This window comes from Durio zibethinus, chromosome 4 (genome assembly GCF_047325235.1).
Source record: "Durio zibethinus cultivar Kanyao isolate XHJ-2024 chromosome 4, ASM4732523v1, whole genome shotgun sequence".
Lineage (NCBI taxonomy): Eukaryota > Viridiplantae > Streptophyta > Magnoliopsida > Malvales > Malvaceae > Durio > Durio zibethinus.
Window position 1 is genome coordinate 29592750 of NC_143165.1, and position 72089 is coordinate 29664838.

Sequence of the window (72089 nt, forward strand, 5' to 3'; positions counted from 1 at the left end):
AATAATTGAGATAGCCACAAACTAGAAAACCAAGAACCAAATCCATACAAAAAAAAGCAACAATTCCCAGCATAAACATAAAGAATCAATCCAAAATTAGTTCTCAGTTTCACACCCATCAACAATTAGCAAGAACCAATAGTCTAGGCAATAGCTTACAAAACCCAAAACCCAAATACAAGCAAGCAAAGCAAGCAAAAGCAAACAATCACAAGACACATATAACATAAACAATAATTAATCAAGTTGAAAATTTGCAAGAAGATTTTGATAAAGGATGTGGGTTTTGGTTTGAGTTTTTTGGGAGGTTTTTAGTTTATTTTTTGAGAATTTTTTCTAAGATTGGAACCGTAAGAAGGTTAGGATAGGATTTGAATTTTGAGAGTTTTCTGTAACTTTGAATGGTGAAAAGCAAAGGTGATATCAGATTGGATCAGTTTGGATATTCGATTTTTTTTTCGATTCAACTTATACGAATATTTTATTTTATGATCCATATCCAATCTGCATAAAAAAGAGTATTCGAATAAAATCAATTAGAATAAATTTGGATTTGTTATTCAGATCTGTATACATTAATGTCAACTTGTAAGGAAACCAAAAGGCAAAAAAGATTGGAAATAAGGCAAATGAAATTAGAAATAGGGCAAAAATAAGGAAATGAAGGGGTAAATAACAATGAACCATGTTTAAATAAAGAAATCAAAAGAGTTCACACAACCAGACAAGAATTAGAACCATGAAAGCCAATAGCTTATCATCATAAAACTCAAATAAAAAAAATAGGATGCCAATCATAATTTGCAAGACAACATTAACATTCTGTAAGGCTAGTGGCAAACAATTAGAAGTTGAAATGAAAAGCCAAAGATATTTTACATTAAGAAAAAGGCTTCAAATAGTACTATTTTGATATAAGATTGAAAAAGATCGTTGAAAGCTTGGAGCGGCATAAAAGTGAAAGATTGAAGGAGAATGAAATCCTTTAGGTTTAGAGTAATGTTGACACTAAATGGGAAATGGGAATTAGAAATGACTTAAAAATTAAAATTAATTTTTAATGAATATTCGAATTGCTGAAAAGATAAATAGGTAAAAAAGTTAAGTGTTTTTTAGTTGGGCTTTAAGGCTTTTAAATTTAAAGTGGATTTTAAGGCCATTATCCAAACTTTAATTTTTTGCGTTTTATTTGGGTTAATTCTAGTCTTTTGGGCCTTAGTGAAATGTTGTTGAAAGCATATATTTTATAGCAAAAAAAAGAAAGGCTAAGAGTAAAAAGCAAGACCTAAATCCAAATTGAATTATTTTAAATATGGACTAAACCAATCTAAATACCCTACTTCAAGTTGATTTTTTAATTTTCTTAAATTTTTTCTCAATCCGAGTGAAAAGTTGTCGAAATCATCAGTTTTATAGTAGAAAGGAAGGCTAAGAGTAAAAAGCAAAGAGTAAAGAATAAAATACACCATAATCAACTTATGATGGAGTAAAAGAAAGAAAGCTGATTTTGACCTTTTAAAGTCACACTTTTCAATACCAAATAAGAGACCCATGACCCATTCAAGTAATTTTTTATTTGCTTTTATTTTGAATGCATTCATTTCTTTATTTATTTTTTATTTTTATATTTTCATTAATTAATTTTTTCCATGAATATTTATTCATTTTATCAATTTGTTATATATATATATATTTATTTTAAAGTAAATATATTTATTTTTATTTTTGTTATTTTATTATTATTAAATTAATATGTGACTTAATCTCTTGTTAAAAAATAATAAGGAAAAAGAAAATTTTTATTTTATAAATTTAGTAATTGTAAATATTTTAGTATAATTACTTTTATTGATTATTGTTTGTACATTATGATATTGGAAATATATTAATTTGGTTTTTTTAAATAAATATAACAATGAAGCCTTTTCAAATAAATAACAAGTTTATCTTGAATTTTCTTAAGGTAAGAAAATTTTCTTTATTAGTGAAAACCTAAATTTTTTTCAATATTTACATACAAAATTAATAAAAATAATTTTTTATTAAGGTTTGGACAAGATAACATAAGATTAATTTAATATCAATTTGTAGGCATTATGGGAGTTTTGAAATCTTTCTTACATATAACCGACTCTTAAATATAGTTCTATTGATGTAGACTAGAATCTATTATTTTTAGAAACCTTTAATTAAACTTAGGATAACTTTAAAAATAATATATTCACATTGGTGGCCAATCACACATAGATTAGTGGCAACTTTATATTTTTGTGTCTAATGGGTCGGTTCTCAAACTTGAACATTATGACAAGGCTCTATAAACATATTTTCCATTTTAGAATTTAATGACTAAGATGTGAAAAAGGAAGAAATAAGAGAGGTGCCACCACTTCCCTCACAAAAGAAGTAGAGAGCAGCTGTTGTAGGAGTGGCAGATTTAATGAAGTTCTTGAAAACTAAAAAAAAATGCCTATAAATAAAAAAAAAAGGGTTAAGGCAAGTTTTACTGCCCTAGGTAGTCTACTTTATTGTTCTTCTACTTAAATATACTAGTTTGGAATACTAGAGGATTGAATGATCTTCAAAAGCAAACAAAAGTTATGTACGAAATAAACAAACTAAATGTAAATATTGAATGCCTTGTAGAAACTAGAGTAAAAATTTAAAACATAAAATGCAACCCATTCTAGACAAGCACTTTGTTGGTTGGGGAAATTTTCACAACTTTACAATAGACACTAATGGAAGTATATGAGTTCTTTGGTTATAAGGATTGATATGCTTGATTCATCATATCAATGTATTACTAGCAGCATCATACATGAATCAAGAAAGTTCTATATGTCAACTATATATGACAATAATGATGGAATAAAAAAAAGACTTTGTTATCAATTATCTTCACTCAAGTAATATTTTAGATTCTCCATGATTGTTGGCTGAGGATTTTAATGTTATAGCTCATCCTACTAAGAGCTTAACTCATAATGGCAACCAAACTGCTAGCTCAAAGATAAAAGAGTTTCAAAGCCGTTTACTTCAAGTGGCATTACATGATTATATCTCAACAGGACTTCTCTTCACTTGGTTAAATCGTCATCTTGGAAGCCATTTAGCAAGGAAGTTAGACAAGGTTCTTATAAATGAAGCATGGCATACAACTTATGTCAACTCACATATAAAATACTTGGCTTTGAAAGTTTCAAATCATTATGCTACTCTTATTAAACTTAAAATGGTTGGTTATTCACCTTCTAAACCATTTAAGTTCTTTAATTACTAGACGATAGTATAAAGTTTGAGCAAATCGTGGACAATTCCTAGTGAATGCTTGCTAAAGGCAACCTAATGGCTATATTATATATAAAGCTTAAAAGGCTAAAAATGAAGTTGTGAAAATTTAATCATGACTACTATAGGAATTTATCAGATAGAGTGCAAACTAAGAAAAAAGAGCTAGCCTTACTATAAATGTCTATTTTTTCTCAAACTCCAACAATAGACTTGGTTAAATTGGAAAGAACTCTATCTGTTGAGCTGAAATCACTTATGCATGCTGAAGAGAGCTTTTTCAGGCAAAAGTCTAGAATAAGGTGGATTCAAAAGGGGGGTCAAAATACCAAGTTCTTTCATAGTATAATGGTAGTTAAGAAAAATAAAAGCACAATCAGTGTTCTTACTGATGCAAATGGTAACAGGCTAGAAACTTTTGGCCAAATTTCACAGGAAGTGGTCTTGTTTTTTAAAAAGTTAATTCGTACAATTGACCAAAATGTTGTAGGCTATTCACATGAATTCCTAGTTGAACTTCTACAAACTTCACTTCTTGCTGAAGCTTAAAAAACTCTTACAAGTCCTGTGACTAAAGAGAAGATAAAAAAAAATCATGTTTGCATTTAATAGTGAGAAAGCCTCGGGTCTGGATGCTATATAGCTCATTTTTTTCAAGCATTCTTAGTCCATAGTTAGTGAGGATGTTTATAAGGCTATTATGCACACTTTTTATACAGGGAAAGTGTTACTTGCCTTTAATTAAACAATTGTTTCACTAGTGCCAGAATGTATAAATTCTAGTAGTATTAAAAGATTATAAACCAATCTCTTGTTGTTTTGTAGTCTATAAATGTATTATTAAGATATTGGCTAATAGGCTTAAAAAGTTCCTCCCAACTATTATCAATAGTAGTTAGAGTGTTTTTATTGAAAGGAGAAGTATCATATATAATGTTTTGATGGCACAAGAGATGGTTAGGGGATATGGTAGAATGACTATCACTGTGGTATGCTATCAAAGTTTATCTCTAGAAAGCATTTGACTGTTGGTTGACAATTCATTCATGCTATACTACAAGCAATTAGGTTATCTACAAAGTTTACGGTTGGATTTAAAAGTGTCTTAACACTCTTTTATATTCGTTACTTTTTATTGTAGGATTAAGAGGCTAATTTAGAGGTGCAAAGGGAATTAGGCAAAGGGATCTTTTCTCTCTTTGCATATTTGACTTGGCAATTAATGTTTTTTCTAGGCCACTTGATACAATAGCCAATTATGGAGTATTTGCCTATTATCCAAAATGTAAAAGAAATGGATTAACAAATTTATGCTTTGTAGATTATCTGTTAATTTTTGTAAAAGGAAATTTAAATTCTGTCATAGAGGAAAAAGAGGTTTCGTAAATATTTTACACTTTTTCAAGACTACAACTAAATTATGCAAAAAGTAAGATATTTTATATTAAAATTAACAAAGATAGATGACTAGCCATTCAATAGGTTTCTAGATTCCAGATTGGCACATTGCTAGTCCAATATCTGAAAGTCCCATTAGTCACTAGAAGACTCATAAAAATAATTACATTCCATTAATAGAAAAGATCGTATCCAAAATTTAAAGCTAGGCTACAAAACAACTTTTATATGCTAGTACAGTGCAGCTCATACGATTTATAATTTTTAGTATGCAGAATTATTGGTGCAAACATTTCATCTTGCTTAAGCACACGATAAAGAAAATTAACCAACTTTGCTCAACCTTTTTTGGAAAGGGAAACCAAGAATTGCTAAGGGAGCCAAAGATAGTTGGAAAGCAATTTAGTCAAACAGAAGACTAAGACTTAAAAATTTAATGTTCTAAAATCAAGTCTACCTTAGAACATATGGTCTATTTTCATAAAAGCTAGTTCATTATGGATTGCATGGCTTAAAGCTTATGTTCTAAAATGAATAAGTGTCTATCATGATGAATGAGTCCCGAAACCCGACCATTGGAATTGGAGAACAAAAAACGTAGGGCTAAAAAGCATTTTCAATAAAAACCAAAACAGTAAGTTGTCACCACTCTTTTTTAAAGTGTGATTGGTCACCCAAAAATTGTCCTTTTAATAAAACATTTAAAACATGTTTAAATTTTATAAAAAAACATTTTTTGGGTTTACTAAAATAAAGTTAGGTCAAGAGTCGAATATGTATGGGAAAGGATTAGCATTTTTATAATGCTCATTAAATATGGTACTAATTAATTGTATATTATCCTTAGATTTGGTAAAAATGATCTCATATTAGTGTTTATAAACTAATTCCTTTATTTATTCCAAAAATCAAAATTTCCTTTTTTCATTTGAAAGCAAATCATTTCTAAATTTTTTTAGAAAGCAAAATAAATTTTTTTGAATCAAAATGAAAAAGTCCTAAGTATCAGGATACTTTTTCCCCTCTTTTATATTTAGGTAGAGTTTTTAAAATATCTTTAATTTAAAAGTTTTCAAATTGTCCCACAAAAACTGAAATGACATATTGCATAAGTAATAGTCGTTGAGAATCTTCTTATATTTGGGCTAAATCTCAAAAGCTATATTTATTTAAAATGTCATCTTATTTAAAATTTTTTTTCTTAAAATACTTTATTTATAAAACATAGGCATAGAATACATAAATATAATAATATATAATGAATGCATGACAATTAAACACGAATAATAAAATATGAATGTATGACAATTAAAGAATGCATGTAACAACAAAAACAAAAATAAAATGTGAATGCATGAATAGGATCAAGTTGGTTTTAGGGGTTAGGAGTTGGTTTTAGAGGTTAGGAGTTGGTTTAGGGTCTAAGTTAAGGTTTTGGTTTTAGAGTTTAAGCTTAAAGTTTTGGTTTAAGGTTTGGTTTGAGGTTTAAGGTTTATATTTAGGGTTTTGGGTTTAGGATTTGGATTTGGAGTTTTAATTTAGGGTCTAAGGTTAGGATTTGGAATTAGGGTTTGAAATTAGGGTTTTTGATAACTGTATAAAATAAAGTTATTTATAATGCTTTAATGGTTGACTTTGGCCTAGTTCTTAGCATAATAAGAGTCTTTTTACTCCTAAATGGTTTAATTTTCTATTTTGTAAAAAATCTTGAAGAAAAGAATGACTATTTGTAAATCTTGAAGATTTTTTTATGATTTTTTATCAATCTTGGATGTATCTTGATGCATAATATGGATTCTTAGAATGTTCTTATTATGTTCTTGGAATTTCTTGGTTTTATTAGAGATTTTGGAGTTAAAGAATGCGAAAGAGGTTCAAGTTTGGTTTTGTGAAGTTTAATGGAGTTGGAATTATGCAATTTTGAAGAAAAAATAAAAAAATTCATGTAGGATCAAGTTAGGTTATTTCAGCTATAATGAGGGTAGAATTATAATTTTAATTAAATGTAAGCCTATGGTAGCTTATGTAGGTACACATGCATGGGTTTACTAACGGATGACATGGCATGAAGTTTTTTCTTATTGGTTAAGAAAGATCACATAGAGGTTGAATGGCATGATGATGTGACAATTTCTATTTAGTTTTCCTTCTTAGATTTTGATATCCTATTCTTGCTAGGATTTGAAATTACTATTTTTACTTAGAGTAGGATTTGCATAAGTTATAAATATCATTCATTACGGGCAACAAAGCTAATGTTTTTGTTGAAGTAAAATTTTGATTTTCTCTCAAAAATTTAAGACCAAGTTGTGTGTGTAATTTAAAAGTTCAAGATCAAAACATTTGAAAGTGGATTTTAGAATGTGAGTACATCATAACCGAATGTACATTCTTGGTATGTAAGATTTTGGTTTTTGTATTCTTTCTTCTATTCCTTAAGTTGCTACATGATGGTTATGATCTAGAAAACAAGAATTGATTTACAAGAGTTCTTTTTGAAGAGTTCTACTTGTATTCAACTTCAAGAAGCTTTCTTGGTTAAAGAGTTTTATTTTAACTGAAAGTGCGTGTTGCCAATTAAAGTCCAAGCTTTGGTTGAACAGTTCTAGGGTTTTTTTTGCTTATAAATACTTTGTTAAGTTTTAAAAAAAGGGTGTGAAAGAGTTGGGGTGACAAACCAATCTTTAGGTTTTATTGTTTTAAGTTTTCTTTAGCCTTCAAACTCTTAGTTTTAAAGTTTTATTATTCTTTCAATTTTTTGCTCTTTTAAATTTAGTTTACGCACATTCTTTTCAAGTTTTAATTCAATTAAATTATGTTTTAGGTATTCTTTTCAATTCAATTTTGCTTATAATTTACTGCAATTGGTTTAAAGATTAATTTTGCTATTTGATTTTGCATTCTCAATGAATATAAGTTGCGATTTTGCTTTAATCCTTGTTCAATCCATTCAGTTTAGCTACTATTTTGAGAATTAATCTTTTAATTGCAAGTTCAAATCTTGTTAAGGCTTTTGGTTGATGTTTTTAAGATTGGATTTAATTTGATTATTGCTTATATTGCATAGATTGCATGATTAGCGTTTGAATCTAGTTTAATTACATGAGTTTTTGCATGATTGATTTAGTTTGTTTGTTCTTAATTTAAACCAAATTCTGTTATTACTTTTTATTTGATTTTAAGTTGATTGTTGCATCTTTAATTCTTATTCACATTTGGTTTAGGTTTAATTTATTGAAGTTTGCATGTTGCATGAGATTGGGGTGTAGTAGATTTGGTTTTTGTTAATTAGGTTGATTTAGATTCTCTTTTGATTTGTTTCAATTTAATAGAATGTTCTTAGATTAATTTAAGTTAATAACAATTTAATTGCATGTTTTAATAATTGATTAAGGTTAGGTAAGTTAAGTTTACGTTAAATTTGTTCAATCATTTGTTGTTTAATTTAACTGGTATCAATTAGGTTTAGTTCTAGGTTAATAAGTTTAATTCGTTTAATTTTGCATTTTGTTAAATTATTTAGCTTAGATCTTATTTTGTTTTTATTTAAGTGGTCTATATTGCTTTCGGATCTTGTTAATTTGATTAGTTTAATTGGTTGATTAGTTTTCGCATGGTTCAATAAGTTATATTCACTTGCTGTTTGCATTAGCTTTAGTTTGATTTCATATGAGTTTATAGTTATTGTATGTTTTAAGTTTAATTTGCATAAGTTAGATTTTATTTTGCATACTTATTTGAATTCTCCAAGTAAGGGTGAGACAATTTTGATACTTGTTACTCTCATATTTTCAATTTTCGTGGGGATGATCTTTTTTTTACGACTTGTACGATTTTGTGCACTTGCAAATTTTCAATCAAGTTTTTGGTATTATTACTAGAGATTATTTAGAGTAGTGTAATATCAAAACCAATCATGATGGCTTGTAGCTCGGATTTTATTTTTCTTATTTCTAATATATTTGGTTATTCTTGTTTTGTATGGTAAGAGCTGAGAGTTCTAGTTTAGTGCCCTTAGATAACGAAAGTGAGAAAACACTAAAAAGATAAAAAGGGTAAAAAGCAAACAACTCTTGTTTCTCTATAGCTTATCAATTACAAGATAATCAAAGAATATTTAAGGATTATACTATCTCTCAGCTAGATGGCTTTCAACCTAGTATTAGTAGGCCAACCATTCAAGCCAATAATTTTGAATTGAAGCCATCTATTATTAATATGATTTAGAACTCTATGCAATTATGTAAGTTACCTAGTGATGACCCCAATTTACATTTGACGAATTTTCTTGATATTTGTGATACTTTTTACAAAATGGTGTTATTGATGATACCATTAAACTAAAGCTATTTCCTTTTTCTCTCAAGGATAAAGTAAAAAATTGGTTTGCGTCTCTTCCTCCTAGCTCAATTGTTACTTAGGATAGCCTAATTCAAAAATTCTTATTTTGTTTTTTTTCTTTCATCTAAAAGGGTTAAGATGCACAATGATATTATATCTTTTAAGCAATTTGAAGTTAAATCTCTATTGGATTCATGAAAGAGATATAAGGTGTTGTTAAGAAGGTACCCTTACCATAGTTCACCAAAATGATTACAAGTGTAAATATTTTATAATGGGCTGGTGAGGTAAGCTAGAACCATGATAGATGCCACTGCTGATGGGCCTTTAATGAGTAAATTTATAAATGAGGCTTATGATCTAATTGAGGAGATGGTCATGAACAATTATGAGTAGGCCAATGAAAGGTTTGTACCTAAGAAATCTACTAGGATATATGAACTTGATGCACTTGTTACTCTTATTTCTCAAGTGTTTGCCTTAGCCAAAAGGATTGACAATTTAGGAACCAACCTTTCCCCTGGTCTTGTTAATGTCATCTAACGTCTTTTTATTTCTTATGATAATTGTGGGGAGAACCATAGTTTAGATAAGTATCCTATTAGAATGAACCTTTTCATTATGTTGCTTAACACAAGCAACAATTTAACCCTTACTCTAACACTTACAACCCAGAGTGGAAGCAACATTCTAACTTTTCATGGGGTAATAACCAAGGTCAACCTTCAAAATTGTATTCAATGAAACCATATAGTTTCCATTAACCACCACTACAACAATATCATCAACCTCTACCACCTCAAGAAAAGAAACCATCATTGAAAGAAATGTTCCTCCAAATCTTACAAAACCAAATAGCCTCCATAAAGAACTCGGAAGTACAAGTGGGTCAGTTAACAAATGGCTTTAATAGTCGCCCCTAAGAAACCTTACCTAGCCCCACTGAGCAAAACCCAAAAAAACAAGGTAAAAAGCAAGTGAATGCTATTTTTACTAGAGGAAAAGGAGTTGAATAGGGTTATGAGGCAAGTTCATTTTATTGAGAAACCCATGTTGGCAAAAATAGAAGAGGACCCTAGTAAGGATGAGCTTGAGGAGGAAGACATGGCAAAAAAGGTTAAACCAATTGTAAAAAATGTTAGTGAGAGGAAAAAGTTGTAATTAAGGCAAAGGCAAAGAAGAATTGAACGAGGCTATACTTATTGAGGAGTATAGTATTATGCTTTAAAAGAATTTGCCACAAAAGCTTTATGATCCAGGGAGTTTTTCCATTTGTTATTATATAAATAATCTTTACTTTGATAAAGTTTTATGTGATCTTGGTGCATGTGCTAATTTGTTGCATGCTTTTGAGATTTTATGTTGATTTCGTATTTGCATAGCTTTAGTTAAAATGTCTTGCATTTAGATAAGATAGATTATTTACATACACACGAAAATTTATTATTGAAATACAAGTTTATTCTTAAATGATTCTTAAGTTGAATCTATACTTATGATTTTCTTTTAAGTTATATTCATCATGCAAGTTTTAAGGAATATTTAAAACTATGAATTATGGAAATGTGTATTTTGATCTTTAACATTTTACCTAGCTTAGTTTTATTTTTCTTGAGGACAAACAAAAGTTTAATTTTAAAAGTTTGATAACTCTATAAAATAAAGTTATTTATAGTGCTTTAATTGTTGATTTTTGCTTAGTTTTTAGCATAACAAGAGTCTTTTACTTCTAAATGGCTTAATTTTCTATTTTGTAGGAAATCTTGAAAAAAAGAATGAATATTGGTAAATCTTGAAATTCTTGTTATGTTATCGAAAGTTCTTAGTTTTCTTGAAAATCTTAGAGTTAAAGAATGGGAAAGATATTCAAGATTGGTTTTGTGGAGTTTAAGAGAGTTAAAATTATGCAATCTTGAAAAAAATGAAGAAAATTCATGTAAAATTTAATTTTGGTAATTTCGGCTATAATGGAGTGTAGAATTATAATTTCAAGTGAATACAAATATATGGTAACTTACATAGGTGCACATACATAGGATTACTAATAGATAACATGACATAGAGTCTTTTCTTATTTGTTAAGAAAGATGACATGAAGGATGATGTGGTATAATGAAGTGATAATTCTATTTAGTTTTTTTACTTGGATTTGAATTTCCTATTCATTTTAGGATTTGGTATTCCTATTCTTACTTGAAGTAGGATTTGCATGAGTTATAAATATCATTCATTATGGGTGGCAAAGCTAGTGTTTTTTGTTGAAGTAAAATTTTAATTTTCTATTTAAAATTCAAGACTAAGTTATGTATGTAATTTAAGAGTTCAAGATCAAAACATTTGAAGATGATTTTTAAAAGGTGAGTATACATAGTTGAATGTACATTTTTGGCATGCAAGATTTTGGTTTTTGCATTCTTTCTTCTTTAAGTTGTTACATAATGGTTATGATCTATAAGACAAGAATTGATTTATAAGATTTTTTTTTGAAGAGTTCTACTTGTATTCAACTTTAAGAAGCTTTCTTAGTTAAAAAGTTTTATTCCAATAAAAAATGTGTATAACCAATTGAAGTCCAAGCTTGTTACATGATGGGTATGATCTAGAAGACAAGAATTGATTTATAAGAGTTCTTTTTGAAGAGTTCTATTTGTATTCAACTTCAAAAAGCTTTCTTGGTTAAAGAGTTTTATTCCAATAAAAAATGTGTCAAGCCAATTGAAGTCCAAGCTTTCACTGAATGGTTCTAGGGTTCTTTTGCTTATAAATACCCCGTTAAGTCTTAGAAAAATGGTGTAAAAAGGTTAGTGTGATAAACTGATCTTTAGGTTTTATTGTTTTAAGTTTTCTTCAAGTTTTCATTAGCCTTCAAACTCTTAGTTTTAAAGATTTATTGTTCTTTCAATTTTCTGCTATTTTAAATTCAATTTGCACATTCTTTTTAACTTTTAATTCAATTAAATTCTATTTTACGTATTCTTTTCAATTCAATTTTGCTTATATTTTATCGTAATTGGTTTAAAGATTATTTTGCTATTTGGTTTTGCCTTTTTGATGAATGTAAGTTTCGATTTTGCTTTAATCCTCGTTCAATCCATTCAATTTAGCTACTATTTTAGGAATTAATGCAAATTCAATTATTATTAAGGCTTTAGGTTGATGTTTTTAAGATTGGATGTAATTTGGTTATTGCTTATATTGCATGAATTGCATGATTAGGGTTTGAATCTAGTTTAATTGCATGAGTTTTTGCTAATTCATTTGGTTTGTTTATTCTTAATTAAAACCAAATTCTATTATTGCTTTTTTATTTGATTTTAAGTTGATTGTTGCATCTTTAGTTCTTATTCACATTTGGTTTAGGTTTAATTGATTGAGGTCTACATGTTGCATGATACTAAGGTGTAGTAGATCCGATTCTTGTTATTTGGGTTATTTTTAAATTCTGTTTTAATTTGTTTCAATAGATTAATTTAAATTAATAACAGTTTAATTGCATGTTTTAATAATTGATTACAGTTAGATAATTTAAGTTTAAGTTAAATTTGTATCAATCATTTGCTATTTAATTTAATTTATGTCAATTAGGTTTAGTTCTAGGTTGGTAAATTTAATTCGTATATTGCATGTTATTGAATTATTTAGCTTAGATCTTATTCTGTTTTTATTTAATTGGTCTATATTGCTTTCAGTTCTTGTTAATTTGATTAGTTTAAAAGGTTAGTTAGTTTTTGCATAGTTCTATAAGTTATATTCACTATCTATTTGCATTAGCTTTAGTTTGATTTTATATTAGTTTTATAGTTATTGCATGTTTTAAGTTTAATTTGCATAAGTTAGATTCTGTTGTGCATACTTATTTGAATTCTCCAAGTACAAGTAAGGGTGAGATAATTTTGATTCATATTTTCAATTTTTATGGGAACGATCCTTTTTTTACTATTTGTAAGATTCTATGCACTTGCAAATTTTTAATCAATTTTGGAATGCATGAAACAAATTTCTTAAATACCATTAATAAAGATGTAAATTTTGATGAATGTAACAAAATTACTGAAATGACATTGATAAAAATGTAAACTTTGAGGCATAAGAATAATGTGACAAAAATTACCAAAATACCATTAAAGAAGATGCAAACTTAAATGCATGAAGCATATTTACAAATATATTATAAATTAAACATGGATACAAAAATACGGTAAAAGTAGATAAAATATAATGGTTTAAAAAAAATCAAAGATATGTTTCACCATATTTTTTTTGTTTTTAAATTCATGCAAATAATATAAAATCACCAAAAGTCTACTAATATAACATTTTTGTTCATTGAAAATTTCATCAAACACATAGAAAATTTAAAAAAAAAATTAAAAACATAAGCAAATACATATATCATGATCAACATTTAGTCATAAAAAACAAATAGAAGGTTCAGCCAAGCTTTCCCAAACTTGGCCGAATGCTCAATTTGGCCTTTTACAAAATGCTACCATTTTATTTAATTTAGACATGCATAAAACATCAAAACAACTATCATATGAAAGAATTTTTATCATGAAAGGAACTTCATCAAAATGTTATAAATTATCTAAAAGAGAAACTCGAAAAACAAGAATACTAGCTAAACACTATACACAAACCACTAAACTAACCAACATACATGCAAATAACAAGTAAACCAATAATCCAAACATCCATATACATAATCTAAAGCAAAAAAATCATCCAAAACAAGCCAAGCAAGGTTCGGCTAGGGGAAGGATAGAGGTTGGCCTAACCTCTCATAAGCATTTTAATGGTGAATTTATTTTTTATTGCTTGATTCTTTTGATTTCAATTCAAACTATTGTTTGGTTGGATGAAATCTTGATTCAAACTTGGACTAAAAAAGATGAAAAACTATGAACTTTCTCAAGAAAAACAAAAGAAAAACTAAAGGTTGAATGATATGAAAAATATGAATAATGTTATGGAATGCTATGAAAATACAAAGAAAAAGGAGTAGTAAAAATTATATGTTTTTTAAGCTTCTCTAAATTTTTCTCTATTTTTTCTCATTGTTTTTTCATCAATTTTCCTGTTGCCTTCTTTTTTTTTTTTCTAACCCTTAATGAAAAGTAAATATCTCATGCACAAGCCATGCAAACCCTTGGATCAAATTTTTATCTACTAGTCATTCTTTCTCCCTTATTTTGTTATGTAATGAGCTAACTTTCACCTTTAGATTCAAGCCTTCAAGATCATCCCATGATTAAAAATGTTCATGTCTAAAGTTTGTATTTTTAATGTTGCTTGAACCAAATGAAAGGATTATTTTACCTCTTGTTAGAAAATTTTTTATTTTTATGTAATTTCCTTAGAGAAATATGATCCCTTCTTCATTTTAATGACTTTAACGTACAAAAAATCATCAAATTATAATCTAAAAGTTTTTGTAAAAGACTAACCCGAAGAAGGTCAAATTACAAAATTATCCATAAAGGTATTTTGATAATTTCATATCTTCCGAAATGAGATCAAAGTTTTTAAAGCATTAAAAATCATAAAATAGTATAAAATCATGATCTAGAGTATTTTGCAAAAATTCAACATTAGAAATGTCAAATTACAAAAATACTCTTAAGGGTATTTTGGTAATTTCACATCTCTCATGGTGTGATCATGGTTTTTTATGAATCAAAAATTATAAAATAATATTTAAATATAATCTAAAAGTTTTCATGAAAATTTAACTTCGAGAAGGTCAAATTACAAAAATACTTATAAAGGATATTTTAGTAATTTTATCCTATCCAAAATGAAATAAAAGTTTTTAGTGCTTTAAAATCATAAACTTCAATTTCAAACCTTATTAATCCCATTTCGTTGTGAATTTTGAAAAATTGACTCGAGTTCAAATCTAGTTTGTCTATTTTTTATCAATTTTGATAAAATTTGATTTTGTTTGATCAGGTTTGACCAAGTTTGACCTTAGGACATTTGGGTCAAATTAGTCTCAAGTTTGATTTTGTAAAATTTGTCAAAATTAAAAAAATATTGAATTTGAACCGGGTTGAATTTTATGAACCTCACAACTAGCTAGATTGTCTCGAACAAAATTAGATATATACAATGTTTAACAAATTTCAATTCAACTAAATAGCAACTGGAGTTGGAGGAAGTTGTTGCAATTAAGGCAAATTACTTGGCAGTTCATTAAGGTGGAAGATAAAGTAGAAGTTTGGCTTTTTCCAAAAAATTATTCTACTACTATTGTATGAAAGATCCTTAAGTTTAAGCAAGAAAAGGTCAAATGGCACAGGCTAATATGGTTCACATACCATATTCCAAAGCACCCATTGATCTCCTGGATGGCTATTTTGAATTGACTACCGACCAAAGATAAGTTGAAAGCCTAGGGAATGGAGACTAATGACAGGTGCAAGCTATGCAAGACTGAAGCCAAAAACAAGAGATCATACGTTCTTTAGCTATGCATACTTAAAGAAAGTCTGGCAGCGGTTGCTTCGTTTATGCAAAATTCACAGAGTAGTGGAGAATTGGGGTTCATAATTAGACTTGGCAATAGGGAATGCATTGATATCCATCAGTTTGAGACTGGCATGGAATGCCTGCATATGCCACGTATGGAGGGAAAGGAATTCCAGAATATTCGAGCAAAAAGAGGAGACAACAACACAGCTACAAAATCGAATTAAAGATGATGTTCGAATACGGTTACCGGGGCTGAGCCATATTGCTACAAATACAATCAATAAAGAGTTATGCAATGCTTGGAACCTAAATGTAACTATGCTAGAATAGATTGTTAATAAATTGTAGAGATAGTTGGATAGTTACTTTGTAGCACAACTAGGCTTGCTTGGATAAATAAAATACAATTTATCCAAAAAAAAAATAATGTTTGAACCAATAGCAATAGCGATTTCTTAAAGCTTTATTATGAATGTAAAATTGAAGATAGAACAGTTCAATTAATGTGCAAACTTGTGTTTCAATGTTGTTTTCTGTAACTTCGTACGGCATTATTAGATCCTAAATTGTTAACTTACGTTGATGGTATGAAGGTCGTTTTAGCTACTGCGACTAAAAGCTTTTCAAAAGAACAAAATCTTAGACGATGCGAAAATCCGGTTACATTGACAAGATCAGTCTGATTGTAGCCCATGTCATGTCTGCCAACTGGATTGTATTGTACAGCTGAGAAGCCATTTTTTATTGGATTGGATTCCCATATAAACTCGTCATTGAAGCTTCAAATCAAAGAGTTGTCCATTATCATGATCTTATCATAAGAGTGCTCGACCGGAGCTGTATTTGACTGATCAATTATACCCGGATAAACACTGATGTACATTTAAGGTAAGTGTGAAAAAGATTGGCCAGTTCAACATTTTCTAACAAAACATGCTTTATTAATGTCTGCTTTAAGATTCCCATGGTTTTTTTTTTTTTTTGGCCATAAGATTCCCATGGATTTAAAGGTGTTAATTAGGCAGATAAGTTAGATTTGAGTTGTGTTATTTCGAGTTAGATCATTGTGAATGAAAAAAAATAAAATTATTTTGGATTGGATTTATCTTAAATTTGGATAATTTTAAGTTCAAATTTTTTGAATATAACCCTCGAATTATTTGGATTTAAGTTAGCATTGAATCCGAATTATTAACATTTAAAATCAAAGCAATTTAATTTTGGATTAACCTTTCAAGTTGTTCAGGTTTAAATTATTTTGTATTTAGATTATTTCGGATTTAGGTTTGGCAAATTTGAATTATTTTTTCTTAATCAAATTGGATTGTATCAGATCCAGTTCAAACAAGTTGGATGAATTTTTCAATTGAGTTAACATTGCCAGCTCTACACGGATTTTCCATGTATATATGAACGGTTTTAGGCGTTTTGATCAGCATTAATTCTTTCTCTTCCACTCATTTCTATATCAACTTCACGTTCTTACCTGAATAGCTTTAATTTGTTGATAAAATTTGACCTCCAGCAGACTTCAATTACAAGTCTTCTAGCTAAGGCTAACCTCTGTTTCTAGCCTTTTCTCTCTATATATTTTTTCCTTTTTCCTTAAATAAATTTACTTTCATTGCCTGAGCTGAGAGGGAGATGGGCAAAACCTGTTAGTCCTGAGTGAGATTCTCTATTCAGCCGACCAGCATTCCAGTTACTCAAAACTGCTTGGAATCAAAGGTAAATCAACAGAGTCTTCTGCTTACTTTGATGTGATAATTGAGATCATTTCAAATAATTATTCCAATCAGAGAAAGACGACGCATGCCTCCAACTCCCATATTTGCACAACTGTGCAACATGTCAAAATCACTAGCATATATAATAGTAAATGGAACCGTATATATATAACTATTTTGCACTTAAATCTTTGGGGTATCAATATGTCTTCTCCCCAAGAGGGTGATGTTACCTTCAATCAGAAGCCATTACAGTGGGAAGCATTGGATTCTCCAAACACAACACTTTTCTGTTTCGAAATTAAGATTAAAATGGTATGATAAGACAAAATGTGCCACATGCTCAGCTTTTGCCCCATGGAATATGGATCGCTGTGCTTATATTCCACCCTATAGCTAGTCAAAAGCTCATTCTTGTGTAAAAGAACCTTCTCCTATTCCTGTCTCAGTCTATTCTGGTATTCGTGTCCATAAATTCCTTGAAGATATATATATATATATTCAAAGAGATCACAAACAGAAACGAAAGTATTAAATTAGCAACTCCCAACTAAGAGTGGTTCAAATGGTGAGGGCATAAACTTGTTGACCATGGCTGTTGGCCGGACTGAGTTGCAAATGCAATAGATGTCGGCATCAGTTACTACTAATTTTATTATGTTTGGGAAGTGTAAGTTCAACACCAAACGTGGGCATAAGAATCTACTCCTTAGGCCGCAAATTCTCATTTGACGCTATCTATACCCATAGACAGTTGAAACAAAACAAATTGAGTATATATATATATATATATATATATATATATATATATATATATATATAGACCTAGACACTCAAATTAAGAATATAAATATTTATATATATATTTTGCAAAAAGTTTAAAGTGACAGAGGTTTTTTCATTCTAAAATATATTGAATTTACAAGTCATTTATTAAAAAAATTATTGGTAGCGAAACTCAAACCTAAACCTTACAAACAAAGTAATATAATCTTACCAATTGAACCAATCTTTATCGGCACATATGGTGTTTTATTACAAATGAATCCCATCTGAAAACATCTAATTATAATGTGCTCAGTTAATACCCTAGCATTTTGAATAGCAACCCCACCAATCAATGGGAGGATTCATAGCGTTTTCAGTGATGTACGGTACTGTTTGTTACATACGGCCTTTCTCCACTTTATTGGACAAAAGCATATAATTTGAAGTTGAGAAATAGCTTTATTTTGTTGAGGAATAAATTCTCATCATGTTCGAGGAGATAGTTCCTAAAACAAAAAAACTGGCAATTAGCGTTGAAAATTAACTTATTAATTTGGGAGCTTTTAACTTTACAAGAGACTGTAGGCACGTAGTGATTTGTACTAATTAAGGTTCATTTGAAAATACGGTGAGACGTGCTTTTATAATTGGAGACTTGTGAGAGTCCCTCCCACCACATGCGAAATGAACCTCAGTAATGCATGAAAATACCAAAACTCAAAGCAAAAGAAACATCAGCGATAAAGAAAAGAAACGTTCGAAACCTGCTAGCTCAGCTGTGTCCTCTCTTCAAGAAAGTAACAGAGAATCGACTGTAGAGCCACCCCTCTATAAAGAATACCAGCCACCAAGTTAAAAAAAAAAAACCCCAACTGCCTATCTCATCGCCCTAAACAATACCAAAAAATTCTTGCCTTAGCCCGCACGTAACCCTTATTCCATTCATCATTTTCCTCCCTCCTTTATAAGTCCTGGAAAATTATAGAAAGTCTAAAGGAAAATAATTAATCATGGCCGGACCTAGTAGTAGTAGTAGTAGTAGTAGTAGTAGTAGTAGTAGTAGTTTTTTGTCGTTTAAAACCCTGTTTGGATTCTTTGGAGCTCTTATAGTTTTGGGGTTTATCTTAGTTATGGTAGTTGGGACCCTGCAAAGTGAAGGAAACAAAACAAAGACGACATCGAAGACTGATCATCAGTCATCGTCGTCGACGGGGGAGCTGCAGCAGGAGGAGCATGTGAAGAAGGTATTCGGTAGAGGAAAGTCAAGCGTCTTGCACCCACTGCTGGATCTCAACTACATGAGCAAAAGAGGAGTGCCTAATGGACCAGATCCTATTCATAACAGGTGTGCTTCCATTAATTTTACTAAATTATACAGTATCTAGCTAACATACATATCAATTATATGCTAAAAATATATATTCTTTTATTTTTCTAATATCATGGGAAGGAAAAATTAGTATAAATTTTGTATTTTCCTAATAAGTCTTTCTTCAATTTCCTTTTTCAAATTTTTAGGAATTGTTGTAATTAAGCTGTAATTTTTGCATGCTACAGTTTTTCATTCGACTTAGTATATATATATATATATATATATATGTCTTTCAATTCGAGTGTGTTTTTATACATATGGAAAAATAGCTTTGTCAACAGTTTCATGATTTGTTGTTAAAATATTAAGTTTTTAATTTCAGTAATTAAGATTGAATTTTTTATGATTTCAAGAAAAAAAAAAAGACTTTTTCCTTTAATTGTAGACTAATGGTTCTCAAATAATAATACATTAAAAACACTCCATGAAATCTTGGAGGCATTTGTGTGTATATATATATATATATATATATATATATATATATATATATATATATATGCTTTTAACTGTTACATTGAATCTTATTGTATATGTGTGGTCCATTATGTTTTAATCTCCATTAGCAACTTACGACGAAGAAAGAGGAAATAAAGCATGTGACTTCGCTTTATTCCATCTTAGGGTATGTTTGGTTTGTAAGAAAATTTTTTTTGCAAGATATATAAATGAACATAATCATATATATTTACTTGTTAAGTGGACGCAAAAACTTGAGTTAAATTACTGGTCATTGAACAAAATCACAATATCAAAATTATTTGTATTTATAACATAAGTTCTTCACATCGAATGTAAGAATTTCTTCACTAAAAGCTATTGACTACCGATATCTCTTTTTCACTTTCTCCATTTTTTTCTCATGGGAAACCTTTTATATTTTTCTCTTTTAAAAAAATGGTTGAATGCCATTCATTCAAGAAAAAAAAGATAGGCAATATTTTTATCGATTTTGTAAATTCCCCGTGGTAGTTTTTTCCATTCAAAGAAAACTGCCCAATGTAATTGGTTTCTAAACGTGGGATATGCCTACTTATTTTATGTGGCTATTCCAACATCTCCTACTAACATAGAATGAGTGTTAAACTCCTATGATCTTGAGAACATTTTCTTTATTCAGGTTCATACAAGGAAATAAACAATGTAACTAGCATACTTCGAGAGCTCAGTTGATATACAACTGTTAAGTGCATATAGCAACTCATAATTAGATCTAGTCACTTATATAATTGTTAGGTATGTATAGTAACTTTCAAGTATAAGTAGAGTAAGTATGCAGCACCCTAGACCCATTTAGTCACATTTCAAGTTTCTTACGATCTCTTTTTTATCATATTATATGATATACTTATGTATTCATAATTATGTTTGACATTTCAAGCATAATTGGTCGACTTGTGAAAACAACCAAATATGACACCAGAATGATCTTCCCTTCTTCTAGAATCTCTCAATTTTAATTCAACTGTGATCCAGATATGCCCCATTAGATCGAATCATCCATGACCATTGGCAACAATCCAAGATAGCTAACATTAAACTAAAACTTTAAAAAATAGTCAAAGGTTCTTGAGGGTACTAAATATGAGATACTCTTATCTCAAGGGTCTCACACAATAAGAAGTAGAGATCTATTCTTTTATAACCTTTGTTGGTAGAACAATGCACATGTGGTATGAAACACATGTTACATTATCACTTTTTTTTAAGAGCATATGTTTTTCATCATTTATATATCAATATCATACAAGTGATAGTTTAGATACTTCCATTATCTAACTTGAGTCTACAACTCTACTTGATTTTATATAATCAATAGGAATTCCACTTGGCATATTAAGATAGACAAAGTGAATTATAGGTTTCACCTTCGGTCACAAATCTCAATATCGAGTAACCTCATCTTGATCTTTTATCAAGGCGATTCCATTTTAAGTGTGGGCTTACGATCTATAGTTTCAAAATAATCTCATCTCCATGGTGCCAAACCATTGAAGTAATTGTCTGTGTGAGAAAACCAATCATCTGTTTAACATACTTATCGAATCATATCAAATATGTACATATACATATACATGTGTGCATGTATCTCAAAACAAAGTACTAAACTTTAATGGCATTAATTGTATTAAGTATAAGTTAACTAAAATGAAAAAATATCATACATTTTTCATCTTTAAAATTCTCTATTCAGTAGACCATCATTTCATACATGTGCTCAACATCTATATAATCTTAAAGATCTCGTATGGGTATTAAACACATCTTTAAATATGGGCTTAGTAAATGAATCTGTAATTATCTTATGCTTAGAAATATACTACATGTTGATTTTCTTTTGTGCAACTATGTCTCTCACGTAGTTATACTTGGAATCTATATGTTTGGTCTTAAAATGATATTTGAGATCTTTTGTGAATGCAATTGTAACTTGACTATCACAATTCATTAACACTAAGTTGGACTCATCGTTCTTAAATCTTAAAATTTTCAAAAATCTCTTAAGCTAATCAACTTTTTATACTATCGTTGAACATGCTACAAATTCAGTTTCCATTATGGATAGTACTATACAAGTTTATTTTTTATTGCTCCATGAAATAGTCTTATTATTCAACAAGAAAACGTAGAGGGAGGTAAATTTTCTTTCATCTAAATCTACTTCCCAATCGACGTCTATATAGCTGACCAAATACAGATCACTTACTTGATAGCACAACAATAATCAACAGTGATTTTAGATATCTCAATATCTTTTTTAACAACTTTTCAAGAAGTTGACTTAGATTGGATTGATATCTATTTACCTTACCCATCGACATAACAGATGTCCAACCTTATGCACATATAACATACATAAAACTTCCAACAACACTAGAGTAAGAAACTCTTACCATTTGTTCTTTTTTTTATGGAGTCTCAAGACATATTCTCTAACTAAGGCCTTCACATTTGTCATATGGGTATCTATCAGCTTGTAATCTTACATATTGAATTGTTCAAGAAATTTTTTAATGTATTGTTATTGTGAAAAAACTAACAACTTCTTGGAACAATCTCTCATAATTTTTACCCCAAGTATGTAAGCTATTTCACCCATGTCCTTCATTTCAAAATTTGAGAACAACTAAGTTTTCACCTTAATGATATACTCCTTATCATTGCCAGCCAATAGTATATCATCTACATAAAGTGACAAGATCAAAATTTATTTTTATCTTTTTTGATAAACACATAGTGATCCTTATTAATCATGAAAACATTATATGAAATTATTGCTTGATGAAATCTAATATACCACTACCTAGAAGATTATTTAAGGTCGTAAATCAATTTTAATAACTTGTACACTTTGTGCTCTTGACCCTCGTCAATGAACCTATAGGTTGTTCCATATAGATTTTCTTTTTTAGTCTTCCATTTAGAAAAGTAATTTTCACATCTATTTGATGTAACTCTAAATTTAAACTGTGTACAATGGCTAGTATTAAGTATATCCCTTCACTACCAAACGGGCTTTATATCTTTCAATTGTCCTATCTGACTTACTTTTAATCTTGAGAACTCATTTGTTCTCAATTGCTTTGCATCCCTTAAGAAGATCAACCGATTCTCAAACATGGTTTAATCTCATAAACTTTATCTCTTTTTTCATTGTTTTTATTCACTTTTTTTTAAAGATAAAAGAGCTTTTTTAACTTTTTTTTGCTCTTCTTCGTCTTGTGGGGTAATAAAAAATGCTTCTCCTTCTATGTCAAAATGACATTAGAGAATATTTTCACGATTACTTTGCCTGACTTATGATTCTTGGGAAACTAATTCACCAAATTCATCATCTTTAGTCATGATCCCACTTGGATGAGATATTATTGGGTGTTGATAAGGAACATGCATCAATTAATTTGGAACTAACAAATTATTTACTTTATCAATCTTATAAAGGGACATTTCCTAATCTATCTCACTTCTATTTAAAAATTTACTTTCTAGAAAAGTGACATCCTAAGATTCAAATTCAATTACACTCTCACTTGATTGTTTACCTATGAATATGTATCCTTTTGAATGCTCAGACTATTTTACAAATATACTTTTTTTACCTTGAAGACCTAACTTGCCATATGGATGAGCAGTCTCATACACATAGGTAGCACAACCCTAAGGTCTCAAATTATTGAGATCAAGTTTTCTTTCGATCTATAATTATAAGAGGTGGATGTAACTAATTTGGAAGGCACTCTATTGAGTATATAGGCAGCAATTAACAACGTATCACCCCAAAAGGTGATTGGCAAATTTACTTAGGTCATCATAGACCTTTCCATTCCAAAAGAGTCCTATTTCTTTTCTTAGTAACACCATTTTGTTATGGAATCCTAGGAATGGTCAACTACCTATCAATTGCATTTTCATCGCATAATTGTTTGAAATGATCAAACAAATACTCACATCCTTGGTCTTTTTTCAATGCTTTAATGTTTCTATCTAATTAATTCTGTACCAAGGTCATTTATTTTTTAAAACACTTTAATGCTTCAGACTTATGAGAAATCAAATAGACGAATGTAAAGCATGTAAAATCATTTATGAATGTGATGAAATATTGACCTCTTTTCCATGACCTAACATTCATTAGGCCACAACTGTTAGAATGTATCAACTATAATGAAACTTTAGCTCTAGTTCCTTTACCAAAATGGTTTTCTTATCATTTTCCCCACTAAACAACTTTCACATAATGGTAAATTAACTTTTTCAATAGGGCCTAATAGTCATTTTTTTGCTAATCTATCCATCATTTGTTGACCTATATAGCCAAGTCTAGCATGCCAAATATTCACATTAATATTCGCATTAGAATTAATCATAAGAAAAAAACTTAGATTATTGTATTGAATAATATCTAATATACTAAAATCATCTGATAAATATCCAAATCCATAATAAGTTATATCCAAATACAAATCTAAACCAATACTGTTGAAATTCAAAACAAATTTTAAACTAAGAAGAACAGTGACAGAAACCAAATTCTATCAAATATCATGAGTAAAAAGTACATAATATAGGATAAGGGTTTTTTCACCATGCATGTATAGCTTCTAGGTACCAATTCCCCTTACTTCAATCCTTGAATTATTTTTTACATAGATCCATTTTATTCCATGTGAAATCCAATAAAAATCCACGAACGCATTCCTATCTCATGCTACATGGTCTATGGTCTCTGAGTCTGCAATCCACAAAGAATGTGATTCAATTATCATAACAGTACTAGAAATAAACATAGTATTTTTAGCGTTACATAAAAAAGCCTTTAGGGTTGTACCTTCTTTGGCTGATTACATTTATAAGCAAAGTGACCTTTTTTGCCATAGTTAAAGCACTTGACTTTTAGTTTGATTTTCTTAGATTGAGCCTTATGACCTTGTCTTTTGCCAATTTGACTACTTTTTGGCCTCTTAGAAGCTTTCTCCTTGTTCCTATCATATGGCATGTGCTTAAAGCCCGAAGCTTCTTTTGAATTGGATGATACTATATAAGTATTAGCACTACGGTTAGATGTTTCCATATGATCTTCCTCCAGTTAAAGATAATGAAAAACATCATCGAGAATCCTTATACTCTCATTGTGAGTAAAGTGCACTTTCATGTTCTCCTAACTATATGGCAAAGAATGAATAATAGCTTAAACTTATTGTTCATCTATTATAGTGTGGTCCACTTCCTTTAGCTTGTTTATTTTGTTTGATATCTCTCACACATGTTGCCTCATATTATGATTTGACTATTTTTTGTATATGTCAAACTTGATAGTGAGATGTCTCAATTTGTTAGTTTGGTAACTAAAGTAGCACCAAACTTTACTTTCAAGGCACTCTACATCTCTTTGGCTATTCCATGAGATTGAAACTAGCGTATAATATCATTCTCTATACTGCTAGCCAACATAACACGTGCAGTGGAGTTTTTTTTTTTCCAGGCCTCATATGCTTCTCGGTCTCTCTTATGCTGATATTTATTCCTTTCTTTGGGCTCATCAAGAACATTATTCAAAACATTAAGAACCTTTTATTCTTCAAGTACATATTAGATTTTCATACTCCATATCTCATAATTATCGTTATTTAGCTTCTTACCCTTATTTAACTCAGTAATAATGCTTTTAAAAGTAGAAGCTATTTTAAAGTATAATTCTACATTCGAGAGACATATGCACTAATTAATGTCTAGCATTATACACTTCTAATTTTGCTATAATATCACAAATAAAACAATGAAAATTATTTATATAAAAAATGAAAAAAAAGTCACTATGTTCGCAATCAAATTTCATTTTTTTAAAATGTGTTTAATTATGACTAATTCATTTCATTGCATAAAATCAATTATTCTAAGATAGAACATATCATTTAACTTAGAACTCTCATAAATCATAAGGTTACTAACATATAATCAATAACATGTATATTGATTTCAAACAAACAAGTCTTACAAAAACATAATTCAAATCCATAAACATGTTCATAATAAAAAATATATACATACTAAATGTTAATAAAACATGGATCCTAATCATTTTGAATGACTTGTCTAGGAATAGGGATAGATTTTAAAAATTTCTTTAATAGTTTTGCATTAACATTTCTCATCCATGAAGGTCCAAAAATTTTATATTTCCTACTATAGAGACTTAGGCAGACTGAACTTGGGCAGATTGAAAAGGTCGCACTCTTCTTTGCTCCCATTCTCACGTTTTCCTTCATAAAATTCTTAATTAATGTTTCATACTTAGGATCACTCCCCAAAGACATTTAGATATCTTGAAAAAGATTTTTTTATTTATTAGTAAAAAAATGTACCCATTAGCATTTCTTATTTGATCTGGTCATTCCAAATGTGCATGCTACCACACTAGATAAATTCTTAGATCATGCCATTGAACTTGATGATATTCCTTTCAATATCATCATTTGGATCCATTTGGTATTGCCTTAATTCCATCGTCAGCCTTATAACTCTAAGAAGTTATGCCAATGTTCACGGAACAATAGGAGTCCTCATAAAAGTATTCATGATTTTTTGTAACTAACATATAACAAAAAATCATGAATTCATGAGTCAACATAAGTCCAAACAATGAGTAAGGCCTATCTCAATCATTCTTGGGTGATCTAACATCCCAAAGTTAACAAGGATAATTCTTTTTAATTTTGCTTGAAACTAAGAAAAAAAATGATCCAAAATGGCAAAACATCAATGGCATTTTCTTATTCCAAAAATTATTATAATAGCATGAATTATATCAAGAATATAAAATTTTTGTCAACTCCTTTGGATGTTCGCAATGATGCAAAAACATATCATTTCTTTTTTGTAATGAAAAATATACAAACAAATCAGAAAATAAGCCACCTGGCTCTAATACCAATGTAAAATAAATTTTCATGCAACATATGTATACAAATATAATCATATATACTTACTTGTTTAGTGAAAGTGGAAGCAAAAACCTAACTTAAATTATTGGTTGTTAAACAAAATCACAACATAAAAATTGTTTGTATCCATAATATAAATCTTTTATATTGAATGCAAGAATTTTTTCACTGACAGTTGTTAACTACTGATATCTTTTTTTCCTTTCTCTTTCTTCTCATAAGAAACTTGATTTTTTTTCTCTTTAAAAAAAAAAAGGTCGAATGCCACTCATTCAAGAAAAAAAATAATATATGGTATTTTTATTGATTTTGTAAAGTGCTCATGCCAATTTTTTTCATTTAAAGAAACCTACCCAGGGTAGTTGGTTTCTAAACATAGGATATGCCCACTCATTTTGTGCGGCTATTCCAACATGGTTGGTAAAGTGAAAAAGTGGAAGGATAGATAGAAGATGGTGAAAAAGTAGAAAAAAAATTATTTTTAAGTGTACTTGATAGGAAAAAAAATGAAAAAAAAAAGAATAGAAAAGATTACTATTTTCTACATTTATTTACAAAAACAAATCCTTTCAAATTAAAAAAAATTAAAAGAAAAAAATGAGAAAAGTGAGAGTAAGTGTTGTATATATACAATATTGTCTATCATTTTCAATTTTTTTTTTATCTTCTCAACCAAACACATTAATAAAAAAAAATCTATTTTCCATCTTTTCACTTTTCTCTTTTCAATTTTTTATCTCTCTATTTTTTTTATCTACTATATCAAGTAAATTCTTAATCTTGCTTATCCACAACTAATTAATATGTTGCATTTTTACAAAGCCTTTGCTTAATTAATTTTTTTGTATATATATTATCTTTTCCCATTTTCCTAGGCGAGCTGGCAACTCGAAACGACCGTCAGGACATTCTTAGGCATCAAAGTATAGAAAGCTTTGTATCAGCTAGTAAAGGATAAAAGATCATCGCCATAAAGCCAGCATATCTGCCATATATCTTGTATGTAGTTTTTTGGAAATGGGATTGTAAATACTCAAAATATTTTGAATATCTAATAAAGCCTGCATGTATTTTTTTTACTAACAAAAATTGTTACATTATCGAGAGAAACGTGTTAGGAGAATAGTAAAAAAACAATGGAATTTTGTTTCATACTACAAAATAGGCTCATGAAAAGCATCTAATGGCTAGCTAGCCTTTTTGTATCAACTTTTAAGTATGTTATATCTTTAAAAAAATATTTTATTATTAGTTGATAAAATTATTACAAGAGATCAAAGAAAAGAGTGTAAATCAATATAATGAGTGTATTATTAAAATCGTTCAGGGAAAAGATTATCCTCATATAAAATTTGAAAATACCTTTGATCGTATTTAAAAAAAAAAACAATAGATGCTAGTGGGAAATTGACAGTAGGGAATTATGTTCTTTGCAACCTTGCATATCTAAAAAGAGGTATACCAAAATCTATCATCAATCTATGCAATCAATTGTTCTTTCCTTCTGGCTTTGGCATTGGCTTTAGTTGGTTTGGTTTATTCACTAAACTGGACAAAAATTTGAGTTTTATTGTAGAAAAGGTGGGCATGGGCATGGGTTCCAAACTAAAGTGAATCCACTAATTAAAAGTGTTATGCTCTTAAAAGAAAAAGTTGTTTTGTATCTTTGTGTGTTGGTATTTTTCTTTGGATTTTTTTGGGACTGTGTTGGCCTTTGGGTCCATTCAAACTTGAAAGCATACATCAAGATTCTTATATCTCATTATAATTGAAAGTAAAACACAAAAGAGAGAGAAAAAGAATGAAATAAACATATTTATATAGCCACTAATCACCATATTCTTATCAAATTAAGCACAAGAAAAAAAAATCAAAAGAGGCTGCTCTTTCCATGCAAATTTAACTTTTTTACTGAAAATTTTAAGTGAAAAAAGACTATCTTATTCATTTTAAGGGCAAGAGTATATTAGAAGTCTCAATGAAAATTTATATTAAATTGATAAATCATCCAATAAAAATGGTTATTGATATAAAAAATCAAACCTATAAACAAAGTATTCGATTAATTTAATCGTAATAACAATTTTTTATTATTTAGTCTCTTATCTTTTGTCGTTTGTCGTTTGTTTTGAGATGCTTGGCAAAGAAGTGGTCTAAAGTAAAATTCAAATTAGGGTAATTACCAAAAAGGGAAAAAGCAAAAAGAGACAAGCTTACAAATTTTTTTATTGCATTTTGCATGTGAGAGAGTTTGCCAATCAAAATAGAAACCAAATCCCATGTCTGACTATTTTGTTTACTGAATCCAAAGGCAAAACTTATAGCTAATAGTCATTTTAAGTACATAGATTATATTTGATGCACTAAGAGTAGAAGTTATAATATAATTATTATTAGTGCATTTTAATTTGTCACGTCATTATTACTAAATTTAAAATTAAAAAATATCTTTAATTTAATATTTTGTGATATTTAAGCTTTTAAATTTTAGTTTTATTTATTAATGAAGTAATGATTTTGTTGGGAATAGTGACTCAAATCTCATAAGAGATTTATTTGAGGTTGACTAGATATCGCTTGATAGATAAAAAACTTACAAAAAAAAGAATTTTAAGAGGAATATGATTCTTGATAGGCAAGTTAATATATTTATAAATAGATTAAGTCTCTATAAAGTTAAATATGAGAAAAAAATGTAAGAGAGTTGTAAGATTTTATTAAATAGACACTCTATAAGACTAGAAGAGATTGAAAAAGTCTTTATAGGTGTGTATGTTTAAGTGAACTAAAGAACAATGAGAGGGTTTACATAAATATGATGCATGTATGTACATAGATATATGTTTGTTTGGGTTGAGATTACTGCATAGGGCTAGAGGAGAATGAGAGGGTTTATAAGTATTAATTATTGAGTAAGTTGATTTATTGATATATTTATAATTCTCTACAACTAATTGATCTTTTTTTTATCTGTGGACATAAATTGGTTTAGCTGAATTACATTAAATTATTATCTTTTATGTGGTTGATTGATTGTTTCATTTTGTTTTCGTTGACTTTGGTGTTTAATTAATTATGGGCTATTTTTAGCCTAGCAACTACTATTAGAACTATTGTAATCCTAACAAATGGTATCAAAATCATGTTCGAAGCTTATGGATGAGATTAACAACTAGTGGTATCAGAGCATTGGTTTGAGATGTGAGAAAAGGCAAATCTAGAAGAGCTCGATTCAAGGAGAAGTTCTAGTTCATTTGTTGAGAAATCAGTTTGTGTAAACCATAAAGACATAAGAGAAGATTGTTACTAGATTTCCATTGTAAGTGCAACCAAGCATTCTAGCATAAAAACTGATAATTTAATCGAATTTAAGTCAAGATGGAGATTGTTTGGAATAATAATTCAAAATTTATAAGAAATTTGTTTAAGATTGGCTAGATATTGTTTTATGGATAAAAAACTTACAAAGAATAATTCTAAAAGAAAATAGATTCTTGATAGGTAAGTTAGTTACAAAGAATAATTCTAAAAGGAAATAAATTCTTGATAGGTATGTTTATAAATATATGAAGTCATTATAAGGTTAACTATGAGAAAATGATGTAAGAGAGTTATATGATTTTATTAGATAGACACATCATAAGACTAAAAAAGATTGAAAATGTCTTTATGGGTGTGTATATTTGAGTGAACTAGAGGAAAATGAGAAAGTCGATATAAGTATGATGCATTGGTGCACTTGGTTATATATTTGTTTATATTGAGAATACTCTATATGATTAGAGGGGAATGAGAAAGTCAATGAGTATTATTTAAGAGTGTTTGAGTTGATGTTTATTTGTAATTCTTTACAATTTGTGAATTTTTTTTCTTATATATAGATATAGGTCGATTGAGGCTAACTATGTTAAATTAGTATTTTCTGTATAATTGATTAATTATTTGATTATATTTCTACTTGATTGTTTAATTGGATTGTACGCTTTTTAACCTAACAGATTTGTGGCACACTAAAATTGTATAGCATTTATATACTGACAATACATTAGATATAAATATTATATTTTTAACTTGAGATTTTATTAATTTGATTTATTTAAAGTTTATTTGACTAAACGATAAAATTGATACTTATGAGATTAAAAATAATAATGGCATAAAATTAACTACTGTTATTATAAGATTAAAATTAATTATAGGAATATATTTGAATATAAATGCAACATTAACAATAAAATTAAATTTTACATTCAACAAAATTAATCTATTGTCATAATTGAAAAATATATTTTGTTTCAATTTTAGATTAACGGCAGCCGACTAGTGTAGAGGTCAATGACATTTACCGTCCAGTCTATAATTGAAAGGACAGCGACTTCAATTGCCTGGTAAATTGCTATTCAAATGTATCACTTAGCGCAATGAAGACTACTTTTTGACCTGGATTACATCGCACCCCGAATCCAAATGGAACTCGAGGTCCTTTTTCACGTCTAATTGGAATAAGAAGGAACAAGACAAAATACAATTGCAACAACTGTGGCCTGGGCAAAAAGCCCTGCGGTATATATTCGGACTCAAGTAGGTACTGCTGATTGGCCAACTTGAATGGGCTTCAATATTGTTAATTTGGGCTTACTCCTGACGCTTTTATGGTAGTCCGTACATAAACTTAATTTCATTTTCATTTGTAATATTATTTTTTTAGAATAGTTCACTTTTAATAATTTAATTTAACTTTATTTAACCGACTTGCACTGTTCTTTTATTCGGTAGTTTTGTAATCTTAGGATTTTAGGGAATGCAAAGAGATCAAATAATAACACGAACCTAATAGAAAGTTATGTGAACCTTAGTTTTTTAATAGTTTTGTTCATTTTTGTTACTGCATTTATTCGACTCAATTTAGTAACTGAAGTAATGTAATTTCAAATCCCCTCCTACAGTACAAAATTTGAAAGCTACAAATTTCTTTTTTTAAGAAAGAAAAGAAAAAAATTAAACTTAAAACTTAATTTAATTGAATCATGTAATTATTTTTAATCGATGATATTCAATAAATCTAAAATTTAAAATTTAATACGTGAAATATATTTTTTTATTTTTAATCTATGACATCTTTTTATTTAAAAAAGGTTCATAATAATTTTAACCTCGTGTTCGAAGAAAGATAAGAAATGATATATATTTAACACATTCAAAATATATTTAGTATATAAGATTATGATAAGATAAAATAAAATTATAAATAAAATTAAATTAAATAATTTTATCTTATTTTTTTGTTTGATGTGTATAAGGATTAAGATAAAATAATTTATTTATTGATCAAAATTATTTTTTTTAAAAATTTATATAATTTAAATTATTAATATAATTTTTAAAAATATAATAAGACATGTAAGTGTTATTCTATGAATTAAAAATAATAATCTTCACTTTAGAAGAATTAAATTATTTTATACTAAAAGCATGATTAATTTTTTTTATAATCTTATCTCTTTCTTAGATATAAACTAAACATAATATAAAATAATTTCATTATTTTTTATACATTAAATATGACTTAGGGAAGAATTCATTTAATTTAGTATTTGGGATGAACTAAGATACCTCCTTCCCCTGGTTCAAGCATAGTCAAAGACTAAACAAACTTTTGAAGCCCAAGCTAAAAGAAAGATATTTCTTTATATATATATATATATATATATATATATATATATATATATAAAAGGGGTAAGATCAATTTTATATCTTATAATTTTTTTTTAATTTTATATATTTTTAATTATAAAATTTTGTTAGATTTAAGAGATAAAAATTATAAATTAAAAAATAATTTAATTTTATCCTTTGAATTTATCAAAATTAATATTTAAAAAATATATCAAACTAAAAAATTTTATATTAATATAAATTGATCTTCTTTTACACAAAAATATTTTAAATGAGAGAAAGTTACTCTGTTTCAGTGTCAGAAGTACATCACAAGCTTAATAAAAATTTATATTAAATTTAAGAATTATCCACCAAAACTGATTTGTCACTTAAAAAAAGAGATTTCGATAGGGAAGCCTAACCTAAAACCATGGAAAAAGAGAGAAAAAAAAAAACGGCGAGAAATACTTATATTGGTGAAGTTGACGGCATTTGTTTTATCATTTAGAAAATCGGTTGGGGAGAAAATTGGTCTCAAAGAGGAATGTCGCATATAAAAAAAAAGGTCTAACTGGCTCTCCTCTTGTCCGAAAAGGTTGGGTGCTTGACATTTTAACTTTAACAGCAAAAAAAGAAAAAAAAAATCCAACCAAATCCATCCTATATGCAATATCAATTTTACACCTCAATCAATCAATCAGTCAGAGTACACTGTATTTATCTAAATCAACAATCCAAAATTAACTGGCAAAGATTCATTATAAATGTGACTTCAAAAGAAAAAAAAAAAATAATGAATTGCGAGATTTTTTCGTCTACTTTTTCCACGCATCACTTGCTTCTCACCAAAAGGGGACATGGAAGATTTAAATTTAAAAACCTTCCTTTTTTTTTTTTTTTTAAAGAAATTTGATATTGTTGTTCCTTGAGTGATTAGCATGCAATCATTTATTAAACTTAAATATAAAAATAATTAAAATTAAAATTAAATTATCATATAAATTTTTATCATTTTATAAAATATTTATTTTTATTTTACTGAATTCTTATAAAAAGTGATAACTTGAACCACCTGATTATTATGACCATTAACATATGTTTGATGGTTGTTAATCGATTTTTGTCCAAACAAGACTTGAGGAAAAATAAATATTTAAAAATTTAATTAATTTTAATAAAATAATTAAAACTTAAATAATAATTTATTTTATTTTATTTTATTTAAACTTTTTTATTATCAACATGTTTTCTTATTCGTTTGGGATTATATATGGTGAAAGAAAAAAAAAAGGGAAGAGAGTGAAAGGAAAATATTGTTTTTTTCTTAATTTTGTAATTGGGAGAGAAAATGGAAATAAAAAGAAAGAACAAAATTTATGCATTTTTTTCTTTTCAAATCTAATATTTCTAAAAGAAAGAAAAAAAAAAACACATTTTCTGTCTTAAAATCTTCCTCATTTTCCTTTACTGTTGAATCTTTATGCCAAACTCAAAAAATAAACTTTTCTTCCTCTTTTTAAATTTTTTTTCCTTCACTTTTTTTCTTTCTATCAAACGTAACATAACGATAATTATTAAATGAGTAAAGCGAATCGATTTGCTTCTAAAATTTGAAATTTTTATTCAGAACAATTGTGCCAATTGATTAAGAAAAGGAAAAGAAAAAGCAAAACCCCCGTAAAAAGGGCCACAGAGGGAGTCAGAACTCAGAAGAACGACCCCACTTTCAACTTCTTTCATAAATTAAAAAAAAAAAAAAAAAACCCATTACTATAACTCTTCCGTCCTACACTGCTGCTTCGGTCCTTTCTTTTTTCTCAAGTAACTTCGTGTGCAAGGCTAAAGGGAACAAAAAGGAAAGGAATCCTTTACTTCCCCTGCAAGTTCAAAATTTGTACTACCATTGATAGTCTCTACGTCCACCTTGTTATTGTCTTTATTTGATGATAAAAATTCAGGTGCTCTCTTTTCTTCTCTTCTTTCTCAGCAAGAAAAACAGAGCGTCTGCCATTGATAACTTCGCTTACTCATTGCCTTTGCCAACTCCTTTGCAAGTATAAATCTTCTACATTGCTTCATTCTTGGTTATATTCTGGCTTGTTCTAATTTCTTTTGCTCTCTTTTCTTGGGTTGTTCTTGGATTTTTTAATAACTTTGTCATTTCATTGATATTGTTTGAAAGAGAGATATAAGCTGGGTTTTTCTTTGAAAGTTTTGATTTTGATTTTTTTTTTTTTTTGGAGATTGATGTTGTTATAGAAAGATGAGAAATGAATTTTCTTGATTTTTTTCCCTTATAACATTGTTTTCAGCTTTATCCATGTTAACTCTAAAAATGCGCATATCTTTGCGTATGTGGATTACGTGTTATGTTAATGTTTTTGTTTTTACAGGCAGAAAATAGCAAGTGTTTCAATTTGATCAACTGGACAGTTATGGAGCCAGTTGACATGGAGATGGACATTACCCAACAACTCTCTGCTGATCCTCTCCCATTTGCCAGAAGGTGGTTTCTTTTCATCTTCTTTTTTTGATATCTTAGCTGATGAAATGGGACAAAGCTTCTTTATATGATATATATATATATATATATATTATATTCTCGTTACCCTTTGTTATCTCAAGAACTAATGTGAGGAGTTCTGATGTTTTCTACATCTGGTTGATTATGCAACAGTTATCAGCTTGAAGCATTAGAGAAAGCTATTGAGCAAAACACAATAACATACTTAGAAACTGGCTCCGGGAAGACACTGATAGCCATCATGCTTCTCCGCAGCTGTGCGTACCTTATTCGCAAGCCTTCACCTTTTTACGCAGTCTTCCTGGTTCCCCAGGTTGTCCTTGTTAAACAAGTAAGCCAAATTACACCCTTCCTGTTCAATTCATAAAATTACTAGAAAACCAGGAGATGCTCAGTGCGGTTTTTGATGCTCAGACTTTTTGAATAGTATCTGTCCCATGTATATTTCTAGCACACAAGAAAGCTCAAATTTGGAGGCACACACATTGTCTGATGGACTTTTATGGCTGTAATAAAATCACAGAATCCAGCAACAATAATGAATTTGAGTATTATAGAAGTAGTGGATTTCTTTTCACATTACAATCTTTCCATAACATCTTTGAGTTAGTTGTGCATTGATATTAAAGTTAAAGTTAAAAAAGGCTTTTAATTTTGTTGTTTCTTTTATTGTTTTACATAATGACTAGCAAGCTGATGCCATGGAAATGCATACGGACTTGAAGGTGGGTAAGTATTGGGGAGATATGGGTGTCGACTTTTGGGATGGTGCGAAATGGAAGCAAGAAATTGAGAAATATGAGGTGCGTTTTTTTTATATGTATCTTTAATTTGATATAGTAGTGATGTAGGGCAACTACTTTCCTTCATCATGTAGATTATATATATGCTATGTGATGTACTGTCTGCTTCACTGACCCTTTTTATAAAACAAAAATCAATTGGATATTCTTCTCTGTTTGTAAATTCATTTTCTGTTTTTCTTGATATGCTTCTACCTTTAATTTTTCGTTATTTTAAGTTTTTGAAAACTTTTCTATGACCAGTAGCCAACAAATTATACAATATCCTTAAGCATCATGTTGATAGACAGGAGTTAAAGCTGGTTCTGAGTGACAGGAAAATCAAAGTGTGTTTGTTTCTTGAACTTAAAAGATAATGATTGTTCTGTTCTGGTGATACTTGTGGAATAATGGAGGTTCTGGTGTTGAATGTATCTCTTCATATTGATCACCAGCACCAAGTAAGAGCCTGCAAGATAGTTTCTTGCACATAGAAGGCTACCCTCCACGATTCAGACCCCTAGTCTGTGACACTTACTTTTGACTCTTTAGTTTGTTTGATAATGCTTTTGTCAGAAATTCATTTCTGGAGGATCACTTGAACTTCAGTCATAAAAGGAGCTATGAGAAGTGTATCGGTTTGCCCTCAAGATATATATATATATATATATATATATATATATATATTGAAATATTTTGGGTATTCATACCTTTTTATGATGATTAACAGCAAGGCTTGTGGTTTAAGTAGTCTAAATGTTATTGCAAAACTTTGTGAACCATTATTTTCTTTATGGTGCCAAAAGATTTTATGCTACTCATCAATGGCATAGGCTTCATTTGTTGACTGGTGCTATAATTACAAGTCAAATAATCATGCATCTTTCTAATGTTTGTTAGATATGGTACATGAAGCACACATTTCTTACTATCAGGTTCTTGTGATGACACCTCAAATTTTACTTAATGGATTGAGGCATAGCTTTTTCAAGATAAACATGATAAAGGTTTTGATAATTGATGAATGCCATCATGCCAGAGGAAAACACCCCTATGCTTCTATTATGAGAGTGAGTTGTCTTTCTATTCGTCCTTTTTTTCATTATATTTTAATTTTCTTAACTCTAAGCATCATCATGGTGCTTATCATATGGAAATCCCAGTCTGATTCACATTTGATCAGAATTACATTGTGGTAACTAGACGGGAAATGACTGGAGGAGCTTTTGGCTTGTCTACATATACGTGACTGCTTTGTTATATGTTTTTGCATATCGATATTAAGAAATTTATCTATGAAAGTTATTAGTATGGCAAAATGTGGAAAAGTTTGCTTATAACTATATGTATAATTAAATTGGATACATAGGCAGCCACACTTATAGAACTGGCTAATTTTGTTTTCTATCTTTTACTGTAAGTATTGGTTTCATTCCACAAAGCTATGGCCGGTCAAGGTGTCATGATGTTTCATTATTGCATAAGTAGTGTAGTTAGATAATTGAGTGTGTTATTATTGGATAAATTTGAATGCTTTTGATTATCTTTTGATGGATTAAATGAGTCATTTGTTATTACAAGGAAACAAAGAAACAATAATGGGAATTTCCTTTTAATAATATATTATCTCCTGGAGTCAATCATACTCATTTTAAAAAAAAATCATTACAGGATTGCTGATTTGTGTTAAATGTGTTGTTTGGCTAGGGGAACGAGAATTATATTGCTGAAAATTAGTATTTATTGTCATATTTCAATTTAAGCATCAATCATCAGGTTATTGGAGTGTGTCAGATGTAAAGTGCTTTTTCTATTTTCTTCAGCTACATTTGAGGATTTGTTTGCAATTACAGGAATTTTATCATCATGAATCAGAAGCTGGTATATCTAATCTTCCTAGGATATTTGGGATGACTGCTTCCCCTATAAAGTCTAAAGGTGATTCAAGCTTTCAGTTTGACTTAGATTGGTTATTTGTGTTTTCTTTTTTATAGTATGTGAATGTTTCCCCCTCTCTGTTACCCTAGGGCCAAACTCAACTGATAGCTATTGGCAGAAGATCCATGAACTGGAGACCATTATGAGTTCAAAGGTTTTTTTTTTTTCCCTTTCTTTTTTGTTTTAATGAGATTATTCTAATTCAGTTTTCTTATCTTTACAAGTTCATCGTGGAGTGGAGTTATATAAGTTTATAAGGGCCTGCTGAAATCAGACCTGTTTGTTAATTGAAAGAAGAAAAAAAAAAGCCTTGAGTTGAAGTAATTGATTGAAAGAAAATTGAAAGGAAAGCTTTCCAAAATATATAAACAAACTAGATTGCCTGTAGACCTTGAGCTTTGGCTTAAATGGTCATGTTCCCAAATCTGAGGTGGGTTCTAGTCCTACATCTTGCTAAAACTGAGGTTTTTCCCATATCATCATAGCAAAAAAATAGTGCCTTGATCCTTGTTATCATTCTTAAATGTTTAAGTAATCAAAGGGAGGAATTAAGATTCTGTATGGAGGGTCCTGTGAGGCAATAGGACTATGAGTGGAAGTTAAAGATAATAAAAACTGGCAATTAGCACCAAGCCTTGAAGAAGAAGAAATGAATTTTTATTGCTAACTAATAAAACGGTAAACAGTTTTAAAATTTTAGCTCTTTTTTCCTATTAATTCTGTATTATTTATGAAATAGTTTCTCTTTGTTGTTTCGATTCCTGGTGGCTAAAGCATTTGATAGAATTTTTACTCTCTTATCCAGGATCAAATCAACCTATACCCTCCCATCTAAACATTGGTGCTTTGATTAAGTTTATCTTGTTACCATGTCTCATTTGTACCATATATTGTATTATTCCATTTTTCTTCACTACAAAAATTATTTTTTTTTAATTTCTTTATCAAAAGATGTCTGAACCTTTTGCATGAGATATTTATGAGTGTTAATTCGACTCTCAAAGTACTCTTCATTCATAGTTTCACTTCATTCTATTTTCCCTTGGCTTCAGTCTTCACATCTAGGTGATTTATGTTCAACTGGCATGTTAAACATTCTGCTAATTTGTTGCATATTTTCCCTCTATTTAAGCTGTGAGACTCATGACTATGACTAAGGTTCATTTATTATACACAATGTCCCCTGTAGTTACTACTATTTTTATGTTGCCACTTGCCATACACCCTAAGCTTTATTTTCTTACAAAATTTGAGTTTGTTTTTATTCATCTAAACATTATTCCGTCTCTCATTGCAATTGGCTGGATATTTTACATTATTTTCTGCTCTATTATCTGTTGTTTGTCAATTATACAGCTTTATTTTGTTTTCGACTTTGGTTGTTTGCAGTGTTTACATGGTTATTCTTCTCATCTATCGGACTTGCACATATCCAGTCTCAACCTATTTTTCTTTTGACCTTCATGTAAATAACCTTCTGGGCAGACCGTTTCAACTTTTTTTTTTCTGTAAATATTTCTTCTCATCTTAATTGTAAAAATTAAAAGAAACCATCCAATCCAGATTGGAGTCATGTAATTCTCTCTTCTTGTACATTTTATCATTCATGATATTTTGCAAGTGACATTTTGATTCGTAGAAATTTAGTATAGATCTTTGAGTTGCTTGCCTCTGCTTGTGATTTTGTTCCTTTGATACATAATTGTGCCGTTTAAGGAAGATTACATTTTTAATATTTACATGGTATGTTTTCCCCCATTGAAGGTGTATACATGCATTAGTGAATCTGCGCTTGCTCAGTTTGTTCCATTTTCAACTCCAAAGTTCAAGTTTTACCAGCACATGAAAATACCAAATGTTTTATATGCACACTTGGTAGAGGAATTGAATGCTTTGAAAGTAAAGGTGTGTATATTCTCAAAACCGCTGCTTCTAATGCCAATTAGACCATTGACTGCATTACGACATGGATATGACACATTTCTTACTAATCCAATACTACTGTGGTATGCCAATTGAACAAAATGTTTTACATGTATATATTTATGTATGTGTCCCACTGGTATGGGAGATGCATTAGTACTTATCATGGTTCCATCTAGCAAGTTTTAGGACTCCTAATTAATAACCACAAATTTGAGCTACTGTCTTAGGATGTAAGAAGTATGAAAAATTATTTTGTCATAGAGTTACCATCTATACTTATGGGTGATTGTTGAAATTTGAAGGCCTGAATGTGATTATCTTGTCCCTGATGTTCACACTTCAATATACATAGTCTACTTTTTCTATTAGTATTAGGAATTAGGATGCTGACAGTAGACGCACTGGATTTCAGCATGAATGTTCATTGGGCAGTTTGGGTCTTGAAGCTTCTGCAGCAGAATCTACAAGAAAGAAAATATCAAAGATACATTCAGCTTTAATACATTGTTTAGACGAGCTTGGTGTCTGGTTGGCTTTGAAGGTACCTTTTTAGACTGTTTATGGTTTTGTTCACTTCAATTATTGCTAACAAAGTGCCATATATATCATTGAGTCTGTGTATTTGTTATAGGCTGCAGAGTACTTTTCATGTTATGAAAGTGACATTCTTCTGTGGGGGAAATTGGATGTGTTTGCTGAGAAAATTGTAAGGAACTACAGTTTGGATGCTTTCCATGCATTTGAAACATGCATACCATCTGGTATTTATTTTTTCCTCTTATATTGGGTTGATAATCAGTTGGTTTATCATTTTTCTTAAATATTGTCTTTTTTTATTTTTTTTATTTCACCATATAGGTCCAGATTGGACCATTGCTAATAATGTTAAAGCCAGTGTGGATGCTGGGCTACTTACCACAAAAATTTTCTGCCTCATTGAATCTCTTTTTGAATACAGGTAATTTGATTATTGATTGGTAAAATATGTTTAATGCAGTTTGATCCGTTTTAATCTTGTATCCTTGTTCTATCAGTTTACTAGGTGCTAAGATAGTATTGCTACCCTTTGAATTTTATCCTTTCTGCTCTCCAATTATTTGAAGTTTATTTTGGGAAGAAACTCGATTCCTTTAATAGAGCATAGATTATATTGAATTCTTTGATATGTGTGTTGTACCGTGGCTGTCCTGTACCTTGGATGATGTTTTAGACCATAGTGAGTTGACAGAGAATGATGAAACATGTTAAAGTAGTATGAGAAAATTTAAGAAATGGTAACTGAATATGCATTTAACTTAGATTTCATTTACTTGAAAACATAAATAACTTAATGTGATGAGGTCATCAATATTATTATAGATTTCATACAGAAGGATTTTAAGAATCGAAGTTGACAAAATTATCAACAAAATCTGTCACCGTCTAGACAATCCATTTCAGAGACTTATAAGATTTCTATCCCCTTAACTCTAGCTCCCTCTGTTTTCTTCAGTTGTACATTATTTCTTCCCGTTAAGTTCTCTTATGTGCCACAATGCAGGTTATTGAAGGATATAAGGTGCATAATTTTTGTGCAAAGGGTTATTACAGCCATTGTGCTTCAATCACTATTCAGTGAACTGCTTCCAATGCATAATAGCTGGAAGACCAAATACATTGCAGGAAATAACTCTGGATTGCAGAAACAGACAAGGAAGAAACAAAATGAAATTGTAGAAGAATTCCGCAAAGGCGTGGTATGTGTATATGCCATGTACGGTAGAAAGTATTTGTTGCCAGTTGCATCTGAATGATGGAATTCCATCCCTGCAGGTTAACATAATTGTTGCAACTTCAATTCTTGAGGAAGGCTTAGATGTTCAGTCATGCAACTTGGTTATCAGATTTGATCCTTCTGCAACAGTTTGCAGTTTCATACAGTCACGAGGTCGTGCAAGAATGCAGAATTCAGATTATTTGTTAATGGTGAATAGGTAATATTCTGTTTTTTTTTTTTCCCCATTTATTGTTTCTCAAATTTTAAAAATCTTTGTTAGTAGTGCTACCATTAGATAACGTATTTCTTTTTTTAGAAAGATACCATTGTAATACCTTAAAAGTATAATGTTATCACGTTTGCTAAAAAGTTTTGGAATCTTATTACTTTGCATGATTTTCGCACTCATTAGGAAAATTATATCTTGGATCTTCTTGTGTTGTTAACGATGCTCCTGGTTTGATAATTGTAGCGGGGATTCTTCTACGCATTCTCGACTGAAGAACTATCTTACTAGTGGAGAGATAATGAGAAAAGAATCTTTATGCCATGCTCTCTATCCATGTTCTCCTCTTAGAAATGACTTAAATGATGAAGAGGTCTATCGTGTTGCAAGCACTGGGGCATGTATGACTCTTAGTTCTAGTGTTGGCTTGATATACTTCTATTGCTCACGTCTCCCTGCAGATGGGTTAGTGATTATTAGTTATTAATTATTTCACATTCTACTAATATCTTATTTCTTTTTATTTATTTATTTATGTAGGTAAGGCCTTATTATCATTATGTTTCATTGCTTTATGTTTTTTTTTTTTTTTGTTCTCTCTCTAGGTATTTTAAACCTACTCCAAGGTGTGTCACAGACAAGGAAATGGGGATTTGCACCCTCCATCTACCCAAGAGTTCCCCTATACGAACTGTTTGTATCCAGGGAAATATTAAAAACCTAAAGCAAAAGGCATGCTTTGAAGCATGCAAGCAACTCCATGAAATTGGGGCTTTAACAGATGACCTTGTTCCTGACATTGTTGTGGAAGAAACTCATGCAGAAGAAATTGGTAATAATAATGCATGGTCTTTATTTTCCAAATCTTCATTGACTTGTGTATGTAATTTCAGTATATTAAAAGATGTCTAATGGAGTATCTAACTTTCCCCTATTTTCTGTGATTATTTGATATACAGGGAGGGAACCCTATAATGATGATCAACCGATTTTCTTTCCACCAGAACTAGTGAATCAGTGTTTGCAGGAGTCCATGACAAAGTACTACTGCTACTTAATGGAGTTGAAGCAGAACTTTGATTATGAGTTTCCTGTTCATAACATCATGCTTCTTGTGAGGAGTCAGCTTGAAATGGATGACATAAGTGTGGGTATGGAATTGGAAGTTGATAGGGGTATTTTGACGGTTAACTTGAAATATGTTGGAACGATATGTCTTAATTCTGACCAGGTACCATATCTGGTTTTGATGTTTTAATTTTGTTATTCTTGTCAGGTGATAAAAATAGAAAATATAGTAATACGTTTATATTTTAACATTTTTCCCTCTTTGCACCTTATCTTATTGCAGGTTACCTTGTGTAGAAGGTTTCAGATTGCTCTTTTCCGAGTTCTTATGGATCGTAAAGCAGAAAATTTGAAAGAGGTGTTAGGTGACCTTAGATCAGGGAATAATTCCCACATTGATTATCTTCTTCTCCCATCAACTTACTCAGGCCAGAATCCTGTGATTGATTGGTTATCAGTTTCTTCCATCTCATTTTCTTATGAGAAGGTCTGGAAGGATCATGTTAACTGTAATGGTGCTATAATACAGACCAAAAGTGGTATGTTATGCACTTGCATGATTCAAAATTCATTGGTCTGTACTCCTCACAGTGGTCGTGCCTATATTATCAATGGTTTTTTACAAAATTTAAATGCAAAATCACTTTTGAAGATGAGAGATGGACGTGTAATGACCTACAAGGAGTATTATGAACATCGGTAAGCATGTTTTGTAGTTTTTTTTGTGAAGAATTAATGTGGAATATGTTAATACTTCTGGTCCTTGTGAGTAACCCAATTCTCATGTGACATTACAGCCATGGTATCCAATTATGTTTTAGTCAAGTATCTTTCCTTGCTGGGCGACATATTTTCCCTGTGCACAATTACCTTCATAGGTGCAGAAGACAGAAAGAGAAAGGTATATTTTCTCTCATCATCTTGTCTTTTGGAGATTAGCAAGATGGCTGTAGATGATTTTGGCAATTGAATTCAACTGTTAAGAAAAAGTTTCACAGTGGATGTTTTGTTTTAAAGAAAAGTGAGATGTTTGTACAAAATTTCTGGTACAAAATTGGTTTAGTCTTTTGAAAGAGAAAGTGCTTTTATCACATTCTTTTTTATCATTTACTTTGTAAGAGTTCGGTTAAGTTCAGTTCAATTCATTTTAATTTTATTTTGTGTTTTATTTGTTTTGCAGAATCAAGTAATGCATGTGTAGAATTGCCTCCTGAGCTTTGTGTTGTCATTATGTCTCCCATATCAATTAGAACATTTTATTCTTTCACATTTGTTCCATCAATCATGCATCGACTCGAGTCTTTGCTCCTTGCTACCAACTTGAAAAAGATGCATATGGATCATTGTGTGCAAAATGTTACTATTCCAACCATAAAGGTGCGCTAGTTTGTTTTTGAATTCCTCTTGTTACACTAGCATAATTCTTGTACTTTCCACAACTTATTGAGAACATCTTAAAAATATTTGATGATGTACCATTCAGTAGGTAATGTCCTCTTTAGAAAAACAAATAGATAATATCTGGATTCTCCGGCCGGTGTGAATTAATTGCTCAATATTTATGGAATTTCTAGTACCTACATAAATAGAGTTAGTGTACTTATAGCATGCATAAAAGAATTGAACTCCAAATTAAACAGTCTTTGCTCTATAGCATGGTGGATATCGGAGTTAAGACCAGCTAATGCATATGCTTCTATGGTTTGTATCATCACTCACAATCAAAAACACTGACGTTCCAATGGTTGAGCCATTATTATGAGAAACTTTTTGATGTTACATAGAAGTAATTTCCTATGATGGTATTTTGATTCTTGTGAGATGCATGGTTAAGTACAGCTTTTTCTGTGTTGTATAACCCTTGCTTCAACTTGATTCAACTATGCTTGGTAGGTTTTGGAGGCAATCACCACCAAAAATTGCCAAGAAAATTTTCATTTGGAATCACTGGAGACTCTTGGCGACTCATTTCTTAAGTATGCTGTTTGCCAACAGCTATTTAAAAAAAATCAAAATCATCATGAGGGCCTTCTTAGTATTAGGAAGGAAAAAATTATTTCAAATGCAGCTCTTTGCAAGCTAGGATGCGACAAGAAACTTCCGGTAAATTTTCTTTTGGCTATTGATTTAATTTTTCCAATCATGTCGTCCTCAAGGAGGTTTTGTTCCTCATATGATCAGTTCTTTCTTTTCCTTTATTTGGTGTTTTTTATAGTCCCTCTTTTTAACCATTTTGAGAGATTTACCAAATTAGACTATCTTCGATTTTCATAGCTATCAAACTCTCCAAACCTATAATATGCTTTCAAAACTTCTCAACCTACAGGGATTTATCCGTGATGAGCCTTTTGATCCCGAAAGTTGGATGATTCCTGGTTATAATTCTGGAAGTTATGCATTAAATGAGGAGACACTGTGTAATACAAGAAAAATATATGTTAGTGGAAGAAGGAAGGTAAAGAGTAAGAAGGTTGCTGATGTTGTTGAGGCACTGATCGGTGCATACCTTAGCACAGGAGGTGAAGCAGCTGGGGTATTATTTATGAATTGGATTGGTATAGATGTTGATTTCACAAATATACCATATGAAAGACATTTCAAAGTGCAGGCAGAAAGGCTTGTTAATGTCCAGCATTTAGAGTCCCTTCTCAACTATTCATTCCAGGACCCTTCTCTGTTGGTGGAAGCACTAACCCATGGTTCTTACATGCTTGCTGAAATTCCAGGATGTTATCAGGTTAGTCTGGTCATAATTTGCTAAACTACTATGCTTTTGTTATACAAATGACTATTAACAGTGCATTTTTTTCATTATTCTATATCTTAATTTTTATGAATCTACGTGGTTAGTTCTGTTCTCTTCTGAGTTCATCTTTAAACATGATTAATGCTTTTCTGCGCAGCGGCTGGAATTTCTAGGGGACTCCGTTTTAGATTATCTTATAACTCTGCATTTATACAATAAATATCCTGGGATCTCTCCAGGGTTATTAACCGATCTGAGGTCAGCGTCTGTTAACAACAATTGCTACGCACTCTCAGTTGTCAAGGCTGGATTGCATAAGTACATACTCCAAAGTTCACAGAAGCTTTACAACCATATAGCAGAAACTGTTAAAAGTTTTAAGGGATTATCCTTGGAACATACTTTCGGATGGGAATCTGAGAAGTCTTTCCCCAAGGTCTGTTATTAGAATTTTACCACTCTTGACTTTACTATTTACCTTTCGGGGCGTCTTATCTGCACAGTGACAATGTTTTTAAAGTCTTAATCGGTTACTGTCAATTCTAATAGCAATCCGTTAAGTTTATTACGTTTGGAAAGCAAGGTGAAACTTGATTTAGTTGACATGAGTCGGAACATATTATACGCAAGTGTGGTACGAGAGTTTCAGAGTATTTGCTTGTCAGATATTAGGTTTTTTTTTGTGGGAATCTGTTATTTACTTTAGGGATAATATCATAAATTATTTTAAATTATAGTGAAATATTTAATATGATATTTGAGCTTTAAAAATTTGAGTTATAAATTTATTGATTAATATGATACTTAAGGGATTATTTGTCAATCACGTATTATCATTTAAAGATAACGATGTTAGAGGTGAGTAATGAGTATCATATTGGTTAATATATTCATAATTTAGATATCAAATTAAAGATTTTTAAAATTCAAGTATCAAATTGAATGTTTTATTATAATTTAAGGGTTATTTGTGACATTAATCCTTTACTTTAGTATAACTTTGCTAGAAAATTACTACTGTTTAATTCGCTAGTACAACTTGGTACATAAATCATTGTTATAAATTCTTCCCAATATTGCTGGCATTTGTCTAAATATTATTCATAATTTTAATCAGGTACTTGGGGATGTGGTGGAGTCGCTTGCTGGGGCCATATTTGTTGATTCAGGATACAATAAGGACACTGTATTCCAGAGTATAAGGCCATTGTTGGAGCCGATGATTACTCCGGAGACTTTGACGGTTCACCCTGTGAAAGAGTTAAATGAACTGTGTCAAAAGGAGCATTTTGAACTAAGAAAACCCATTGTTTTAAGTGACAATGGTGTAGCTTCTATTACAATAGAGGTTGAAGCAAACGGTAAGGTATTCAAGCACACATCAACGGCTTATGACAAGAAGATGGCTAAAAAACTGGCTTCCAAACAAGTTTTGAAGTGCCTAAAGGAAGCCAATTTGAGGTAGATTTTGCATTTGGCCTGCCAAGAGTTGAGATGCTCTTCACTTTATACATGCACATATAAGACTATTACTAAAACTGTTGCGACTGAGCATTTGGTATAATGATAAATATTAAAAAAATCCAAAATTTGAGTCCCTCTTCCTCAAAAGTTGTACCTGATAAAAAAAAACCCCAACTTAATTTTTTTTAAAGCATTGTGGAATATAGATTTGTTTGTGATATTAATCTTGTATAATGTAAATTCCCATGAAATTCTTGTAAAAACAATTCTTACTCATTACTGCAATTACTTGAGTTGATACCAAATCATGGACTGCAATTAAGATTGGGATTATTGAGAAAATGACCTTATTGTTTTATTAGTATATTTATTTATATTAATAAACTTAATAATCAAAAAATAATAATCAAATATATATTTATATTTTTTTTTATATGTACAAACTAACGAATTTAGTTAGATGAAATGAATTAAATTGTTTCCCTGATTCCGTCTACGATTAAGACACGGCGGCGTCACCGGAGAGGGAAAAACAAAAATTTTTCTTCCTTGTAATATTGACGATCACCAAGACTAATATTTATCAATTATTATAATTTTAATTTCAATCAAACTTCAACCAAAAATTATATATAAAAGAAAGACTAAAATTTCCCATTTCATTTGCTCTTGCATTGCACGCTTTCCTCTCTTTATATGACCAAAAAATCATAAATTTTATATCCCTGCCTCCCGTTTCTCTAAAAGGAAGTTCAAAATTCTTTGGTATTTGGGAGAAAATAGACGAGCGATGATTGATAGATCGAAAGCGAATCCAAAACCAAAATCTGATCTCCAAAAGCTGCGTTACGCTCCTAATTCCCAACGCTTGACGGATCCAAATTAACCGATCCGACCGGTTTTATTTGTTTATTTATTTATTTTCACGTCTGTACTGTCAGTGGTGAAGAGGGAAAGGGGGAGGGGGATCAGGTGATCGGATGGTGGAGGAGGAGGAGAGAGGATGCCGTCACAGGGAGACCGAGAACGTCAGATCGAGCACCTAATGGAATGTAAGCCGCTGTCGGAGGCGGAGGTAAAGGCGTTGTGCGAGCAGGCACGAGCAATACTGGTGGAGGAATGGAACGTTCAGCCGGTGAAGCGTCCGGTTACAGTTTGTGGAGATATTCACGGACAATTTTATGATCTAATAGAGCTGTCTCGGATAGGAGGCAATCGCCTGATACCAATTATCTCTTCATGGGAGATTATGTTGGTCGGTTAATTAATTTGCTTCTTGATTCTCTTCTCTTCTCTTCTCTTTTCTATCTTTAAATTTTTTTATTTGAAAATTGATGTGATTGATTTAAGAGCACGGCAGTTTTTCGTTATTCTTCTTCCTTTTTTTTTTTTTTTTATTTTGTGAAGAATATTTGGTGAATTTGTTTTGGTCTCTGTAGCTGAATGTCAGAATTGCTTTTTGATTTCGGTTTGTTATTTTTCTTAATATTTCATTTTTTTATGTGAAATTTTTGTGTGGATTAATTGATGGAATGTTATATGATCAAATCTGTAGGTATGTATCTTTCCTGGCTTGGCTTAGAAAATTAAGAGGCATTAGTTAGCCTATTGGTTATCTTCACATGTTGATAAATTGGTGGATTATTATATTTAAATTGTGTCAATTCCAATGGTTTTATGATCCATTATCATGTTACCAAGTTTGCCGTAAATTTACTTTTTTTTTTTTTAATTACCCTTGGATGCTTAAAACTGCTGAAAATTGTGGGTGGGAATGGTATTTGAGCTTGCCCACCATGGTCTAAACTGTTGGCAACTGTGCACTATCAGTTCCTTATCTCTGAGGGAGTGGAGTTGTATTTTCTCATATCTGTGAGACCAAATTCTTGTTGGGCTAAATTTGGACATTTGCATCTTATCAGGAGATTTTGCTGTAAATAAGAAATACTAGCCATTATGTGTGTCAATTATTATATGCATTAAGTTGTGGCTACCTAGTGCAAGCTTTTAGATGGTTGACGAGAGTGAGATGTGGGTAGAAATAAGTTCATTTTAAAGTGCTTCCTATTAATCAAATAATATTGCAGCTGTTTGCAGATTCAGATTTATGAATGGACTGGGATTTTCTTTTAACTTTAGCTGCATATGTGTGGGTACTACTCAGTCGAGACTGTCACACTCTTAGTGGCCCTGAAAGCACGTTATAGTCATAGAATCACAATTATTAGACGAAATCACGAGAGCCGGCAGATAACACAAGTGTAAGATCTTTTCACCCACCTTTCCTCCTTTTTTTGGTGATGTTGTAGCATACACTGACCAAGAAAATAACATTTAGGCTTTGCTTGATAGGAAGGATAGAAAAGGGTAAGAATGAAAAAATTATTAATCCAATGGTTAAGCTACAAAGTAGGAAAGTGGTTATGAAACTTAACTATTGGATTAACAATTTCTCCATCCTACCAAGCAAAGCCTTAGTTCTTTTGAATACCAGCTGATATCTTTATAACCTGCTTGGCCTTTTGTTGGGTTGAGTGACTTTAAAGGTCTTATGTGCTATGAAGAGCAATGTAATATTGAACACACATAACAGTGATGTATTTTTTTTAATAAACTTTTCAAAATTTGTTTTCTGTTTTGGTTTAGATTGGTTCAGTTTTTATGTTACCTATTTCCACTGCTTTTTGGATTGTTATGCCCTTTCCAAAGAAAAAAGAAAAAGAAGAAAATCCTGCTTTCTGTTTGTTGTATGTAGAATCTCCATTTTGGTAGTTGTGAGTTCTGTTCCCTTCAAGGCTGAAAATGTGATTCTACCGGCCCTGGGAAAAGGTGACAATTATTCTCCCAAATTATGAGCAGTTATCCTTCCAAATGTTTTAAGCATTTTGTATTGGAAAAAAAGAAAAATAATTTGGCTTTGGAAATATCTGATAGTGCTATTGGGTGGATAATTATTCTGCTATTGAATGGATAATTATTCAATAATCTCCGACCTGTTTGATTTTTGTGAATTATGAAATAATTTATTTGAATTTGGGTTTGCTTAAATGATTTGAATATATTGGTAATTGAGGAATCTTAGTTGATTATTCTTGGAGTTATTTCTTATATTTGAGACAGTGACTAATGTTATTTTAATATTTCTGTGGGAGGATTTAAAATATCTAGACCTTGCATTTGGGTGCATGCATGCAGCGGAGGTTCTTTTTTAGGTTAATAAAATCTGTTGTGCAATAAATCAGCATGATAACTTACTAACTAGTTAATTATTATTGGCTATACACAGTGTTTTGATGATATGCATCAATTTAGTTTTGCATGAACACAATATGCTAGGAGCTTCTTTCTAATAACTGTTGGGTCAACCACCTTGCACTTGTGATGTCAAACCCACTCTCCCCCCTTTTGCCTTTTTAGTATGCTTTTCACTTCTTACGGTTCTTTATTTCCATTAGAAGGAAACTACTGAGCAGTTCTATTTGGGATGATCTTCTTAAATGCCTCCCTTCCCACTACATCTTTTTCTTCCCTGGCTCACTTTCCTCAGTAGTTTTTTCACTTCTTACTTTCTTTATTTCCAATAGAAGAAAACATACAGCATGGCTATTTGGATGCTGCCTAAATGTTTATTTAACCAATTTGCTGATTCTGCTCAATAACATATATAACTCGTGATGAGTATTGCACTTGTGTTATAATACAAGTGCATTAAAATACAAGATTGGTATGTGTCATGCTCAATATTCCTGCTGGATGTCTAGTACTACAATATAAAATTGATTTACATGAATTTGAGACGAGATGAAACAGATTAGGATTGTGATTAGTCAACTTACTTAATATTAAAATGACACTAATTAAAGCCTTGAAAAAGCCTGAGGTCGACATGCCAAATTTTCATTTACCTGTGTCTAAATGGAGTCAAAAATATATTTTATTTAGCTAGAAATGTATTTTTTTTTCAATTGAAAAATCTCAATAATAATGATACAATTAGGTGGTGGGTTTCATGTCAATGGCAAAATACCTCATTCGTTGCAACGCTCCTTTAAACAATAAAACGGTTTCTCTTGAACTAAGAAGGGGAAAGAAGAAAGCGAGTCAGTGTGATAATTCCTCATCCTCAAATTAATCTTTCCCTGGAGCAATGCATAGATAATAGAGATAAGGATGTCAAAATTGACTGATGAAAAGGATACCACATTGGCATTTAATTTATAATACAGAATTTCAACAAATCTTAGGAGTTCTTTTATTAGTGTTTTGTGTGTGTGTGTGTGTGTGTGTGTGTGTGTGTGACAGTAGGAATATTATGGGAATATTTCATGGGAGACAGTTTAGGAAGGATTAATTGGGAGCATTAACGTGTAATCCTTAATATTGTCTATATAATGAAAGGCTAATCCAAGGGATTAGCAAGTTGTTCTCTAAAGCCTTAATTCTAACATTTTGAACTTGCTCACATTGTATGGGGTGGTGGTATATTGGGTTGTTATATCATGGTTTTTCTGAAGGTTTTATTTTCCTGTTTTTTCAGGTATGGTTTTACAATGAATGCTTGAGAAAATATGGAAATGCCAATGCGTGGAAGTATTGTACTGCTCTGTTTGATTATTTACCCCTCACAGCTCTTATTGAGAGTCAGGTTTGGCCTTAACTTGTGGCAGACTGTTTAAGTTGATCAATTCATGACAGCATCTGACAGCCATTGAACTTTGAAATCACAGATCTTTTGTTTGCATGGAGGACTTTCACCATCTTTGGACACCTTAGACAATATTCGAGCATTAGACTGTCTACAGGAGATATGTATATAAGTGATTCTCTCAACTTTTCTTAATCACCTTGATCCATATCCATCGGGAGTACTGGTAATTTGCTATGTACTTTGAAGTTCATGCAATAAATTAAGGTCATTTTGGTATACAAAATTATGATAAAATAATGTTATGAATAGGATTAGATTAAATAATATCATCTTATTTTGTGTTTGATATATATAAAGATTAGGATATGATAATTTATTTGTCAAAATTATCTTTCTTCAAAGTTTATATAATTTAAATTATTGATATAATTTTTAATGGTATAATTGGACATGTAAGTTTAATCCTTTGGATTAAAAATAATCCTCTTCATTTATAGAGGATTGAATAATCCTATGTCAAGAGGATATTAATTCTCCTTGCAATCTTTATCCCTTTCTTTAGATACAAATCAAACATGGTATAAAATGATTATTATCCTATCTTATCAATAATTTTATGCATCAAACATGACCTAAAAGTATGCAGGCTTGTTAAATTATGAATGATAGGATAGTTAAGAAAATGGCCCAAAATTTGGATCTTAGTATTAAACTTTATTATTTCCTTTGGTGTCAAGGGTGTAACTGGAATTTTCTAGTTAAGTTACCTCAGGTCTTTGATGCATTATTTTGAAATCTTATGATCTTGATTAATTATTTGGTTGGTTAGATTGTGTGTAATTATGATATTGTGTGGCTTTATTCATGGGTAGGTTCCTCATGAAGGACCAATGTGTGATCTCGTGGTCTGATCCTGGTGACCGCTGTGGATGGGGGATATCTCCTCGTGGTGCTGGATATACGTTTGGACAAGACATTGCTGCTCGGTTCAACCATACCAATGGTCTAACTCTAATTTCAAGAGCCCATCAGCTTGTCATGGAAGGATACAACTGGTGTCAGGTGTGAAACCCAAAGGAAATAATTTAGCCTGGTTTTGTCACATGTTTTGCTTATATATATATATATATATATATGAGTGGTGGATCATATTTAATATGTGCCCTCCTTCGGGACAAGAATGTGGTTACCGTCTTAAGTGCTCCAAACTATTGTTATCGATGCGGGAACATGGCTGCAATTTTAGAGATTGGGGAGAATATGGACCAGAATTTTCTTCAGTTTGATCCACCACCCCGGCAAGTGGAGCCTGACACCACACGCTAGACTCCTGATTATTTTTTGTAATTTTTTACATATATATATATACATAAACATTAAATATATATATATATATATTTCTGCTCGATGTTTCTAGCCCCCGGTTGCTGCTGTATCACCGTCGATGTACCTTTGAAGCGAGAAGCTTTTTCTTTGTTTTGAGTTGAGGTTCATCGACAACGTCATTCTTTGATTTGAAGTTTGTCTTGCTGCTGCTTTGTCAATGAGCTAACGAATCCCATGGCAGTACTGATGAAGGCCCCAATGGTCTGTTTTCTTGTATATTTCTCACAGAAAAGGAAGCAGCAATAACATCTTATATCTTGTTTTGTAATTATGCACTTCCAAGATAGAAGGAAAATTTATTTTCTAAATCCAAAAATGACATTCACGATGGACTGATGGCACAAAAAACACGCCGTTGCGCATTTTCTAGAGACTCATGCTTTCACGCAATGTTTTGTGACAAGTTCACAACCTAAGCCAAGGATGCTCATATAGAATTGCTACCAGTAAGGAGATAAGAAACAAACAGCATATGAATAATAAAGACTCATGGAACAAGGGCCGAAGGAACAAGTTCAAAGTTGCATCAAAACTACATAGCGGCTTGCTAACAATCATTTCGTCTGCTCTAGTAATTAAAGTTTGATCCCATTCAACCTGAAGGACCAAAAAAAATAAAAAAGACATTTTTGCAGCTCAGTAATTAAAGGATCTTTGTATCATCGCTTACTAACAACAGACCACCAAAATGTGTAAGCTTCAATCCATGATTGCAGGATTATCAAGAATCAATTACACCATTACATTTGAGGAAAATTTAGATTAAAATTTACTTTAATGCTATGCACACAATCACCAAGAGAAATGTCCAGCTCCTCTGTTTTATAAATTGGACATCAGTCACAACAAATATAACTGGGATTTAACTTAACCAAGCTACGGCTGCGCGGCCTTCACAAGTTGTAAATTTAATACAGGGCTACCTTGAATAGAAGAGATGCAGAAGTGTACTAAATCTACTTAACGAATTTTAATCAAAGGGGAAAAAAAGGAGTAACTGACATTAGCTTTTCTTCTGATTACGTGCTAGGCTTTTATGGTAGGACAGAAGCAAAAAGAATTCTAGTTTAAAAACAGAAAACGAATTTCATGAGAAATACCTTTTAGTATGAGTTTCAAATTTCTTATGCAGCCAATTAATAGGCATTACAGGCAAATAGAAGTTGAGATCCAAAAAGCCAAAAACAAGAGATCTAAAACAAAAAGGAATAGATATTCAACAATCCAGTTCAAGTCCATTTTCAGAATGGCTACAAAAATTTCAAAAATTCCAGAATAAACACTATTAAATATGTAACCTGATTCTTGTTTTGAGGATAAAGAAGATGATTCTTGTCAAAGTACTCAATTACAAAAATCAACCAAAAGACAAAAACCAAAAAGTACATACCTCAAAACCCAGTAATGATAACTTCTCTTCATTAACTGCTTGTATACAGCTTCTATAGGTAATGTAGGCTCGTACCTCACCCTTTGATGTGGATGAATCATCAAGTAAGCTTCTACGTTTTCTTGAATTTTCATTGCTAACGGAGATTTCAAGTTTAGACCTACTCTTTTCAGATTTTTCTTTATTTTCAACCTTTGAACTATCATCAATTTCTACACATTTGAAGGGGATACGATATCCTGTCTCGCTGCATCGATATTTTTTGTCACTCTGGAGTCCCCAAAACAATTACAAAAAAAATGTATATATATAAGGCCACAAAGATTGCTGAGGGCCGAATACCAGAAAAATAAAACAGCAGACGCATAGTGAAATACGATCAAATGTTGTCTAAAGGTTAGAAGCAATGATAATAGGGCCTTCAATGGCTGTAATGTAAATATAACAGTTATTTTCAGATGTGAAATGGTAATACCGAGATCACTGATTAATTTTCTCGGAAAAGGAGTATCCTTTTCAAGTAAATATACTTGTAATTTTAAATATTAAGAAACCCGGATCCCAGAAAACTTAATTGAACTTCATATATCTTGTTATATATTTCGACTAATGCCAAAATTTACAACTTTATAAATTGAAGGTAAGGCATTTAACAATTCAATTAACACATTAAAAATTTTTAAAATGAGATCAAATGTGGAAATTAAAGAAAGAGAGCAGGAAAAAGGAGAGACCTTCTCAGAGTAAAAGCAAGGAATGCAGGAACCAGAGGGGGAGCAATCGAAAGTACGGTTACTTCCTTTGGAAGATTCTTTGAAGCTCATCAAAACTCTCTGCCCAATTCTTTCACTGCATTCATTCTCTAATTAACATTCTATATTCATATGAAAATAATAATTTAAAAAAGAAAAGAAAAATTGGGAAATTACTGTTGGTAGTCAATTGAAGAAGCTGAAGCTGAGGCTAAGACGGGAAGGAGGAAAGGGAAGGAAAAGACGAGCAGAACAACTGATGAATTCCAAGATCTCATTCCTTTATATTTTCTTTTGTCTCTCTTTTCTTCTTCAATTCGATTCTAGTTATTTGCTTTTTTTTTTTCTTCTTTCACTTTCGCACAAAAATATCGTCCTTTTCTTTCCTGGGATCTTGGCTTTGCTTTATTACAAAACTTCCCCCAATGTCGGAAATATTGTGCAAAGGCACTGGAGGTTGTAGGTTTTCCTTTTTTGCCATAAAGGCTTGCTTTTTTTTTTTTTTTTTTTTTTTTTTTTTTTTTTTTTTTCTTTCAAATAAATAAGCTTACGATTTTCTTTTTCTTTTGCACAAAAAAGTAACAGATCGGGATAGAAAAAAAATTTAAGGAGTTAGAATTTAAATTTTAAATTTATTAAATAGTATTTTTTAAAATAATTATATAAATAACTAAATTAAAATTTATATTTCTTTGAAAACAAGTTAAAATTTATAAGTTTATAATATGTTAAGAAATACATCCTCTGTATATCTATATATATATATATATATTTCAGGCAATGGGCAATGTAACATAACACGTATTAAGGCTTTAACCTTAAGCCTACTAACAACAACCCAAAGCAGCTCTTCATTCCAGTCACCCATCTCCCTCACACATCTGAAAAAACTAATGCCAAATACCTCTTTTGAGAAATCATCTTCAAAAAAACAAGTGGTCTCTAGTCTCCATCCAGCTTGTGATTACAAAAAATACAATCCCCAGTAATAGGGATTCCTCACGAAATTAATTTGTCTTTTGTAGGAAGCCTGTTCAGAAGGACCATCCAAGTGATTAAACAATGCTTGGAAATATATAACATTGAGACCGAAGAAACCTACGCTCATCTGTGCCAGAATTCACTGCCAAACATTCACTCCTAGTTATCAGAATAGATTGGACATTAAACCATTTAAGATTTTAAATAATCGGATTAATGATTTAATTATTGAATTAATCGGGTTTTTATTTAATAAATATTATTATAAAAATATAAATATTTTAAAAATTCAAAATTCAAACTTTTAACTTAAGTTATAGTTTAATAATTCAATTATAAAATTATAAATTTTAAAGTATATCATAAATTACAAATTTTAAAATATAAAATTTATAAAATAATTAATTATTAGTTAAAAATAAAATTACTTAACATTTTATTAAAATCATATTTTATTTTTAATAGTTAGAAATAATATTTATATTTTAATAAATATAATAAATAAAAACTAATTAATAATAATTACTTTTTATATTTATTAAAATATAAATATTATTTATTAATATATAATAATTAACCTTTATGTAATAAAAACGAAACATCTATATATAAAATTAATAAAAAAGAAATATTTATATTTATATGAAAATTAGTAAAAAGGAAATTTAAATAATTTATATATTTTTTATTTGAATGTAAATTTTTTTTATTAATTTTACATATATACATTTTTTATTAATTATTTTTTTATCACAGTCAAATAATTAATCATTTTTATTAATATTTTATTTTTTATTAATTTTATATATTATTAATTTTATAATTATTTTTAATTATGATGTCAATTAATAAAACTTTTTGTTAGATTATTTTTTTTAAAAATTCTTTATTTTTATGCATGAGTAAGTTTTTTTGTAATTTCATTATTCATATGTTTAAAAATATGATAACATATCATTAATATAAGGATCCAAAGATTTTAATAGTAGAAAATAAGAGTTGAGGAGCTTATTTATATAAAATAATAGTATAAGGGTTTAATTAGATTATTTTAAATATTTGAATGATTTTTTTATATTTTATTTAAATTTATTAATTAGTATTGAGCTAATCCAATTTTTTAAAAAATTTATATAATTTATTAATTTATTATGTAAATCGTCAATTCATAATAATTTAAAATAATTTAATTATAAAATTGATCTAATTATAAAATCGAATTGATTTCAATACCAATTTATCAGATCCGAATTTAATAACTATGCATCTACCCCAATTTTTTTTTTTACCAACGAAATGAGATTAATGAGATACAATTCAATATCACATTAAATATATATAATATATAAATTAAAACTTGACTTTATAAATAGCATGACATAAAAATTGGTCATTCACCAAGAAAATTGAACTTGTCTACTTTTACTTTATGATGTGATGTTGGGGGCCACATCGAACACATGGGTAGTTTGGTATATAACGTTCTGAAAGGCACTGTCAGTCTACCTTCCGTTCGGTCCATAACTCAATCAACACTAATATTAATTAAAGATTTAAAGTACTTTTGCATTTTATTAGTAAGCAGATTAACACTTGTAGAACAGATTCTTCTTAACAATTCTATAAAAAAATAATAATAAATAAAGAAAAATATTGTTCTTAGCTAGTTTTGTCATTCCAAAGAATCACTCCGGCTGTTAATTTCTAACTTAAAGACCTTAAACAAGGTTAACCATTGTTATCAATTTCGGTCCAACGGTTAGACCCCTGAGTGACACAATATTTGATTTGAATCTATTTTTTAATTGGATTGTTTATTTTTTTATATATAAATAACTGGATTGTTTATTAAAAATCCGTTGATCCATCGAGTTTTTTTTTTTATTCAGATTAATTAAAATAATTTTAAAATTATATTTAATTTATTTTTTGCACGTTAATTATTGATTCTCTCATTATTTTATTAATAAAATATTTTCTTAAAAAATTTAAAAATAACATTGATAACAAATTATAAAAATTGAAAATAAAAAAATCTTTGTGAATTTGAATTTCTTTATAAATTTTTAAATGATAATAAGTATTTTTAATTTTATATCTTAATTTTAGTATATAAACGTAAAATTTTTATATAATCTATAATTTTATTTATAATATTTTAAAATTTTTATTAATCCAATATTAACTCAAATGACTCAACAATTAAATCGTTTGATTCAAAATTTGAAACTTGAATGGATTGCGTGCAATCCGATTCTGATAACAGACCAATTAAGAGCAAGTTTCTTGTTTGTTAATCATGTAAAAGTAGTCTACATAGGCTAAACTCGTTCATTTTTCCCATTTCCAGATTCAGTTTCAGGTCTCAAGATGGAAATGGACAAGGAGATCCAGAAAGTGTGACACTAGCAGGCCCTGCAATCAAGCAATTATTTGATGCACCAGGAAAAAGGAGTACATTCGTCATGGTAGTAAAAGCGAGAACTGATTCAAATCACAACCACAAGCCTTCCCCCCCCAACAAGATTTGATTGCATTCACGCAGATGATGGGATGAGCCCCTCAAAGATTTGGTCATCTCAATTCTCAATTGAAAATTTCAAAACAATAATCCCCCTTGCCCAGGGGCCCAGGGCAGTGGGGTCTGCGGCACGTGCTTTTGTATTTCAAGGACAACCTCTGCTCCAAAAATCAGAAATGTGGAAGATTAGTAATTGACTAATTAGGTGAAACCCATATGCCCGGTTTGGTTGAAGAAAACACCATTTCATGGTCCCAATCGAAAAGGGTATGTCAAAAATATTAACAGACTATGATAAAGTAGATCATCCCATCTCTTCCTGCCTTTCCAGAATTGTAGTTAATATCATCACGGGAACGCTGTGTTGTGTTGGCCGCGTATAGTTCATGTGAATCTTGACTACTGAACAAACTGATCAGGGATTAAATGCTGCTTGCTGCAGAAGAGATCAGCTGAAAGGTATTGGGCTACAGGCAATTCATCAATCTACTCTGCAAATGAATACGTAGGAGGACCCAAGGCATTCATGAAACAGAAAGTTGGACGGAAAATTTTAAGATTTTCAGAGAATAAGGTCCATATGGTTTGATTTCATTTCATACATGATGAATTTTTATCTCAGATTTGTTAAAAGGTATATCAGCCTGTGCACACATATTATTCCTTTTGAAATTATATTTCGTTTTGCAGAGAAAAATCTTGAAGCAAACGAGTAATAATGGGCGGTCCATATATACTCCATTCAACATAGATTGATAATCATTTGGTCAAGGAAAATATATACAATTCTAACTCCTAAGTTGGGAGGTTTTCTACCTATAAAGATTTGGCTCTTTTCTTTTTTCCAAACAATGTTCAATGGTTTTACATCTTTCCCTTACTAACGTTTGGATCCTCTATCGCCACCATGCCGTTATGTTGACCCAAAACTTTTGAAGCTTCCGACCTAAACTCTATTGTTTTTTTTTTTTTTTTAAGTAAAAAAGTACATTTTAATTTATCACTTTCCCCAAATGCACTCCACTTGTTTGGTTCCTTAAATTAGCTAATGATTAGCCTAATAGCCACTTTCAACTATACACACTTGTTTAATACAAATATTTCATACATTTTCATAAAATGATCAAACATAAGTTTTCAAAATTTTATTATATCCCTAAAATAAAAAATAAATACTCGAATGCATCATTTGCTTGTGATGCTTTAATGCATGTAGCACGGCTCCATTCTATTTCGTAAATAGTACAGATATTATCTATGGGAATTCTTTCACGGTTTAGTACTTCTAAATGTATTTTCATTTTTTTTTACTCTTTTTTTAAAATTATTTTTAAATAACTTTACTTAATTACTCTTTTTCATCTAAATTTAAAAATTTTGAATTATGCATATCATCTATCATCTATATATCTATATAAAAATATGAATTCTAAAAATATTAAAAATAAACGACTTAAATGCCCTATAAATTTTAAGAAATAACAAATTTACCTTTAAATTTTTAGTATTTTTTATTTATTTAATAAAGATAATTTTTCATTAAATGTACAACTTTTATTAGTTAATTATTTAAATTAAAATATAAAAGTGTTAAAAATTAATAACATAAATACCCTTATAAATTTTAAAAAATAATGAATTTATATTTCAATTTCTAGCATTTTTATTTATTTAATAAATATTATTTGTCATTAAATATGTAGCTTTTATTTATTTAAATTTAAATCAATTAAAAATTTACAAATAAAATTTATATCAAATTAAAGTACATTAAAAATTTATTTGTGGGATATAGTAGATCTATTGTCCAAAATTAACTCAAAGTTACTTATCTTTATTTTTAGAATTCTTTTTTGTTAAATTTCATAAGTAATAATTCTATCAAATCCATATAAAACACATTCTCATCCAAGGGGTTGTGGCATAATATGAATCCGTGATATTGAACAAACTATAGACAAAATCTTTTTTCTGTTTTTCAATTACTAATTGTTTTAGTCTAAATTATTAGATCATAATGTGTATGCCTCCAAATCATTTAACTTTATCCTAAGTAAAGCATATAATTTTTAATTTTCAAGATACAATCTATTTTACTCTTTATTTTCTTTAATAGTAAATATCATGAGTCCTTAAATATATTTATATTTTTTATTTATTTAATTTAGAGTAATTAAAATTAAAGTTCATATAAAATTATAAATTAAATTATCCAAAAATTATTCAAAAATTGTAATATACGTATTACGGTAAGTTTGTATGTTTAAATTTTTTTTTATTTTTATGATAAATATATATTTATATGTTTAATGATTGTAATTGCGTCTTAACATCACAATGCCTAAATGAATATTTAAATATGTTTAATGATTGTAATTGCGTCTTAACATTACAATGCCTAAATGAATATTTACTTTATGAACATGATCTCATATACCCTTGAATTGTTACTAAACTTAGTTTTTATTTTATCTTCTATAGATTGATTCTATGCTACATCCAAGTTATTTCAGTCTATCATTATTTTTTTATATTTAATTTCAAATATTTAGTACTTAAGATATTTTTATGAAACCAAAGTCAATATTGCTAAGAAACATTAATCTTGAAGAAAAGAAATTATTTGATATATTGTTAGTTGAGATTTTTTATCTTCACAAATAGGTTAAGAAATTTACACATCACCCACTTTTTTTCAATTAGTTTATTCTAATATACTCTAAAGCCTAAAGGGTATATATCACGCTACTAATTTTATTTGTGAAATTTAAAAATTATATTATCAATATATTTTATGATTTTTTCTTGAAAAATATAAATATATTTTTTTCAATTAAGAATACTCTAACATATTTTTGTGTTTTGATGGTAAAAAATATTGATTAATTGTGCACATTTTGTTGAATGATCAAAGCTTTGTTAGTTTTCTAACCAATTATTATATTCTTTGAAACAATAATGTTATGGTTCATTTCATTTTATTTGTTTATATACTTAAAGTATATGATTATTGATTTGTATTCTTATCATGAAAGTATTTATTTAATAAGTATTTATACTTTTATGAGTGTGTTTACTATACATAAATACATATAACATCTATGATATAGACATCGTTAGCCTTGAATTGATCCTTATTTTGAAATGACAAAACATTAAGCTAAATAAGCTTGATCAAGATTTTGAAAAATATTTATTTAGTATATGTTCTTAAGTTTTATATTTTGGTATTAAATAAATAATATGTTTTTCAAAGTGTAAACAAACCTTTATTTGTTTTCATATTTCTCAAACCAAATCTATCTTTTAAAAGATTATTTATTTAAGCTTAAATGAAAGTCCAATTGTTGTTTTTATAGTGAACTTATTCATTTTGGACATAATACAATTTTGATAATATTGGTTTTGAGAAATAGATTAACTTAAGAAAGTTGTTTTACAAGAACAAAGTTTTTCCAACATTGAACTTGTTTTATTTTTTTTGTATTAATTCACAAAGTTTTAATATTTGAATTTTATATGGTTGGAAAGCTCTTTGAGTCTACTTTCTAATGGATCAAACAAAATCTAAATCTAAATTTTCTAATAAAAGAATTTAAATTTTTACTAGACATTCTATAGTTGTCTAAAAACTACATAAGGGGTAGTTTTGAAAATTCATTATAATTCATACACAATGAATTAGGTGATAAATTTTATGTGGATAGAAAATCCCTTTAAGTCTAGTTTCTAAATCTTCAAACAATTTGTGATTTCGATTCGTATAACTCAAGATATGTTAAATTAGTAAATAGAATGCAAAATGGAAAATAACCACCTAGCTTAGACAAAATCAATCCCCTCAGGGAAGGGATCGATTTATTTTTTACCCAGAAGCAAACTTTCTGTTAAAAAGGCAAAAAGGAATCGATCAACCTATGTAGGGGATCGATCACCCCTTCAATCAATCGATCCCCTACATAAAAGGATTGATCGGGTCATGATTTTCAAAGGCATAAATGGTACAAAACTTGAACCAATCGATCCCCTCATGGAAGGGATGGATCGGGTTAGCCTTGGAGCAATTCCAACGGTTATTCTCAAGCTTTTAACGGCTATGTTCTTCATCCAAAGCATCCCCAATGGCTAGCTCTTCAATTTCTCTATATATCAGCCATTCCAACATACCAAAAAGGTTGATAAATCAAGAGAACAAGATCAAACAAGTCATACTTTCATTCTCTCAAAGAAATCAATAATTTTAGAGCTTAAATTCAATATACTTTGTATTTCTTGTATCCAAAATATTGTTGTGTATCATTCATCATTTTCTTTATACTTTATTAGGCAAACAGTTAACCTTGAGAGGTATTTTAGTTTGCAAAAATTATTTGGGTTATCTTGTAAGCAAAAGGTGAGGTATCATTTTGATATTGTAAGGGTAGAGGTTGCTATCTAAGCCTTGAAAAAAAAATAAAGATTTAATATAAGATAGGTTTATCTCTTGTAAGAGTTTTTCTTCAATTAGTGGATCATTGTGTTTAAATTCTCTATCCCTATCTCTTTACAATTTATTGTTGTTTATATTTGATTTTAGGTTCTTTAATTGTTATTGTTTGCTTTATATTTTCATCAAAAGTGTTTATTATTTTAATTTTCATTCAATTATATTGAAATCATTTGTTTGAAAAGAATTTGAAGAAATCTAGTTCACCCCTTCTTGGATCACTATCTCACCTATAAAGCTAACAACTGATATTAGAGCTTTGATCTCTTTTTGTAGGTTTAACTACCTTGAGTAAAGATCCTAAGGCTCAATTTTGGTTCTAAGATGGTGAGAAAGTTCTCAATGCTCCTATGACTAATAAATTTGAATTTTGTGAATGGAGAAAGAGGATAAAGATGTTCAAATGGCCCAAGATTTTAAAGCTTGGAATGTGGTTGAAAAAAGGCTTAAAATTCCATCAAATGATGCAAACTACATGAGGTAAGTGATGGATGATGCCAAGGCTAAGTGCTTAATATATGGAGCTCTTAACTCTTTCAATTCAACTTGATATCAAAATGTCCAACATCAAATGAGATATGAGAGAAGGTGGATGAAATACATGAAAGACAACAATCCAACCAAAATGCATCATGTCTCATGGCTCTTGAAGATCTAGGGGTAACCTCTAATTCTATTAATTCAAATTCATATGCTTTGATGAATTGCAAGATGCTTATAATGAGCTATATGTTGAATGTGAATCAATGAAGAGGAAATATAAGAAAATGATTTAAAAGTTGAATGTAAAAAATGAGTTTTTAATGAATGCAAAAATGTTTAATTAAAAATTAAAAATAGATTTGAAACTTCTCAAAATAGGTATGAAATTTTAGAAAAGAAAACTTTAATTTGAAAAAGAAATTTGATGTTTTGATGGATGAAAAACAAGAGTTTTTATATAAGAGTTTAAGTGCTAAAATGATTAAATGTAATTTTTGTAATTTTCATGGTCATACAATACTTACTTGTCCTATTAGAAGAAAAGTTTCATTTAAAATTAGGCAAGTATGGGTTCTTAAAGGAATAAGAGACTTGGTCACTAACTCTCAAGGATCCAAAGCAATTTGGGTACCAAAAATCAAATAAGAATGTCTCTTATAGGTGTGCTAGAGTAAGGAGCTAAAATATGAGATTGAAAATTGAATATTGTAGACACACAATGGAGATGGGTAACCTCTAAAATTTTATATGAAGAGTATTTGAATTTGGTTACCTATTCTTGATGAAATTTATGAATGGTTGATTGATTATACAAAATTTGATTGACATTGATTACAAGACTTATATTGCATAATATTGAGAAAATGTGAGCTTGAATTGAATATGCATTTATTTTGCTTTTAAATATGTTTGAGATGTTTGTTGAAATTGGTTGTGGTTTTAAATTGCTTTAGCATAATTTTGTTGATGAATTTTTTATTGATGCTTGGTGTGATTATTTATGTGCTTAATTGTTTTCATATTTATACACAAACTTAGGGGAAGTATTCAAAGCTTAATAATTTTGTGACTTCATGTTTTGCTTTGAAAATAATTTTTGCTAAACTTAAGCCTTAAAATATGAAATTTTATTTTAGCAAGCTTTTAATTGTAAAATGAATTTGAATATCTTGAATTCAATGATTTAACTTGCTTAAACAAAGAAAACTTGATAATTTGCATTGATTTTAAATTTTCATAGTATTACATGCAAGTTTCAAAGGATTTTGAAGTTTAAAAGATCAAATATTTTTTTTGAATGTTCATGGGCATAAATACCATTTAGACAATTTCAAATTGTGATATAAAACTTTTTTAAATGGTTTGAAGAGCTTAAATGTGTGTTTAAACATATTGACCTATCTTAATAGCCTTTTTCAAGGAAATATGGGATTAAGAGTTGAGTTTTTGATTTCCTTGTTTCTAATGCCAAATGATCACTTGAACAACTTTGTCTTGTCATTTGAAATTTGTTGGAATTGTTCAAGTTGGTTAAAAATGAAGTTGACTAGTTTTGAGATTTATTAAGGTATTTTTCACGCAAAAATGAGTTTTAAAGTGCAAAAATCAAAATCCTAGACATATTAAGCTTTGAATGATTTATCATATTGTATTTTGCATAAATATTTTTGTTTGAATGATTTTATCATGATGAAAATGATTTTTTTTTTTATTTTTATGCATATTGATTTGTAATTATCAAACATGCTTATAGTACCATGTTGATTAAAATTACTCAATTTGTTTTCAATGCTTGAATTGTGTGAAATATTTTTTAAACTTGATTGTTATAACTCTTGATTTGTGAATTGATGAACATCTTGTGCTTACATCATATACATTGATGTTTGATTGTTCACCTCTTGATTTCTTATGAAATAGACTTGAAATAAGCTTTAATTATTTATCCTTATTAATTTAAGATTTATTTCTCTTGATTTCTTATGAAATAGTCTTGAAATATGTTTTAATTATTTATCCTTATTAATTCAAGATTTATTTCTTCTTTTGTGTTGACGAATTGATGAACTTTATGTTCTTAAAATATATATATATATATATTGATTCTTTGTTCATCTATGTTTTTAGTCAAGATATGTGCTCATATGGTGATTAATTCAATTTAACCTTAATACTTATGATTTGAAAGTGTTTAAATTATTTATTTCTTAATTTGTGAAATACCTTTGTGACGTGCTTGCTCTTGTGCTTAAATATTTTATCTCTTAATTTGTGTTTTTAAATTGATGAACTACTTATTTGTAAATGAAATATGTTATTAGTTCATCTATTGCTCTTGTCAAGTGCATGCTTATGTGATCAATATTATTTAACTTTACTTGATATGCTTGCAACATGACTTAAGTAAATGAATTTCTTATGATGCTTGTTTTTAGCTTAAATCATTGTTGATTATGGCCTATAATTTGTGTAGACATATTTTTCCTTTTTTGCTAAAATTTTTTTGAATATGTTTTTGATAATAAATATATCTTCATTGAGTTCTTAGTTTTCATATGGCCTAAATTTTATTTTGACATATTCCTTGGTGATTTATTGAATATATATGAATATTGAATATGTCTATTTTGTATTCATGAATGATCTAAAAGGTTTGATATTTGCACATTATATGAGAACTTTTGCTTTAGTGTTATTCTTGTGCTATTTGATGTTTAAATTGATATATGGCCTCTAACTTAAGTATATGTCTCCCTTGCAATTATCAACTTGTGCTTAGTGAATAAATTTTCTTTTGCCTATAATTATTTAAAATATAGAGTTATTTTCTAACAATTGATATTATTTTTATTAATTGATTTTCTTGATGCTTCTAATGAAAATCCTTTGTCACGAAATGTTTCTAAGTCTATGCTAGGAGAACTTAAAATGAGCATGAATAAGCTTGTATTTTTGGAATTTCAAGTATAGCAAGCAAAGCAAGTCATCTTCATCAATCAAGCCCAAGTACATCAAATACTAGCCTAAATGATGTGGAATGGAGGATTCAAAGCCTCAATCAACTATAATGAGCACAATAACATAGTTTGATAAGGATTGAGGTAATTGTATTGAATCTATGCAATGTGCCTATGATTTATAATGTTTAATGCATGATTTGATAAATGCTTGCTTTTATATGTGCAAAAATCAGATACTGTGTTTGAATTTGTAAATTTTTTGCACAAATTAATCTCTAAGCTACTTGATAAAAATTGTCTTAATATTTTTTAAAGCTTAGATTGATTAATTCACCTTCATTAATATTCATGCTTAGTTCTTGATTGCTTTAATTAATAGTTTTTATAGTATGAATATTCATTTGAATATTTGAACATGGCTATGAGTTAGCTATATTGACTTTTTTATTTTTAAATTGATTTGACTCTTAGATTATGAATTATAAATTTAAAATTTATATATACGTTCATTGATTAAGGTCACTGAGATAATAGGTACCAAATTATTCCTAAATGGTTGCATATTTTTTTAGTTAGATATATTGCTTATGTATCTTGCATATGCTTGTATGATTTTGATTCAAATATATGATTGAATAATTGCATATGTTTGAGTTAAGTACTTTGCTATGCATTGAAATAATTTGGATTATAATTGAATAATTATGCTTTCATTATTTCTTTGCTATAGCATATGTGTTCATCATGTTTGGAAAATGCTTGAATAATTTTTGTTATGTTGAACCTTATTGCTCATTAGTATTTATGCTTTAGCAAATACATATGAGTTTTTGGTTCTTGTTTAGATAGGATAGCCTATGAAAGATTACTATTATCATTTATACATGTATTAAATGAATCTTTCATATGCTTGACGTATGTGTGCTCTATGAAAATTGTTGAATAAATTGGTAACAACTGGTATCAAAACTTTAAAGAATTTTTTTTTTAACTTTTATAGATGCTTGTTTATGTGCTTATCTTTGATATAGCTTATACCTTTCATGCAAAATTACGTGTGCCTTAAATTGATTAATCCTTATTTTGAAATGAGAAAAAATCTTATAATAAATTTTGCTTGATTTGTTTTGTGACAACAATTGGTATGCTTTGTGATAACATATCTTTAACAATTGGTATCCATAACAATTGGTATGAGCTTGTATGCATGTGCTTGAATTTATGCTTAATTGCTATTGATATTTTAGGTTCTAAGCACATCTTATCCTAACATGATTTATGAGTAGATTGTATATCATTCATTATCCTTTGCTCATAAATTTTATGTAATAAATTTAATGACTAGTGCTAAAATGCTAAAATTGGATATACGTATACTTTTTACTTGAATACATGTATTTGAACTTGATTGTGAACATCACTTGATTACATGCATTCAAAAATACTCTTGATATTATAAGTATCATGTATTTTGTCCCACCCCTTAAATTGATCTCTCCTTCTTTTGAAATGACAAAAATGAGAAGAGAGTTTAGAGATATTTTTTCTTGTATGCTTATAGCAATTGATATATGAGCTTAAACATTTGATATAAAGAGCATAAACAAAAAGAAGGAGAAATGTTTCATGAATATATTTGTTAATGATGCCTCTTTGTGTTTATTTGCTCATTAATATGCTCATACCTTTTTGCTATAACAAAAAGAGGGAGAAATATCATATGGACAAATTTGCTTGTGCTTGACATGCATGTGTTTGATTGTGCTTATTTTATATATTTGACTAACATATATTTGTTGAGTTGTGATGGATTAGGATGCATAAATTGAGTGAGAGTTTTGCCATGCAATGTTTAAGAGGGAGTTTTTCAAAATGTTGTTCAAAATCTTAAATGTCTTAAAGAAAATTTTTTTTATCAAGCAAATTTATCTTTAAATTTTGTCATATCAAAAAGGGGGAGATTGTTAGCCTTGAATTGATCCTTATTTTGAAATGACAAAACATTAACCTAAATAAGCTTGATCAAGATTTTGAAAAAGATTTATTTAGTACATGTTTTTAAGTTTTATATTTTGGTACTAAATAAATAATATGTTTTTCAAAGTGTAAACACACCTTTATTTGTTTTCATATTTCTTAAACCAAATCTATCTTTTAAAGATTATTTATTTGAGCTTAAATGAAAGTCCAATTATTGTTTTTAAAGTGAACTAATTCATTATGGACATAATACAATTTTGATAATATTGGTTTTGAAAAATAGATTAACTTAAGAAAGTTATTTTACAAGAACAAAGTTTTTCCAAGATTGAACTTATTTTGTTTTTTTGTATTAATTCATAAAGTTTTAATATTTGAATTTTATATGGTTGGAAAGCACTTTGAGTCTACTTTCTAATGGATTAAAAAAAAATAAAATCTAAATTTTCTAAGAAAAGATTTTGAATTTTCATTAGACACTCTATAGTTGTCTAAAAACTATACAATGAATAGATTTGAAAATTCACTATAATTTGTACACAATGAATTATGTGATGGATTTTATAAGGATAGAAAGCACTTTAAGTGTAGTTTCTAAATTTAAAAACGGTTTGTGATTTGGATTTGTATAACTCAAAATATGATTAAATTAGTAAGTAGAGTACAAAACGAGAAACAACCACCTAGCTTGGATAGGATCGATCCCCTCAAGGAAGGGATCAATTGATTTTTTACCTAGAATCAAATTGTGTGTTAAAAAGGCAAGAATAGATCGATCACCCTATATAAGGGATCAATCACCCCTTTGAACCAATTGATCCTCTACATAAAAGGATTGATCGGGTCATGATTTTCGAAGGCGTAAATGGCACAAAACTTGAACTAATCGATCCCCTCATGGAAAGGATCAATCGAGTTAGCCTCGAAGCAACTCTAATGGCTATTTTCTTCATCCAAAGCATCCTCAATGGCTAACTTTTCAATTTTTCTATATTTTGGCCACTTCAACACACCAAACAAGTCATACTTTCATTCTCTCAAAGAAATTAAGAGTTTTAGAGCTTAAATTTAATATCCTTTTGTATTTCTTGTATCCAAAATATTGTTGTGTATCATTCATCATTTGTTTTGTACTTTATTAGACAAACACTTAACCTTGAGAGGTATTTTAGTTTGTAAAAATTATTTGGGCTATCTTGTAAGCAAGAGGTGAGATATCCTTTTGATATTGTAAGGGTAGAAGTTATTATCTAAGCCTTGAGAAAAGGATAGAGATTTAGTATAAGATAAATTTGTATCTTGTAAGAGTTTTTCTTCAATTAGTGGATTAAAGCTTTAGTGTGAACAACCAAGAGAGATGACGTAAGTGCTTTGTGAAGAAGGATTAAACCTCTATAAATCATTGTATTTGATTTCTCTATCCCTATCTCTTTACAATTTATTATTGTTTATATTTGATTTTAGGTTCTTTAATTTTTATTATTTGCATTATATTTTTATCAAAAGTGCTCATTGTTTTAATTTCTATTCAATTATATTGAAATCATTTGTTTGAAAAGAATTTGGAGAAATCCAATTTACTCTCCTCTTGGATCACTATCTCACTTATAAAGCTAACATACATAAAAAAATGTGAACTCCAAACAATATTAAAAGTGATTTTTTAATTTGATAGACTTCTATTAATAATATACTACATGCCAATCATGCATATCTAATCAATTCTTCAGTTCATAATGAAAAGAAAACTTATAATTAAACTCATTAATTGCATGATAAAAAATTTGAAGCATGAGAATGCAGAATACAATATATTTATTTATATACTTTTATAATTAAGATAAAAAATTAACTTAATTGATAAAATTAAATTATATATATACAAAAATAAGATAATGAATCAATTAATATTTCATATAGATCCTTAAATTATTTAATTAGACTTTTTATTACTCAATGGGTTAATGTATCATAGTATATATGAAAATGATGAAAAAATAAAAATGTATTAGATTAATAGATGATAACGTGAGCTCTGATTTTTTTTTCAATTAATGTATAAAAAGTGCTCCATTTGAAATTTAACCAACTTTATTATAAATAGTTATTTAAATTTTAGCTAAAAATTTAGAATACTGACAAACATGTGCATTCTTTAGATTTTATAACCTACTTTAGATAAGAGATTTTATAATTAGGAAGATATTTAATATATATCTATATTATATATAAAATATGATAATTTATTAAATTATCTCTAGTTATTTTTATTGAATATTTTTTATCAAATTAAAATATTGTCTACTTTTTATTTATTTTTTTCATTTAAAATAGTTTTTCTACATATGAATATTTTAGTGTTTGTAACACATTTCACTTATTAATATGTTTTATACAATTATTATAGAGGATTTAGTGATAAATAAATTATAATATCATTATTTTTTGTTTTAAACATTTAAAACTCTTACTTTTTTATATTTTAAAATATTTTTTATGAGTTTTTTTTTTTACTTTTTAACATTAAAAATCATAGAACTTTAATTTTATAAAAAAATTTTAATTTTAATATTAAATATATTAAAGTCAAAACTTTTTTCTTAAACTCTGTGAAAGTTAATACAAGATAAACAAATAAAGATGGAGATAGTACCATAGTAGCAAATTATTGATAATTTTATTGTAAATTTGTGATAGTTTAGGCAAAATTAGTAATAACTTTATATTAAATCAATGATAACTGTATATTAAATTATGGATAATTTAATAGTAAATAAATAATAATTTAGTAGTAAATAATTAATAAGATAGTTATATGCCAATGATAACATAATAATAAATATATAATAATATAGTCGTAAATAACAAATAATTTAATAGCAAATCATTAATAGATAATTATAAATACATTATAATATAGCAGTAAATTAAGGATAATTTAATAAAAATAAGTAATAACTTAATAGTAAATTAATGATAAATTAGTAGTAAATTAATAATAATTTAATAGTAAACAAGATTCAATTTAATACTTCCTCTACCCTACTAAAATTGTCACATTTTTATTTTTGTTGGTCATTTTTTTTTTAACTTTAATCATTTATTGTTTTATATCTATTATTGATAAAAATATGAAAAAAATATATTTTAAAAACTTTAAATGAAGTGGTTTCTAAATACATGTTTTATAAAATTTGATTTATTAAAATATTTAAAATAATAGATGTCAAATTTATAAAATTTTAGCAAAAAAAAGTCCATTGTGACAATTTAACTAGGACAAATAGAGAGAGTAGTAATTAATTGAAAAATTTAACAATAAATCATAAATAACTTAATAATAAATTAATGATAATTTAGTAGTAAATAATTTAGAACTTAGTAGTAATTAATAATTGAAAATTAAAAGTAAATCAATAGAACTTAATAATAATCATTGATAAATTGATAGTTAATCAATAATAATTTAATATAGTAAATTAGTGATAACTTAATAGTATATTAATAATAATTTAATAGTTAATAATTGATAACTTAGTAGTAAATTAATAATAATATAATAGTAAATACATAACAACTTAATAGTAAATCAATTATAACATAA

General features: G+C 29.0%; 4 protein-coding genes across 14 annotated transcripts; 3 read left to right on the plus strand and 1 right to left on the minus strand.

The window, feature by feature from the left end:
* The first annotated feature begins 18682 nt into the window (after nucleotides 1–18682).
* On the plus strand, nucleotides 18683–31622 carry LOC111287992 (uncharacterized). Of its 2 annotated transcripts, none has more exons than XM_089759846.1 (2): nucleotides 18683–19344; nucleotides 31116–31622. In XM_089759846.1, the coding sequence occupies exons 1-2, from the start codon at nucleotides 19010–19012 to the stop codon at nucleotides 31132–31134; spliced, it is 354 nt and encodes a 117-aa protein (XP_089615972.1). In that variant the 5' UTR covers nucleotides 18683–19009; the 3' UTR covers nucleotides 31135–31622. The 2 variants fall into 2 exon arrangements, with proteins under 2 accessions (XP_089615972.1, XP_022734461.1); XM_022878726.2 differs by lacking the exon at nucleotides 31116–31622 and adding an exon at nucleotides 27686–28093 and having other exon boundaries at nucleotides 18691–19344.
* A 2670-nt stretch (nucleotides 31623–34292) lies between these two features.
* LOC111287016 (endoribonuclease Dicer homolog 2-like) lies at nucleotides 34293–47203 on the plus strand. Of its 6 annotated transcripts, XM_089759851.1 has the most exons (24): nucleotides 34457–34522; nucleotides 34862–34974; nucleotides 35146–35323; nucleotides 35682–35795; nucleotides 36710–36844; nucleotides 37628–37712; nucleotides 37802–37866; nucleotides 39102–39177; nucleotides 39477–39617; nucleotides 40051–40179; nucleotides 40270–40399; nucleotides 40497–40596; nucleotides 41179–41374; nucleotides 41451–41611; nucleotides 41867–42085; nucleotides 42226–42452; nucleotides 42580–42851; nucleotides 42972–43387; nucleotides 43486–43589; nucleotides 43869–44065; nucleotides 44582–44791; nucleotides 45015–45425; nucleotides 45592–45870; nucleotides 46552–47203. In XM_089759851.1, exons 8-24 carry the CDS (start codon nucleotides 39109–39111, stop codon nucleotides 46897–46899), a joined length of 3609 nt encoding a protein of 1202 aa, XP_089615977.1. In that variant the 5' UTR covers nucleotides 34457–34522; nucleotides 34862–34974; nucleotides 35146–35323; nucleotides 35682–35795; nucleotides 36710–36844; nucleotides 37628–37712; nucleotides 37802–37866; nucleotides 39102–39108; the 3' UTR covers nucleotides 46900–47203. The 6 variants fall into 6 exon arrangements, with proteins under 6 accessions (XP_022732896.2, XP_089615975.1, XP_089615974.1 ...); XM_022877161.2 differs by lacking the exon at nucleotides 39102–39177 and having other exon boundaries at nucleotides 34293–34522; XM_089759849.1 differs by lacking the exons at nucleotides 39102–39177; nucleotides 45592–45870 and having other exon boundaries at nucleotides 34393–34522.
* Nucleotides 47204–47341: 138 nt separating this feature from the next.
* On the plus strand, nucleotides 47342–53200 carry LOC111288972 (serine/threonine-protein phosphatase PP2A catalytic subunit-like). 5 transcript variants are annotated; one of them, XR_016341675.1, is made up of 6 exons: nucleotides 47346–48153; nucleotides 48986–49159; nucleotides 49654–49727; nucleotides 51436–51543; nucleotides 51626–51769; nucleotides 52419–53200. XR_016341675.1 is itself a non-coding variant. In XM_089759852.1 (4 exons), the coding sequence occupies exons 1-3, from the start codon at nucleotides 47902–47904 to the stop codon at nucleotides 51713–51715; spliced, it is 450 nt and encodes a 149-aa protein (XP_089615978.1). In that variant the 5' UTR covers nucleotides 47342–47901; the 3' UTR covers nucleotides 52419–53200. The 5 variants fall into 5 exon arrangements, 1 of the variants encoding a protein (XP_089615978.1); XR_016341674.1 differs by lacking the exon at nucleotides 49654–49727 and having other exon boundaries at nucleotides 47355–48153; nucleotides 48996–49159; XR_016341673.1 differs by lacking the exon at nucleotides 49654–49727 and having other exon boundaries at nucleotides 47358–48153.
* A 926-nt stretch (nucleotides 53201–54126) lies between these two features.
* Nucleotides 54127–55624, minus strand: LOC111287017 (uncharacterized). The gene is made up of 3 exons (XM_022877165.2): nucleotides 55252–55624; nucleotides 55057–55171; nucleotides 54127–54592 (listed from the first exon to the last, which is right to left on the minus strand). The coding sequence occupies exons 1-3, from the start codon at nucleotides 55350–55352 to the stop codon at nucleotides 54290–54292; spliced, it is 519 nt and encodes a 172-aa protein (XP_022732900.2). The 5' UTR covers nucleotides 55353–55624; the 3' UTR covers nucleotides 54127–54289.
* Nucleotides 55625–72089: the final 16465 nt, after the last annotated feature.

Excerpts from the sequence above, each read along its gene's own strand:
- LOC111287992 (XM_022878726.2), top strand. The coding sequence starts at position 19,010 with ATGGCCGGACCTAGTAGTAGTAGTAGTAGTAGTAGTAGTAGTAGTAGT. Across the intron at positions 19,345-27,685 it reads CCAGATCCTATTCATAACAG|GCGAGCTGGCAACTCGAAAC; the intron begins GTGTGCTTCCAT and ends CCATTTTCCTAG.
- LOC111287016 (XM_022877161.2), top strand. The coding sequence starts at position 34,412 with ATGATAAAAATTCAGGTGCTCTCTTTTCTTCTCTTCTTTCTCAGCAAG. Across the intron at positions 36,845-37,627 it reads CCTATGCTTCTATTATGAGA|GAATTTTATCATCATGAATC; the intron begins GTGAGTTGTCTT and ends TTGCAATTACAG. Across the intron at positions 37,867-39,476 it reads AGACCATTATGAGTTCAAAG|GTGTATACATGCATTAGTGA; the intron begins GTTTTTTTTTTT and ends CCCCCATTGAAG.
- LOC111288972 (XM_089759852.1), top strand. The coding sequence starts at position 47,902 with ATGCCGTCACAGGGAGACCGAGAACGTCAGATCGAGCACCTAATGGAA. Across the intron at positions 48,154-51,435 it reads CTTCATGGGAGATTATGTTG|GTATGGTTTTACAATGAATG; the intron begins GTCGGTTAATTA and ends CTGTTTTTTCAG. Across the intron at positions 51,544-51,625 it reads CAGCTCTTATTGAGAGTCAG|ATCTTTTGTTTGCATGGAGG; the intron begins GTTTGGCCTTAA and ends TTGAAATCACAG.
- LOC111287017 (XM_022877165.2), bottom strand. The coding sequence starts at position 55,352 with ATGAGATCTTGGAATTCATCAGTTGTTCTGCTCGTCTTTTCCTTCCCT. Across the intron at positions 55,172-55,251 it reads TCTTCAATTGACTACCAACA|TGAAAGAATTGGGCAGAGAG; the intron begins GTAATTTCCCAA and ends GAATGAATGCAG. Across the intron at positions 54,593-55,056 it reads CTTGCTTTTACTCTGAGAAG|AGTGACAAAAAATATCGATG; the intron begins GTCTCTCCTTTT and ends TGGGGACTCCAG.